Source organism: Hyla sarda, chromosome 8 (assembly GCF_029499605.1).
Source record: "Hyla sarda isolate aHylSar1 chromosome 8, aHylSar1.hap1, whole genome shotgun sequence".
Lineage (NCBI taxonomy): Eukaryota > Metazoa > Chordata > Amphibia > Anura > Hylidae > Hyla > Hyla sarda.
The window spans coordinates 221,873,374-221,945,462 of record NC_079196.1 but is presented as its reverse complement, the minus strand read 5'-3'; the positions used below and the strand labels follow the sequence as shown (position 1 = coordinate 221,945,462).

At 44.8% G+C, this 72,089-nt stretch overlaps 4 protein-coding genes across 9 annotated transcripts; 1 reads left to right on the top strand and 3 right to left on the bottom strand.

Moving 5' to 3' along the window:
• Positions 1-7,983: 7,983 nt before the first annotated feature.
• Positions 7,984-23,460, top strand: WDR24 (WD repeat domain 24). Of its 2 annotated transcripts, none has more exons than XM_056534022.1 (10): positions 7,984-8,178; positions 10,586-11,256; positions 13,001-13,178; positions 13,994-14,666; positions 16,184-16,299; positions 16,375-16,490; positions 16,565-16,669; positions 17,893-18,230; positions 22,659-22,843; positions 22,939-23,460. In XM_056534022.1, exons 2-10 carry the CDS (start codon positions 10,776-10,778, stop codon positions 23,105-23,107), a joined length of 2,361 nt encoding a protein of 786 aa, XP_056389997.1. In that variant the 5' UTR covers positions 7,984-8,178; positions 10,586-10,775; the 3' UTR covers positions 23,108-23,460. The 2 variants fall into 2 exon arrangements, with proteins under 2 accessions (XP_056389997.1, XP_056389998.1); XM_056534023.1 differs by lacking the exon at positions 7,984-8,178 and adding an exon at positions 8,194-8,360.
• A 6,076-nt stretch (positions 23,461-29,536) lies between these two features.
• On the bottom strand, positions 29,537-31,093 carry LOC130285341 (E3 ubiquitin/ISG15 ligase TRIM25-like). Its single transcript, XM_056536699.1, has one exon. It carries the CDS (start codon positions 31,091-31,093, stop codon positions 29,537-29,539), a length of 1,557 nt encoding a protein of 518 aa, XP_056392674.1.
• Positions 31,094-42,620: 11,527 nt separating this feature from the next.
• LOC130284661 (CD5 antigen-like) lies at positions 42,621-59,798 on the bottom strand. 5 transcript variants are annotated; one of them, XM_056535232.1, is made up of 7 exons: positions 59,292-59,798; positions 52,475-52,795; positions 51,913-52,233; positions 46,076-46,393; positions 43,532-43,621; positions 42,996-43,334; positions 42,621-42,906 (listed from the first exon to the last, which is right to left on the bottom strand). In XM_056535232.1, the coding sequence occupies exons 2-7, from the start codon at positions 52,656-52,658 to the stop codon at positions 42,830-42,832; spliced, it is 1,329 nt and encodes a 442-aa protein (XP_056391207.1). In that variant the 5' UTR covers positions 52,659-52,795; positions 59,292-59,798; the 3' UTR covers positions 42,621-42,829. The 5 variants fall into 5 exon arrangements, with proteins under 5 accessions (XP_056391207.1, XP_056391208.1, XP_056391204.1 ...); XM_056535233.1 differs by lacking the exon at positions 59,292-59,798 and adding an exon at positions 57,618-58,567; XM_056535229.1 differs by lacking the exon at positions 59,292-59,798 and adding an exon at positions 53,828-54,131.
• A 4,437-nt stretch (positions 59,799-64,235) lies between these two features.
• LOC130285340 (tripartite motif-containing protein 16-like) lies at positions 64,236-65,588 on the bottom strand. Its single transcript, XM_056536698.1, has one exon. The coding sequence runs from the start codon at positions 65,586-65,588 to the stop codon at positions 64,236-64,238; it is 1,353 nt and encodes a 450-aa protein (XP_056392673.1).
• Positions 65,589-72,089: the final 6,501 nt, after the last annotated feature.

Below are 72,089 nucleotides of genomic sequence, written 5' to 3'. Positions count from 1 at the left end.
ACGCACGTACAGAAGTAGCCGCCGCCGAGCTGAATAGCAATGCGTGCAGACAGTGCAGTGAGGGCGGAAGTACCCTCCGCAGCAACCATTCTGACGACTTCCGGCGAACCGGCTAATCAGAGAACAGGATAGAAAACTGTGGCGGCGGCCATGTTTTTTATGGGCAGCTGCCAGTTACTATATCCTTCTAATAGAGGAACGTTTTTGTTAATAAAATATTATTTCTACTTGAGTAATTGTTGAGAATGTCTGGAATAATTATTCAGTATATACTATGATACAAGGTGGAGGATGTTTCCATGGAGACGGTGCAGACAGCAGAAGGACTTTACTAGTCTAGTGTTTTTTCGACTAGGCTGTTGCAAAACTACAACTCCCAGCGTGCCCGGACAGCCAACGGCTGTCCGGGCACGCTGGGAGTTGTAGTTTTGCAACAGCGTGAAGCACTCTGTTTGGAAAACACAACTAAAATCTTGGTCTCCAAACTATAGCTCTCCAGATGTTGCAGAACTATAACTCCCAGCATGTCCAAGCAGAATGCGGATGTCCGAGCATGCTGGGATTTGTAGTTTTGCAACAGCTGAAGGCATACTGTTTGGAAAAAGCAACTAAAATCTTGGTCTCCAAACTATAGCTCTCCAGATGTTGCAGAACTACAACTCCCAGCATGTCCATGCAGAATTCAGATGTCAGGGCATGCTGGGATTTGTAGTTTTGCAACAGCTAGAGGCATACTGTTTGGAAAACACAACTAAAATCTTGGTCTCCAAACTATGGCTCTCCAGATGTTGCAGAACTTCAACTCCCAGCATGCCTGGACATCCGAATTCTGTTTGGGCATGCTGGGAGTTGTAGTTTTGCTACAGCTGGAGGCACCCTGGTTGGGAAACACTGTACTCCTATTTGTACACACAACAATACCTCTATAATGTATGTGACTCAAAAGTAGCCATAAGCTCATAAGATAGATACCCCTATGTATTGCCTTAAAGGGTAACTCTCATTAAAACTAATTTTTGCTATTGCACTCCTTATGGTAAATAAAAAAATATTTCTAATGTACTTTGGTTAAAAATAAAAAGGAAGTTTTCTATGTTTTATTTGTGCTTAGAAAAGCTCAAGAGCACATTTTCCCCCATCTTATACACAGACTTAGGAGCGAAGCCCAAACACAGAAAGTGCAGCCTGGAGTGCTGAGAGGGGTGTGTCCAGCCTCATCCAATCATAGCTCCTCTCACACTTAACTGCCATATCCTGTTGGTTGGACACGCCCCCCTCAGCACTCCAGGCTGCACTTCTTGTGTTTGGGCTTCGCTCCTAAGTCTGTGTATAAGATGGGGGGAAAATGGGCTCTGGAGCTTTTTTAAGCACAAATAAAACATAGAAAACTTCATTTTTTTTTTTTAACCAAAGTATATTAGAATTTTTTTTTTTTATTTACCATAAGGAGTGCAATAGCGAAAATTTGTTTTAATGAGAGTGCCTATTTTAAATGCCCCATTATCCCCTGTCTATGGTGCCCTATAGGATCCTACATTGACAACCCCCATAAATGCCTTTCTCAAATCCCCCTATAAATGCCAGCGTCTGTTGACCCATAGGTGCTTGGTCAGGCACCCCATGAGCCTCGTCTGATCCCCCATAAGTGTTTGTCTCATAAGCCCCACAAAAATGCTTTTTTTCAAATTCTCCCCCCTAAATATCTGGCATCTGCATTGGTGATTTCCACAGAAATAGCCACCTCAGACACCCCATAAATGTCTCCCTCTGGTGCCCCCATAGGTACCTGTCTCATCTGCCCTTATAAATGCCCGTCTCTGGTGACCCATCCTCCATCCAATCCTCTTCTTTCCCATTTTGCTGTGCAGGGACCAGGGAAGTAGCAGAGCAGCCACACTTGGGCCTCTCTAGGGCTCGTTCACAATACGGAATTTTCTTGTTGAAATTCTGCGCGGATTCCTCTTGCGGCAGACTCCTACTGATTTCACAGGGATTCTGCTGCTTAGTTCACACTACGCAAGTTCCATAGTAAAACTTCTCACTCTGTATTGGATTCCTCCAGCAAAGTCCCAGCACTGTAAATGGGACGTAGCAATTTCCAGGTGAGATTCTGTAGTGTGAACACGGACTAACAAGGCACCTCTATTCAAGGGCCAAATGCCCAGCAAAGGTGAGTGGATTAAGCGTATTTGGGTCCCATCCGAAGTAAGGCCACCTCCGCGTGGTGGATGGGGACACGTTTTGATCAAAAAGTTCGCTTGGAGCCTCCATTTTTTGACGGCGATTGCTGCTGCTGCGGTGTCCCAGTACAGGTACATTGTGTCAAGGTATTTTAGGCCCTGTCAGATTGAGACCTCCAGTGTCCTGGGGGCTCCCCTGCAGGGACTCAACCATTTCTAATGTGTATTTGCACTGTTATAACTTAGCCATCCGTTATTAGGTGTTTGTAGCTTTAAGTATGTTACCTAGCAACCTCATGCTTAGTCAGGGTATGTGACAGTGGAGGACTGAGGGCTTGACTAAACTTTTGTGTAAGGTCTTATAATATGTTCTTACTTGTATGTAACTTTATTGTAAATCCTAAAGGGGATACAGACAACTCTATGATCCACAGCTGCCTGGCCAATGGGCTTTAGTTTAGCCTTCCCTTATAAGGGGTGGCATTTCCTGTGAGTAGAGGAGTAGAGGTGTGGAGTTGAGTGGAGTTCAGGGTTCAGAGTGAAGATTCAGCAGTTCATTTCAGTTCAGAGTACAGAGTGGAGGTCCGAGCAAGTTCAGAGGAGGTGAAGCTCCGGAGTAGCAGAGAGAATCCGCAGAGGAGTGAGAGCAAAGATGAGAGGGAGATAAGAAAAGCATGAAGTAACCCCAACTAATAGCAAGCCTTTACTTCAGCCTTGATCAGAGAATTCCTAAAGGACAATTCTTATCTTCCGGCGAAAAGCCACAAATCTACGACACTTCAGTAAGTGACTTTCATCTCAAGCCTAATATAGCGCAGAGCTAAAACTCCTAGTCCGGCCGTAAGAGCCAAGCATATATGCAATATCAAGTCCAGGCACTGCAAGCTGTGTGGTCCTCTAGAGACTGTCTGTTAAACCTTTGGGAGACTTTGGTTGAGTGCTGTGGAGATTGTACCACCTATCTTCAAGTTAGTAAAGCCTCCGTTAAACTGCAACCTAGTGTGGAGTCAATTCTTTCCTTGCTAGCCTGTGGGGAGATGGAGTTCCCCGGACCTGTAGTACCCCGGGAGATACCAAGACTACAGTGGCGTCACGTGACATTAAGGGTTAATACCATCCGACCCTGGGTTCATAAACCCCCCCCCCCCCCAAAAAAAAACAAGTAGCTAACCCCAGCGTAGTGGCGGTCGCGGGTTTCACTCGTGGTTACCACACTGCGACCTTCTTTTTTGTATAATTTGTATTTGCCGCATTTGTATTTGTATTCACCTGGCAATTCTGCACAAATTCCTTTCTGAACAGAATTACGGAATTCCTTTGAAATGCAATCCCAGTTTACTTCAATGGAATCCTGCAAACTATCAGACTGGTCTTATATTTTTGCCGAATATGGAAAGCAACATTTTTGCCGCGAAAATCCCTCTGAGTGGGATTGCGGAATCCTGTTGAATTCAATGGGCAGTAAATTTAGGCAGAATTTATAGCTGAATTCTAACATGGAATTCCACACAAAAATTCCGTCATGGGAACATAGCCTAAATGGGGGCCCTGATTACACACCGGGGCCCCGAAGCTTCACGTTTCGCCTCAGTCTGGTCTGTTGAGCACCACGCGTTATTTACTCAGGGGTAGGGCATGACTGACAAGCATCATGGTCCTGAAGCGGCGATCCCATAGGCAGGTGGGTGACCCGGCGGCACAGGTGACAGACGTCTCCGTTTCCTGCACCCACCGGTGTCCCCCTGTATTGTGAGCGTCACGACCCGTCTGACTCACCGCCGAGCTCTGTGTGCGTGACGAACAAGCGCAGCGTGCAAATATAGGTTCTGCTGTGCGTCACTTATCTCCCAGAGGCTTTTCTGGAAATAATCTCATCCTGGTTATATAAGAGGAGTCGCGCTGCTGCATCCCACCTCCGCTCAGAAGACACATCACGGAAATACCCATCAGTCAACCAAAACACTGAAACCTTAAAGGGGTACTACGCCGAAAAAACATCTTATCCCAAAGGATATGTACCGGTCACTTACTGCCCAAAATATCCCACCCCTGAATGGCGCCATTGTCACCAGACAATCCATGTAATTCCCATTGACAGTGCTGATACACTGTAACGAACCCTCAATTTTCACCCACTAAGGGTACGTTCAGATGATCGGATATTCGCAGACCTCTGTATGCTGCCTTTACAGGTGCCTGATCGGAGCGGCAATATGCAGCTACGAGTAGACGCACTGCGATGTGCGAGTCGCCGCAGTATACTCGCACATGGCGGCAGCTCTCGGCCTAGCTCATTGAGCAGGGGGAGCGGCCGCGATGTGTGCGAGTACACCGCACATGCGCGGCGACTCGCACATCGATTCAGTGTGTTTGCACGTATTGCCGCTCCGAGCAGGCACATGTAAAGGCGCCATACAGCGGTCCTTCAGCAGCGGATCTGCAGCAAAATCCGCTGCGAAAATCCGCTCGTCTGAACGTAGCCTAAATCAGTGTTTTCCCAACTATGTGTCTCCAGCTGTTGCAAAACTACAACTCCCAGCTTTGCCAGGGTCCTGAAACTACATGGCCGCAATTCCCGCACCCCCAAGATGGGATCACCATGATTTTCTGAGCATTTTGGACTGGTATGGAGTGTAGTAAATATCCCATTGCGTTTACCAACCAGTGTGCCTCCAGCTGTTGCAAAACTACAAAGTCCTGCCGAGCACGCCAACATTGCAGTTTTTCCCAGAGATTTATTACCCTGCAAGAGTGTTTCCCAACCAGGGTGCCTGTAGCTGTTTGCAAAACTACAACTCCCAGCATGCCCAGACAGCCAAAGGCTGTCCGGGCATGCTGGGAGTTGTAGTTTTGCAACAGCTGGAGGCACACTGTTTGGAAAACACTTCTCTAAGTCCCCATTCCTGCTGCTGACTCAGGGACACTCAGGTGTCACATGCTCTGTGAATAATCCCGCATTTATAAAGGATCAGCGCCATCTAGTGGTTGTTTAGGATCATTGCCTCTGCAGCATAAGACTATGGCTACACGTAGGATTGGTAACGATTAAATAGTCGCTGTCCACAGGGGGAACATAGTTCAGTGTTCTCCAAATAGTGTGCCTCCAGCTGTTGCAAAACTACAACTCCCAGCATGCCAAAACTACAACTCCCAGCAGGCAGTTTGGAAAACACTGTCATGGTTACATGCAACTCATTAACTTGCGGCAAAATTATTATCTAATTTTGCGCTATTTTTGTTGTTTCGTAATTTTTCTTGTTGTGAGATTTCAGGGGGCGTGGTTAGCAGATGCATTTGTTGGCAGACTGAATTTATCACTTGCGCAAAAGTAATTTTTGCGCAAATGTGCTTCAGTGACCGGCTGGCGTAGGAATGTGGGCGTGGTTCTCTTCCTTTTTTTGCGCTGCCTTTGGCAACGTAATAGATTGGGAAAACCACACACTTGCGCAGCAGGTTTCGCATTGCGCAAAACGCTGCACTAGTGATAAGTTCCCCTCAATGTGTTTATCCTGATAACTGCTGTAGTTTGGAAATATCACTACAAGGTGATACCTTGGTGTCAGCGTGCAATTAATCAGCGTCCCTCCATAGATATGGCAGCCCCTGTGCCCAATACTGGAGCTCAGGCCCATCCGCTGGAATAGGACTGAGCTGCAGGACCAGGCACTTCTGCTGAAAAACATACGAAATATGCCGTATCTAGTATAAAGGGAGGACGGGATATGAGAACACAATATGAGGACGGGATATGAGGAGAAGATATGAGGACGGGATATGAGGAGGAGATATGAGGTCGGAATATAAGGACAGAATATGAGAACTGGATATGAGGACAGAATATGAGGACGGGATATGACGTCAGGATATGAGGACAGGATATGAGGTCGGATATGAGGACGGGATATGAGGACGGGATATGAGGACGGGATATGAGGACGGGATATGAGGACGGGATATGAGGACGGGATATGAGGATGGGATATGCGGTTGGGATATGAGGACGGGATATGAGGACGGGATATGAGGACGGGATATGAGGACGGGATATGAGGACGGGATATGAGGACGGGATATGAGGACGGGATATGCGGTCGGGATATGAGGACGGGATATGCGGTCGGGATATGAGGACGGGATATGAGGATGGGATATGAGGATGGGATATGCGGTCGGGATATGAGGACGGGATTTGAGGACGGTATCTGAGGATGGGATATGAGGACGGGATATGAGGACTGGATATGAGAACAGGATATGATAACAGGATATGAGGTCGGGATATGAGGATGGGATATAAGCACAAGCTATGAGGACTAGATATGAGGACTGGATATGAGGACAGGATATGAGGACAGGATATGAGGACGGGATATTAGTACGGGATATGATGATGGGATATGAGGACGGGATATGAGGACGGGATATGAGGACGGGATATTAGTACTGGATATGAGGACGGGATATGATGATGGGATATGAGGACGGGATATGAGGTCGGTATATGAGGACAAGATATGAGAAAAGGATACGAGGACAGGATACGAGGGCGGGATACGAGGATGGGATATGAGGAAAAGATATGAGGATTGGATATGAGGACAAGATATGAGGACAGGATATGAGGTTGAGGTATGAGGACTGGATATGAGGACAGGATATGAGGACGGGATATGAGGACGGGATATGAGGACGGGATATGAGGACAAGATATGAGAAAAGGATATGAGGACAACATATGAGGACTGGATATGAGGACAAGATATGAGGACAGGATATGAGGTTGAGGTATGAGGACTGGATATGAGGATGGGATATGAGGACAAGATATAAGAAAGGGATATGAAGTCTGGAAATGAGGTTGAGGTATGAGAACAGGCTATGAGGACAAGAAGGTCATTGTTGCTTTTCCTCTTTAGGTGGGAAGGTACTCTGTTAGTGTTTCTCAAAAAACACACCCTAAATAAGAAAACACATAAAAACTGCACATAGTGTTATGGAGGAACTTATGGCTGATTCCTCTGGGGCCTCTGTCAGGTACACCGCGGTTTGGCGACCATGGTTCGCATTCACTCTATCACTCTGATTAGACTTACTCATATATACTGGACATCTTCCCTGGCCTTGTGGCCTTCACTTCTGTGCAGGGGCTGTGGCGCTGGGCGAGTGGACTGATGGCGTACAGGTTTGTGGTTTATGTTGTTTCCGCTTTGTTATCTTTTCCCACCCATTCCCCCCTTTCCTCCTACCCACGTTGGGTTCCTTATACCTTCTCTACCCCCCCTCTCTCGCTTCCCCCCCCCCCCCCCCCAATTTTGTATGTTTTCCCTGTTTTATTATAATAAAACTATTTTTTGAATTGGAAAAAAACAACTGCACATAGTGTGAACTGACACCAACCCACTGAGTTGAATCGGTTGACCTGTGTGACCTCCAGCAGCCTAATAAGAAGACCAGGTGCAGTGATGAGACCTCCCCCCACCCTCTCTCTCTCTGATTCATGGGAAATGTAGGCACATTAGGAAATCATTTTAGTGAGATCCAACGTAGTGAGTGTATGAGCCTATATTAACACTACTTTCAATCTATTTGTAGTATGGATGAGGATACTGGCCAAAAGGTTTGCTGCCCTATACCGTGGCGTACCTGTTAACTTTAATAGACCAGCTGTGATCTAAGGGTATGGATTTTGCTACATGTAAGGCAGCAATCTCCAAATTGTGAGCCTGCAGCTGTTGCAAAACTACAACTTCCAGCATGCCCGGACAGCCAACGGCTGTCCGGGCATGCTGGGAGTTGTAGTTTTGAAACAATTGGAGTCCCACATGTTGAAGACCACTGCTGGCACTACTATGGGGACTGGGGATGTATGTGATCTGTAGCACAGATCAGGCGGAACCTTGTGTGTGCGGAACCTTTATCCCGTGAACAGCGAGCACATGGGGGAAGGGAAGAAAATAAGCGGCGGACCATTAACAAACTCGGCTGCTTGGAGTGACCGGTGAGTGTCCCGGGGTCCGGGGCGGGCGGTGACCCGGACGGGTGTCATCAGGGTCAGGTGTTCGGGCTCGGTGTCTCCTCTCCCGGGTCACAGAGCGGACACAGCGGGTGCACCGCCATTATACTTCCCTCCTGCAACTTTATCCTCCTATATAGCGGAGCTTCCCTCACTGCGACTTAAAGGTCTCATAGAATTACAGATTTATGAAAACACATCTGGTCATCTGGGACTTGTAGTTCTCCTATAGCTGACTGTCTGGGACTTATAGTTCTCCTGTAGCTGACTGTCTGGGACTTGTAGTTCTCCTGTAGCTGACTGTCTGGGACTTGTAGTTCTCTCGTAGCTGACTGTCTGGGACTTGTAGTTCTCTCGTAGCTGACTGTCTGGGACTTGTAGTTCTCCTGTAGCTGACTGTCTGGGACTTGTAGTTCTCCTGTAGCTGACTGTCTGGGACTTGTAGTTCTCTCATAGCTGACTGTCTGGGACTTGTAGTTCTCCTGTAGCTGACTGTCTGGGACTTGTAGTTCTCCTGTAGCTGACTGTCTGGGACTTGTAGTTCTCTCATAGCTGACTGTCTGGGACTTGTAGTTCTCCTGTAGCTGACTGTCTGGGACTTGTAGTTCTCCTGTAGCTGACTGTCTGGGACTTGTAGTTCTCCTGTAGCTGACTGTCTGGGACTTGTAGTTCTCTCGTAGCTGACTGTCTGGGACTTGTAGTTCTCCTGTAGCTGACTGTCTGAGACTTGTAGTTCTCTCGTAGCTGACTGTCTGGGACTTGTAGTTCTCCTGTAGCTGACTGTCTGGGACTTGTAGTTCTCCTGTAGCTGACTGTCTGGGACTTGTAGTTCTCTCGTAGCTGACTGTCTGGGACTTGTAGTTCTCCTGTAGCTGACTGTCTGGGACTTGTAGTTCTCTCGTAGCTGACTGTCTGGGACTTGTAGTTCTCCTGTAGCTGACTGTCTGGGACTTGTAGTTCTCCTGTAGCTGACTGTCTGGGACTTGTAGTTCTCCTGTAGCTGACTGTCTGGGACTTGTAGTTCTCCTGTAGCTGACTGTCTGGGACTTGTAGTTCTCCTGTAGCTGACTGTCTGGGACTTGTAGTTCTCCTGTAGCTGACTGTCTGGGACTTGTAGTTCTCCTGTAGCTGACTGTCTGAGACTTGTAGTTCTCTCGTAGCTGACTGTCTGGGACTTGTAGTTCTCCTGTAGCTGACTGTCTGGGACTTGTAGTTCTCTCATAGCTGACTGTCTGGGACTTGTAGTTCTCCTGTAGCTGACTGTCTGGGACTTGTAGTTCTCCTGTAGCTGACTGTCTGGGACTTGTAGTTCTCCTGTAGCTGACTGTCTGGGACTTGTAGTTCTCTCGTAGCTGACTGTCTGGGACTTGTAGTTCTCCTGTAGCTGACTGTCTGAGACTTGTAGTTCTCTCGTAGCTGACTGTCTGGGACTTGTAGTTCTCCTGTAGCTGACTGTCTGGGACTTGTAGTTCTCCTGTAGCTGACTGTCTGGGACTTGTAGTTCTCTCGTAGCTGACTGTCTGGGACTTGTAGTTCTCCTGTAGCTGACTGTCTGGGACTTGTAGTTCTCTCGTAGCTGACTGTCTGGGACTTGTAGTTCTCCTGTAGCTGACTGTCTGGGACTTGTAGTTCTCTCATAGCTGACTGTCTGGGACTTGTAGTTCTCTCATAGCTGACTGTCTGGGACTTGTAGTTCTCCTGTAGCTGACTGTCTGGGACTTGTAGTTCTCTCATAGCTGACTGTCTGGGACTTGTAGTTCTCTCATAGCTGACTGTCTGGGACTTGTAGTTCTCCTGTAGCTGACTGTCTGGGACTTGTAGTTCTCCTGTAGCTGACTGTCTGGGACTTGTAGTTCTCCTGTAGCTGACTGTCTGGGACTTGTAGTTCTCCTGTAGCTGACTGTCTGGGACTTGTAGTTCTCTCGTAGCTGACTGTCTGGGACTTGTAGTTCTCCTGTAGCTGACTGTCTGGGACTTGTAGTTCTCCTGTAGCTGACTGTCTGGGACTTGTAGTTCTCTCATAGCTGACTGTCTGGGACTTGTAGTTCTCTCGTAGCTGACTGTCTGGGACTTGCAGTTCTCCTGTAGCTGACTGTCTGGGACTTGTAGTTCTCCTGTAGCTGACTGTCTGGGACTTGTAGTTCTCCTGTAGCTGACTGTCTGGGACTTGTAGTTCTCCTGTAGCTGACTGTCTGGGACTTGCAGTTCTCTCATAGCTGACTGTCTGGGACTTGTAGTTCTCCTGTAGCTGACTGTCTGGGACTTGTAGTTCTCCTGTAGCTGACTGTCTGGGACTTGTAGTTCTCTCGCACTGATTGCCTGTGACTTATCAGGTTATGACCTTTCCTTGTTTTGCTCCCCGAACCCTTAGCTCTTCCTTCCTGTTTTGCAGGTTCTTCCTGGTTTCCATGCTGGCCCCGGTTGACGGTAGCTTCTGATTGGCCGGCTCCTAGGGGCCCCTCCCCTCATTCCCGCCCCTTGTCTCTGGAGCAGCATGCTGTTTCTCAGTACTGGTCTGTAGAGCCGCTCTTGTGGAGACCCTCAGCGGCGTGTGGAAGGGGGCCAGCGGCCGGGGACCCGTCATGGAGAAGATGGCGAGGGTCACCACGGCCCTGGGCGGTAACACCCTGACCGGACGCACCATGTTCTGCCACCTGGACGCCCCCGCCAACGCCATCAGCGTCTGCCGCGACGCCACCCAGGTGGTGGTGGCCGGGCGCAACATCTTCAAGATCTACTCCATGGAGGACGACCACTTTGCGGAGAAGCTGAACCTGAGAGTTGGACGCAAGCCGTCTCTCAACTTCAGCTGCGCCGACGTGGTGTGGCACCAGATGGACGAGAATCTGCTGGCCACGGCCGCCACCAATGGCGTGGTGGTGACCTGGAACCTGGGCAAACCCTCCCGGAACAAGCAGGACCAGCTCTTCACCGAGCACAAGAGGACGGTCAACAAGGTCTGCTTCCACCCCACCGAGGTCTACATGCTGCTCAGCGGATCCCAGGACGGCTTCATGAAATGCTTCGACCTCCGCAAGAAGGACTCCGTCAGCACCTTCTCAGGTGACTGCTGACATCTAAATGGGCTTCACGGGCATGCTGGGAGTTGGAGTTTTGCAACAGCTGGAGGCACCCTGGTTGGAAAAAAACAAGGATTGTCCACCAATGTCTGATCGGCTACACCTTGCGTTACACAGCTGAGGGTTTGTTACAAACCCCTAGTTAGTTATCCAGGCTTAGAAAAAGCAGCACCACTGTTGTCCTCAGGTTGTGTGCGGTATTGCAGCTCAGTTCCATTAAAGTGAATGGAGCTGAATTGTAATACCACACTCGACCTGAGGGACAGGGGTGGCGCTGTTTTTGGAAGAAATCGGCACTGTTTTTCTGTTCTTAGATAATCCTTTTCTCTATAACTTACTAGTTCTTTACAGATGCACTGGTGGGACTGACGAAGATACGTACACAGTGTTTCCCAACCAGGGTGCCTCCAGCTGTTGCAAAACTACAACTCCCAGCATGCCCAGACAGCCTTGTAGTTTTGCAAGCAGCTACAGGCACCCTGGTTGGGAAACACTGTTGCAGGGTAATGAATCTCTGGGGGAAAAAAAACTGCAATGTTGGCGTGCTCGGCAGGACTTTGTAGTTATGCAACAGCTGGAGGCACACTGGTTGGTAAAAGCAATGGGATCATTGATAGACTCCATACCAGTCCAGAACGCTCTGAAAATCATGGCGATCCCATCTTGGGGGTGCGGGAGTAGTTTCAGGACCCTGGCAAAGCTGAGTGACAGCTCCCATTGTAGCTCTGTCTTTCTCTATAATGTTTTTGGAATCTGGAAAAGCTGGGTAACAACTTCTTTTGGTTCATAGTTCACCTTCGTACTGGTTTTCTGAACGCTGTGGAAGCTTTGGGACCACACCTGCAGTAATGGAGACCATGTTGACTAGGGACATTTGGAAAGCTGGGTGAAAGCTCCTGTGGTAGCTCTGACTGTCTGCATAATGGTTCAGGAATCTTGTAAAGCTGGGTGACTTTTTAGTTTTTTTTGTTTAAAGTTAATCTCCATCCTTGTTCTGAACACTGTAAAAGTTTCTTGATCACACCGGCTGGAATGGCGACTTAGGGACTTTGGGAAAGCTGGGTAAAAGCTCCTGTGGTAGTCAGACCCCCACCCCACCACAGATTGGATACGTATCACCATCTTGTGACGAAGATACGTAGGCAGTGTTTCTCAAACAGGGTGCCTCCAGTTGTTGCAAAACTACAACTCCCAGCATGCCCGGACAGCCTTCGGCTGTCCGGGCATGCTGGAAGTTGTAGTTTTGCAACAGCTGGAGGCACCCCGGTTGGGAGACACTGCCATAGAAAGCCATTAGAGAGGCAGTGTGCATGTGCTTATAGTTTGTTACAATGTATTGGCTGAGGGGGGTCCAGGTTATTTAGCTCACAGAGCATTGTCTGGACTGGATACAGCTGTGACATGCCAGACAAGGTCTGTACAAGCTTTTAGCCTCCGACAGCAAGCAGAGATATTGAAAACCAAAGATGCAGGACGTCTTATAATGGAGATGAGGCTTTCCATACAATATGGCCGACTGGCGTTGTGCACACTCTCTGGACTCTGTAATGCATTGCACGATGGTTTAACCCTGCATCGCCCAAATCCCTGATACCGGAGGTGACCAGGCGGCTCTATGTAAACGTAGAAATGTCCCGGTGTTCCATGATACGCGTTGTATTGGTCATAAGCTGGGCGTCTGTGCCGCTGGGTACGTGTCCTGATTGTTTCCTCCTTCCCGTTCCCAGGTCAGTCAGAGAGCGTGAGGGACGTCCAGTTCAGTATCCGCGACTACTTCACCTTTGCTGCAACCTTTGAGAATGGAAACGTCCAGCTCTGGGACATCCGGCGGCCGGACCGCTTCGAGCGCATGTTCACCGCCCACAATGGCCCGGTCTTCTGCTGTGACTGGCACCCCGAGGATAGGCAAGTGCCCCACATTGTGTAACCAACAGGAGCTTAAAGGGGCACTCCACCCCAAGACTTCTTATCTTGTATTCGCAGGATAGAGGACAAGATGTCTGATCGCAAGGGGTTTGGCTGCTGGGATCCAAAGGATAGGGGATAAGATGTATGATCGCGGGGGTCCCGCAGCTGGGGACCCTGGCGATCCCTGTGCTGCACTGGCGTTCGTTTAGAGCTTCGGGTGCAGTGCCGGTAACTTGTGACATCACGGCCATGACCCCTCAATGCTAGTCTATGGGAGGGGGTGTGACGGCTCATTCGGCACGGAGCGAACTATGTCTGGGGTGCCCCAGCCGAGATCGCGGGGGTCCTCAGCAGCAGGACCCCCGCGATTTGACCTCTTATACCCTATCCTTTTGGATAGGGGATAAGATGTCTAGGGGCGGAGTACAGAAGTACTTTGGCTGCGGCACCCCAGACATCGGTGCACCGAGCGAACTTCGCTCCATGCCGAATGACTGGCAATGCAGGGCGGAGGCTCGTGACCTCAAGGTCACGCCCCCTCAATGCAAGTCTATGGGAGGGGGCGTGACGGCCGTCATGCCCCCTCCCATAGACTAGCATTGAGGGGTCGTGGCCGTGACGCCACGAGCCACCGGTGCTGCACCCGACGCTCTAAACCAACGCCTGTGCAGCACCGGGACCCCTGTGATCATACTTCTTATACCCTATTCTTTAAATAGGGGATAAGATGTCTAGGGCCGGAGTACCCCTTTAAACTTGGTGTTATGCGTTGTCGCCCTTCATCCTCTAACACTTTGATTCCTTCCCTACAGAGGGTGGCTGGCCACAGGCGGTCGTGATAAGATGGTGAAGGTGTGGGACATGAACACCAACAGGGCCAAAGAAATCTACTGTGTCCAGACGATCGCCTCCGTGGCCCGCGTGAAGTGGCGCCCTGAGAGGAAGTACCACATAGGGACGTGCTCCATGATGGTGGACCATAACATCTACGTGTGGGACGTGCGCCGCCCGTTCATACCTTTTGCCACCTTTGAAGAACACAAGGACGTGACGACGGGCATCGTCTGGCGTCACCTACACGACCCGTACTTCCTTCTCTCGGGGTCTAAGGACAGCACATTGTACCAGCACATCTTCAGAGACGCCCGCCGGCCCATAGACCGCGCCAATCCTGAAGGCCTCTGCTATGGACTCTTTGGCGACTTGGCCTTTGCGGCCAAGGAAAGTCTGATCTCCTCCTCCTCATCCTCCCATGACTCCAATAGGAAACCCTACGACAGGCGTCACCCAATCTTCTTCCTAAGGAAGCAGGACCCCATGGAGCAGTTTGAGAATATCTCCAGCGGGCTGATGGTGTTTGAGGCGGGCGGTGGGGACATGGGCTGGTTTGTGGCTACGGCGGAGCGGTACGCCCTGGCTGGAAAACCACTGGCGGAACTGTGTGACCACAATGCCAAGGTGGCCAGAGAACTGAACAGATGGCAGGTTAGCACCAGGGAAGGGGGGACTGGTTATAACCTGTGCACTATACAGCGCTGTATCATGTGCTGTGCACTAGTGCTGGGCGGTATACCGGTGTGTGTTTTTCTGTACAATATAAATTTTTCCCTATACAGTGGCCCCTCAACATACGATGGTAATCCTTTCCAAACGGACCATCGTTTGTTGAAACCATCGTATGTTGAGGGATACATGCAATGTAAAGTATAGGACAGTGGTCTACAACCTGCGGACCTCCAGATGTTGCAAAACTACAACACCCAGCATGCCCGGACAGCCAACGGCTGTCCGGGCATGCTGGGAGTTGTAGTTTTGCAACGTCTTGAGGTCCGCAGGTTGAAGACCACTGGTATTGGAGGTTATATTCACAAGTCCCCTCCGCTCCGGACCGTCAGCGCTTGTCACCGCTGCCCTGGATGTCGCCGTCCATCGCTGTTGCCGCGTCCCTGGGTGTCCCCGACGCTCCAGCAAGGCCTCTGCTTCCTCGGCATCCTCGCTCTCCGTCACCGCCATCACATCGCTATGCACGCCGCTCCTATTGGATGACGGGATGGCGTGCGCAGCGACGTGATGACGACGATGGAGAGCGCCGATGATGCAGAGGATCCCGAAGAGGACGCGCCGGAGCCCCGAGGACAGGTAAGTGATCGTCACTGGACCACACGGGGCACCGTAAATGGCTATCCGGTGGCAGCTGAAGCAGTCTGCGCTGGAGGATAGCCGTTTATGCGATGGCCCCGACATACAAAAGCATCGTATATTGATGCTGCCTCTGAGAGTGATCGTATGATTGATCGTATGTCGGGGCCATCGTAGGTCGGGGGGGTCACTGTACCGCAATACTGATCAGGCCCCTCCCCCCCCCCCCCTTTGAACGAATGAATTATCAGCTGCGGCACTGTTCCCACATTGGGGGACTAATCCTGTTACCCGCAGACGCTGCTCTCCTTCTCCTCCTGTGAGCCGCGGGCGCAGGACTCTACTGTTCGGAGGACGGAAGCTGTCACCTCCCCCTGCAAGCAGAAAGCCAGTGGGCTGTGGGCGCTGCAGAGCTTCTGATCAGAAGTTCTGCAGCGCCCGCGGCCCACTGGCTTTCAGCGCTTGCAGGGGGAGGTGACAGCTTCCGTTCTCCGAACAGTAGAGTCCTGCGCCCGCGGCTCACAGGAGGAGAAGGAGAGCAGCGTCTGCGGGTAACATAGGGGAAGAGTGGTCCCCAAAACACAGGTGCAAAATCACAACTCAGCCTTTGGCTGTCCGGGCATGCTGTACATCACGTTTGTTTATGGCCTTCTGTTCAGTAAGTTAGTGTTTCCCCAACCAGAGTGCCTCCAGCTGTTTCAAAACTACCACTCCCATCATGCCCGGACAGTCTTCAGCTGTTTCCCCTGGTTGGGAAACACTGCGTTATACAATGCAAAAGTTATAAATTGGGGAGATATATAGAGATATAGATATATACACGTGTATATATATTAGTTATATATTGTGGGGTCTTCTTCTAGGTCGCTCAAACATGGACAATGCTGGGAATCATCTACTGCAGCGCGGGCACTGTGCCCCCGACCAATCTCAACCATAGCTTGGGCAAAAGTGCCAACTCCATGCCCCTTCTGAACAGGTGGGAGCTGATCCCCGGTTGTGTCCTGTCTGGGTCACCAGAACCGTCCCTATAACTCTAACCTTCTCTGTGCAGCTACAACCTGAAGGATCTGCCCCCGGGGATGGGCAGCGAGGCCCGACTGGAGCACAGTAAAGGGGACAGCCGGGCGGACAGCATTCTCATGGACTCTGCCGCCATTAACAATGATGGTAAGAGGCGGGGCTCTCCTAGAGGATCCTGGGATGTCCACCATATATTATTGACATTTCTATTCACCATACAGAGAACGAGGAGACCGAGGGCAGTGACGTTCCAGCCGACTACCTCCTGGGGGACGTGGAGGGGGACGAGGACGAGCTGTATCTGGTGGACCACGACAATCCACACAGTGAGTCTATGTAACCGCCCCGCCCTGACCAGTAATGTACAATAAGGATTACAGCTCTGGAGTATAATACTGGATATAATGTATGTATATAGTGACCTCACCAGCAGAATAGTGAGTACAGCTCTGGAGTATAATACTGGATATAATGTATTTATATAGTGACCGCACCAGCAGAATAGTGAGTACAGCTCTGGGGTATAATACAGGATATAACTCAGGATCAGTACAGGATAAGTAATGTAATGTATGTACACAGTGACCTCACCAGCAGAATAGTGAGTACAGCTCTGGAGTATAATACAGGATATAACTCAGGATCAGTACAGGATAAGTAATGTAATGTATGTACACAGTGGCCTCACCAGCAGAATAGTGAGTACAGTTCTGGAATATAATACAGGATATAACTCAGGATCAGTACAGGATAAGTAATGTAATGTATGTACACAGTGACCTCACCAGCAGAATAGTGAGTACAGCTCTGGGGTATAATACAGTATATAACTCAGGATCAGTACAGGATAAGTAATGTAATGTATGTACACAGTGACCTCACCAGCAGAATAGTGAGTACAGCTCTGGAGTATAATACAAGATATAACTCAGGATCAGTACAGGATAAGTAATGTAATGTATGTACACAGTGACCTCACCAGCAGAATAGTGAGTACAGCTCTGGGGTATAATATAGGATATAACTCAGGATCAGTACAGGATAAGTAATGTAATGTATGTACACAGTGACCTCACCAGCAGAATAGTGAGTACAGCTCTGGGGTATAATACAGGATATAACTCAGGATCAGTACAGGATAAGTAATGTAATGTACGTACACAGTGACCTCACCAGCAGAATAGTGAGTACAGCTCTGGAGTATAATACAGAATATAACTCAGAATCAGTACAGGATAAGTAATGTAATGTACGTACACAGTGACCTCACCAGCAGAATAGTGAGTACAGCTCTGGAGTATAATACAGAATATAACTCAGGATCAGTACAGGATAAGTAATGTAATGTACGTACACAGTGACCTCACCAGCAGAATAGTGAGTACAGCTCTGGAGTATAATACAGGATATAACTCAGGATCAGTACAGGATAAGTAATGTAATGTATGTACACAGTGACCTCACCAGTAGAATAGTGAGTACAGCTCTGAAGTATAATTCAGGACTCTGATCTGTTCTGTCAGTAATATTGTTTCCCCTTCTCTTGTAGCTGAGGAGCAGGAGTACGTCCTCCCCCAGGAAGGTTTTCCTCTGCGCCATGAGATCACAGACAATCCCTCCGCTCTGGATCATCTGCAGGATAAGGCGGACTCTCCCCATGTGAGCGGCAATGAGGCGGAGACTGTGTCCCTGACACCGGTGGAGTCTTTCTCCCTCATCTCTATCTCCCATGCCTTGTACGAGAACCGGCTGCCCTCGGACTTCTTTAACCCCACGGTGCGGGACATGTTGTGTTACTATGCAGAGCAGGGAGACGTACAGATGGCGGCCTCCGTCCTCATCGTGCTGGGGGATCGAATCCGCAAGGAGATAGATGAACAGATGCAGGTAACTTCTTCACACAATCCCTAAAAGGGGTCACCCCCAATGTCTCCTGCTTGCACAACTACAATTTCTAGCATGCTGGGAGTTGTAGTTTTGCAACAGCTGGAGGCACCCTGGTTGGGAAACACTGACTTCCAGGATTTGCTACTGATCCCACAGGACTCATCACATATTGTAGTGTTATTTCTGCCCCTGAATATAAGCTCTCCCTATATATCCAGAGTGTAATGTTGTGTCCGACTTGTATATACTGTAAGTCCTCCCTTTATGTCCACCTTTTATAGAAGTCCTCCCTGTATACCCATTGTATAATGTCTGCCCTGTATATTCAGTCACGGCCGTAAATGTTGGCACCCCTAAAATTTTTCTATAAAATGAAGTATTTCTCCCAGGAAAGGATTGCAGTAACACATGTTTTGCTATACACATGTTTATTCCCTTTGTGTATATTGGAACTAAACCAAAGAAGGGAGGAAAAAAAAGCAAATTGGACATAATGTCACCAAACTCCAAAAATGGGCTGGACAAAATTATTGGCACCCTTAACTTTGAAAGAAAAATAACTGAAATCGGTGTCTTCCTATAACCATCAATAAGCTTCTTACACCTCTCAGCCGGAATGTTGGACCACTCTTCCTATAACCATCAATAAGCTTCTTACACCTCTCAGCCGGGATGTTGGACCACTCTTCCTATAACCATCAATAAGCTTCTAACACCTCTCAGCCGGGATGTTGGTCCACTCTTCCTATAACCATCAATAAGCTTCTAACACCTCTCAGCCGGAATGTTGGACCACTCTTCCTTTACAAACTGCTCCCGGTCTCTTATTGGAAGGCGCCTTTTCCCAACAGTAATTATAAGATCTCTCCACAGGTGATCAATGGGATTTAGATCTGGACTCATTGCAGACACTTCAGAACTCTCCAGCACTTTGTTGTCGTCCATTTCTGGGGCTTTTTGATGTATGTTTGGGGTCATTGTCCTGCTGGAAGACCCAAGATCTCGGACACAAACCCAGCTTTCTGACACTGGACTGTACAGTGTGACCCAAAATCCATTGGTAATCCTCAGATTTCATGATGTCTTGTACACATTCAAGGCCTCCAGTGCCAGAGACAGCAAAACAATCCAAAACATCACTGACCTCCACCATATGTCACTGTAGGTACTGTGTTCTTTTCTTTGTAGGCCTCATGTCGTTTTCGGTAAACAGTAGAATGATTTGCTTTACCAAAAAGCTCTATCTTGGTCTCATCTGTCCAAAAGACGTTTTCCCAGAAGGATTTTGGTTACTCAAGTTCATTTTGGCAAAATGTAGTCTTGCTTTTTTATGTCTCTGTGTCAGCAGTGGGGTCCTCCTGGGTCTCCTCCATAGCGGGTCCTCCTGGGTCTCCTCCATAGGGGGTCCTCCTGGTTCTCCTCCATAGTGGGGTCCTCCTGGGTCTCCTCCATAGTGGGGTCCTCCTGGGTCTCCTCCATAGTGGGGTCCTCCTGGGTCTCCTCCATAGTGGGGTCCTCCTGGGTCTCCTCCATAGTGGGGTCCTCCTGGGTCTCCTCCATAGTGGGGTCCTCCTGGGTCTCCTCCATAGCGGGGTCCTCCTGGGTCTCCTCCATAGCGGGGTCCTCCTGGGTCTCCTCCATAGCGGGGTCCTCCTGGGTCTCCTCCATAGTGGGGTCCTCCTGGGTCTCCTCCATAGCGGGGTCCTCCTGGGTCTCCTCCATAGCGGGGTCCTCCTGGGTCTCCTCCAGAGTGGGGTCCTCCTGGGTCTCCTCCATAGTGGGGTCCTCCTGGGTCTCCTCCATAGTGGGGTCCTCCTGGGTCTCCTCCATAGCGGGGTCCTCCTGGGTCTCCTCCATAGCGGGGTCCTCCTGGGTCTCCTCCATAGTGGGGTCCTCCTGGGTCTCCTCCATTGCGTTTCATTTCATTTAAATGTTGACAGTTCGCGCTGACACTGATGCTCCCTGAGCCTGCAGGACAGCTTGAATATCTTTGGAACTTGTTTGGGGCTGCTTATCCACCATCCGGACTATCCTGCGTTGACACCTTTCATCAATGTTTCTCTTCCGTCCACACCCAGGGGATTAGCTACAGTGCCATGGGGTGTAAACTCCTTGATAATGTTGCGCACCGTTGGCAAAGGCAAATCTAGATCTCTGGAGATGGACTTGTAACCTTGAGAGTGTTGATATTTTTCCCAAATTTTTGTTCTCAAGTCCTCAGACAGTTCTCTTCTCCTCTTTCTGTTGTCCTTGCTTAGTGTGGCACACACAGACACACAATGCAAAGAATAAGTGAACTTCTCTCCTTTTTATCTGCTTTCAGGTGTTATTTTTATATTGCCCGCACCTATTACTTGCCTCAGGTGAGTATGCTTGCTTGAAACATGCTTGAAACAATCTTATTTTTCCACAATTATGAAAGGGGCCAATAATTTTGTCCAGCCCATTTTTGGAGTTTGGTGACATTATGTCCAATTTGCTTTTTTTCCTCCTTTTTTGGTTTAGTTCCAATACACACAAAGGGAATAAACATGTGTTACTGCAATCCTTTCCTGTGAGAAATACTTCATTGTCTAGAAAAACTTCCGGGGGGCCAACATTTACGGCCATGACTGGAAGTCCTCCCCATATATCTGTCATGTAATGTCCACCCTGTATATATAAGTCCTCCCTATATATTTGGTGTGTAATGTCCGCCCTGTATATAAGTCCTCCCCGTATATCCGGTGTGTAATGTCCTCCCCGTATATCCTGTGTATGTCCGCCCTGTATATAAGTCCTCCCCGTATATCCGGCTTTGTAATGTCCGCTCTGTATAGAAGTCCTCCCTATATATCCGGTGTGTAATGTCCGCCCTGTATATAAGTCCTCCCCATATATCCGGTGTATGTCCTCCCTGTATATAAGTCCTCCCCATATATCCGGTGTATGTCCGCCCTGTATATATGTCCTCCCTGTATATCCGGTGTATGTCCGCCCTGTATATATGTCCTCCCTGTATATCCGGTGTATGTCCGCCCTGTATATAAGTCCTCCCCGTATATCCGGCTTTGTAATGTCCGCCCTGTATATAAGTCCTCCCTATATATCCGTTATGTAATGTCCACCCTGTATATAAGTCCTCCCTATATATCCGTTATGTAATGTCCACCCTGTATATATGTCCTCCCTGTATATCCGGTGTAATGTCCGCCCTGTATATAAGTCCTCCCCGTATGTCCGGTGTAATGTCCGCCCTGTATATAAGTCCTCCCCGTATGTCCGGTGTAATGTCCGCCCTGTATATAAGTCCTCCCCGTATATCCGGTGTAATGTCCGCCCTGTATATAAGTCCTCCCCGTATATCCGGTGTAATGTCCGCCCTGTATATAAGTCCTCCCCATATATCCGGTGTATGTCCGCCCTGTATATAAGTCCTCCCCGTATATCCGGTGTAATGTCCGCCCTGTATATAAGTCCTCCCCATATATCCGGTGTATGTCCTCCCTGTATATAAGTCCTCCCCATATATCCGGTGTATGTCCGCCCTGTATATATGTCCTCCCTGTATATCCGGTGTATGTCCGCCCTGTATATATGTCCTCCCTGTATATCCGGTGTATGTCCGCCCTGTATATAAGTCCTCCCCGTATATCCGGCTTTGTAATGTCCGCCCTGTATATAAGTCCTCCCTATATATCCGTTATGTAATGTCCACCCTGTATATAAGTCCTCCCTATATATCCGTTATGTAATGTCCACCCTGTATATATGTCCTCCCTGTATATCCGGTGTAATGTCCGCCCTGTATATAAGTCCTCCCCGTATGTCCGGTGTAATGTCCGCCCTGTATATAAGTCCTCCCCGTATGTCCGGTATAATGTCCGCCCTGTATATAAGTCCTCCCCGTATATCCGGTGTAATGTCCGCCCTGTATATAAGTCCTCCCCGTATATCCGGTGTAATGTCCGCCCTGTATATAAGTCCTCCCCATATATCCGGTGTATGTCCGCCCTGTATATAAGTCCTCCCCGTATATCCGGTGTAATGTCCGCCCTGTATATAAGTCCTCCCCATATATCCGGTGTATGTCCGCCCTGTATATAAGTCCTCCCCGTATATCCGGTGTAATGTCCGCCCTGTATATAAGTCCTCCCCATATATCCGGTGTATGTCCGCCCTGTATATAAGTCCTCCCCGTATATCCGGTGTAATGTCCGCCCTGTATATAAGTCCTCCCCATATATCCGGTGTATGTCCGCCCTGTATATAAGTCCTCCCCATATATCCGGTGTATGTCCGCCCTGTATATAAGTCCTCCCTGTATATCCGGTGTATGTCCGCCCTGTATATAAGTCCTCCCCGTATATCCGGTGTATGTCCGCCCTGTATATAAGTCCTCCCCGTATATCCGGTGTGTAATCTCCGCCCCCCTGACTCTCCCGGCAGGAGCACTGGTTCACCTCGTACATCGATCTCCTCCAGCGCTTTAAGCTTTGGAACGTCTCCAACCAGGTGATAAAGCTGAGCACGTGCAGCGCCATCAACTGCATGAACCAGGCGTCCACCACCCTGCACATCAACTGCAGCAACTGCAAGCGGCCAATGAGCAACAAGGGCTGGATCTGTGACCGGTGAGCGGGTGCAGGCAGGGGGCGCTATAGCAGTCAGTACAGTAGAGAATGTGACATTGATGATAACTTGTTCCTCCTCCTTCCTCCCTCCTCAGGTGCCGGCAGTGCGCCAGTATGTGTGCGGTGTGCCACCATGTGGTGAAGGGTCTCTTTGTCTGGTGCCAGGGCTGCGGGCACGGCGGGCACCTCCAGCACATTATGAACTGGATGCAGACGAACTCCCACTGTCCGGCCGGCTGCGGCCACCCCTGTGAATACAGCTGAACATAGGATTTGTATACAGCGCCCCCTGGTGTGTGTTGGCAGCATTCCAATGGAGATACTCATCCTCCTCTATTTTACGTTTTATTGACCCCCCCCCCCCCGCTCTGATTTGAAGATTATTTTTTTTATAAAGTCCCAGCCCGGATGATGGAGGTCCTGAACGACCCGCTGCTGCTCTCCGACAGTAATGCCCCCCCCCCCCCGACCTCTCAGAGTTCTCCTTTAAGTTGACTTTATCTCCAGTATTTTTATATTCCGTACATCAGTTTTATGTTGACCTTTTTTTTGCTCCCTGTAAAGTGATGTCCCCCCCCCCCCTCCCCCGTTTTACCAATCACTTGTCCCTATGGCCGCGGCGGCTTCTATCCGAGCCTGACCGGGTGGAGAGGAGAGGAGAGGAGAGGGGGGGGGGGGGTCTGTCACCGGTGCACACAATAATCTATGAGAAGAGCTATTAAAGGGGTACACCGCTGCCCCAGTGTGCGGAACATTTTTGTTCCGAACGCTGGGTGTGGGGGTCGTGACTTCACACCACTCCCCCTCAATGCAAGTCTATGGGAGGGGGCGTGGCGGATGCCACGCCCCCTCCCATAGACTTGCATTGAGGGGACGTGGCATGACAACACAACCCCCACACCCAGCGTTCGGATCTAAACTGGGGCAGCGGTGTACCCCTTTAACCAGTTCTCTACCCCTCACCCCAGATTTCCTGATTACCCTTCTTCCTCCCCTTTCCTGCCCCCTTCCCATTCTTTCTACCCCTCCCCCCACTGGTAAGGATTTTCTTCCTCCTCTATTATTATTATTACAGATTATTACTTCTATTATTATAATTTATACAATGTAATATTTGTATCTGTTCCTCCACATCTATCAAGATCTCTGCTTGCTGTCATATTCAGTGTTTACACACAGGTGAGTGGGTAATTACAGGTCATGTGATGGACGCACAGGTGAATGTATATTACAGTGTTCTGGTCATGTGATGTATACACAGGTGAATGTATATTACAGTGTCCTGGTCATGTGATGTATACACAGGTGACTGTATATTAGTGTCCTGGTCATGTGATGTATACACAGGTGACTGTATATTAGTGTCCTGGTCATGTGATGTATACACAGGTGACTGTATATTACAGTGTCCTGGTCATGTGATGTATACACAGGTGACTGTATATTACAGTGTCCTGGTCATGTGATGTATACACAGGTGACTGTATATTAGTGTCCTGGTCATGTGATGTATACACAGGTGACTGTATATTAGTGTCCTGGTCATGTGATGTATACACAGGTGACTGTATATTAGTGTCCTGGTCATGTGATGTATACACAGGTGACTGTATATTAGTGTCCTGGTCATGTGATGTATACACAGGTGACTGTATATTACAGTGTCCTGGTCATGTGATGTATACACAGGTGACTGTATATTACAGTGTCCTGGTCATGTGATGTATACACAGGTGACTGTATATTACAGTGTCCTGGTCATGTGATGTATACACAGGTGACTGTATATTACAGTGTCCTGGTCATGTGATGTATACACAGGTGAATGTATATTACAGTGTCCTGGTCATGTGATGTATACACAGGTGAATGTATATTACAGTGTCCTGGTCATGTGATGTATACACAGGTGAATGTATATTACAGTGTCCTGGTCATGTGATGGACACTGTAACGAGCCATGCACCTGTGCGTATATATCACATGATCAGGGCACTGTAACGAGCCGTGCACCTGTGTATACATCACATGATCAGGACGCTGTAACGAGCCGTGCACCTGTGTGTATACATCACATGATCAGGACCCTGTAACGAGCCGTGCACCTGTGTGTATACATCACATGATCAGGACGCTGTAACGAGCCGTGCACCTGTGTGTATATATCACATGATCAGGACGCTGTAACGAGCCGTGCACCTGTGTGTATATCACATGATCAGGACACTGTAACGAGGCGTGCACCTGTGTATAGATATCACATGATCAGGACACTGTAACGAGCCGTACACCTGTGTATACATCACATGATCAGGACGCTGTAACGAGCCGTGCACCTGTGTATACATCACATGATCAGGACAGATATGTAAACTGTGGAATGTATCCACTGAATATGACAGCAAGCAGAGATCTTGAAAACTGTAAGGAACAAACACATGAAGTATATTGGAGACTTGTATAAATATAATATAGTTAAATAGCAGTGTTTCCAAACCAGGGTGCCTCCAGCTGTTGCAAAACTACAACTTCCAGCATGCCCGGACAGCCAACGGCTGTCCGGGCATGCTGTGAGTTGTAGTTTTGCAACTGCTGATGGCACCCTGGTTGGAAAACATTGTTGTAGAGTGACTACTCTCTGGACCCCCCCTGGTGTCCGCCTTTCACCTTGTGGGGTCAGGCCCCCGGTTTATCTTCTCTTCACATGATACCTCGCGGTGAGTCGGCTCCCCTCCCCCGGCCGCCATTATGGAAGACAGACATGTTTTAGTTTGTAGCGTGTATTTATTAAAGCCTGCAGGCATTTTCTAACACTCCCCCGCAGTAATGTGAGTGTGGTCTGAGGAGTATTCAGTGTCCTCTGGGGGCGCTGCTGAGTGCTGTGGGGGGTGGGAGGTTTGTTTGGGCAGGGGGGATAGAGCTTATTACATCGAGGAAAATGAAATGCCAGGTGAAATACAGCGAGATAAGGTAAACTCCCCAGTACAGGTCACCTGTCTAACCCAGGAAGAAGTACAGGTCACCTGTCTAACCCAGGAAGAAGTACAGGTCACCTGTCTAACCCAGGAAGAAGTACAGGTCACCTGTCTAACCCAGGAAGAAGTACAGTGCCGCCTACAAAAAATCTAAATATACAAATCACCAGGTCCAGATGGCATTCACCCCGTGTTCTAAAGGAATTAAGTAATGTAATAGACAGACCCCTATTTTTAATATTCAGGGACTCTATAGTTACAGGGACTGTTCCCCAGGACTGGTGCATGGCAAATGTGGTGCCAATATTTAAAAAGGGGTCAAAGGTCGCCAGGTCCAAAGGGGCCCCAGGAATTTATAGACCTGTTAGTTTAACCTCTGTTGTATGTAAATTGTTTTAGGGTTTTCTAAGAGATGCTATTTTGGAATATCTTGATAAAAATAATTGTATGACTCCATATCAGCATGGATTTATGAGGGATCGGTCCTGTCACCTGATCAGCTTTTATGAGGAGGTGAGCTCCAGACTGGACCAAGGGAATCGCTGGATGTCGTATATCTGGATTTTTCCGAAGCATTTGATATGGTGCCACATAAAAGGTTGGCGCATAAAATGGGAAGGATTGGGCTGGGGGAGAATGTGTGCAAGTGGGTAAGTAACTGGCTCAGTGATAGGAAACAGAGGGTGGTAATTAATGGTACTTATTCTGATTGGGTGACTGTTACTAGTGGGGACCACAGGGGCCAGTTTTGGGTTCTGTCCTATTTAATATATTTATTAATGACCTTGTAGAGGGGTTGAATAGTAAAGGAGCAATCTTTGCAGATGACACGAAACTCTGTAAAGCGGTAAACACAATAGAGGACAGTGCACTGGGTATAGTAGATAACACAATAGAGGACAGTGCACTATGTATAGTAGATAACACAATAGAGGACAGTGCACTGTGTATAGTAGATAACACAATAGAGGACAGTGCACTCTGTATAGTAGATAACACAATAGAGGACAGTGCACTGTTACAAATGGATCTGGATAGGTTGGAGGTTTGGGCTGGGAAGTGGCAGATGAGGTTCAACACTGATAAATGTAAGGTAATGCACATGGGGAAGAAAAATCTGGGCTTGGACTATATATTAAATGGGAGAACACTTGGGACGACTGACGTGGAAAAGGACTTGGGAGTTTTAGTTAACAGTAAATTTAGCTGTAGTGACCAGTGTCGGGCAGCTGCTGCCAAGGCCATAGATGCCCACGACATGGAAATAATTCTACCGCTGTACAAATCACTAGTCAGACCACACATAGAATACTGTGAGAAATGTAGGCAGCATTAGGACATCATTTCAGATATGCAATTGCAATCAGTATGACCCAGCGCCTGCCACATCATCTGCAATAGGGTAAGCACAAGTCATACACAAGAACCTCTCTAATGACAGCCTATGCTGGGCTATATAAACAACAACAAAAATTCCTGGAGTGCTTCTTTAAAGTTTAGTACAGTGTTTCCCAGTCAGGGTGCCTCCAGCTGCTGCAAAACTACAACCCCCAGCATGCCCGGACAGCCGTTGGCTGTCCGGGCATGCTGAGAGTTGTAGTTTTGCAACAGCTGGAGGCAGCCTGGTTAGCACACACGTGTTTAGTAGAATGGGCTTTTTCTTTCACATTACAAGCTCTAATAGTCAAATTAATAGTCAGAGTACAGCAACCACAAAGACTTCAATGTATATAGTGAGTTTACTGTAATTTATAACAGCACAGCGACATCTAGTGGTTAATGAGAGAAGTGAGTGTACTGTAATTTATTATAAAAGAACAGCGACATCTAGTGGTTAATGAGAGAAGTGAGTGTACTGTAATTTATTATAACAGCACAGCGACATCTAGTGGTTAATGGGAGAAGTGAGTGTACTGTAATTTATTATAAAAGCACAGCGACATCTAGTGGTTAATGAGAGAAATGAGTGTACTGTAAATAATTATAAAAGCACAGCGACATCTAGTGGTTAATGGGAGAAGTGAGTGTATTGTAATTTATTATAACAGCACAGCGACATCTAGTGGTTAATGGGAGAAGTGAGTGTACTGTAATTTATTATAAAAGCACAGCGACATCTAGTGGTTAATGGGAGAGGTGAGTGTACTGTCATTTATAATAAAAGCACAGTGACATCTAGTGGTTAATGGGAGAAGTGAGTACTGTAATTATAACAGCACAGCGACATCTAGTGGTTAATGAGAGAAGTGAGTGTACTGTAATTTATTATAACAGCACAGCGACATCTAGTGGTTAATGGGAGAAGCGAGTGTACTGTAATTTATTATAACAGCACAGCGACATCTAGTGGTTAATGAGAAAAGTGAGTGTACTGTAATTTATTATAAAAGCACAGCGACATCTAGTGGTTAATGGGAGAAGTGAGTGTACTGTAATTTATTATAACAGCACAGCGACATCTAGTGGTTAATGGGAGAAGTGAGGACTGTCATTTGTAATGAACATACATCGACATCGTACTGTAATTCATTATAACAGCACAGCGACATCTTGTGGTTAATGGGAGAAGTGTGTATTGTAATTTAGAAAGAACAGACAGCGACATCTGGATGTTAATGGGAGACGTGAGTGTACTGTAATTCATTATAACAACACAGCGACATCTAGTGGTTGATGGGAAAACTGAGTGTATTATAATTCATTATAACAGCACAGCGACATCTGGTGGTTGATGGGAAAACTGAGTGTATTATAATTCATTATAACAGCACAGCGACATCTAGTGGTTGATGGGAAAACTGAGTGTATTATAATTCATTATAACAGCACAGCGACATCTGGTGGTTAATGAGAGAAGTTTGTATTGTAATTTACAATGAACAGACAGCAACATCCGGTGGTTAATAGAAGTTAGGGTAATGTAATTTATTATAACAGCACAGCGACATCTTGTGGTTAATGGGAAAAGTGATTGTACAGTATAAAGAATATATAGCGACATCTGGTGGTTAATGGGAGAAGTGAGTGTAATGTAATTTATTGTAAGCACAGCGACATCTAGTGGCCATGTAGAGAACAGCACTGAAGTATAGATATATATATTTACATACACACACACAATATATATATATATAGATCTGTATATATCTTTATACACACACACACACACACACACACACACACATATATAACTATACAAACACACACATAATAAAAAAAATATATATATTATGAGATACACTGTATATATAATATATATATCTTTATACACACACACATATATATATATATATATATATAACTTTACAAATATATATATATATATATATATATATATATATACACATTTATATACATGTGCATTTATTTCCTGTATAAGTATAGCAGTGGTCTCCAAATTTTGAACCTCCAGATGTTGCAAAACTACAACTTCTAGCATGCCCGGACAGCCATTGGCTGTCCGGGCATGCTGGGAGTTGTAGTTTTGCAATGTCTGGAGCTCCACAATTTGGCAACCACTGATTTAAAGACTACATTGACCAACAGCATGAGCCGAACTACAAGTCCCATCAGTTCTTACTAGCATATACCAGAGGATAAAGAGTTCTGTAGCGTTGGCCGGTCTCTCTCCCCTTGTACCTACTGTGGAACTGGGAGTCTGCAAAAGCTGTAAGGACTGGCTATCTATGCTGGTATTTGTAGTTCTGCAGCCCGTTCATCATTTAATCCTGATACACGAATCTTCAAACACGTAGAACGCGGCGCAGAGCGGCTCGGTGAACTTGTCCATGAACGTGTGCAGGTGTCTGGTTGGCTGCAGCTGGTAGAAGGACAGGCGTCCGGCATCATAGTCCAGGTAGATTCCCACCGACTGCGGCGGAGCCCCTAGGGGGATCATCCGGTGCGTCTTGTTGTACATGGCTGAAAGAAACGTCCGGAAGGTCAACCCCCAGGATTTGTCGTTGTAGCCAACGTAGGACTCGTCTCCGTCCACTTTCCGCTCTATGCTCTGATAGGCGACGCCTACGATCCACTTCTGGGCCCGGCTCAAGTCCACTTGCCAATGGTGTTTCCCGGAGGAGAACCTGGTGGAGCTCAAGACTTGCCGGGATCGGAACCTCTCCGGTTGGTCCGGATAATTCATGAAGGTGGGAGACGAGGAGGCGCGGGTGCGGTCGGCGGAGAGGAGGATCTTACGATGAGCGGTTTTCGAGTCCAACAAGACGTTACTCGTTTCTATCTTCTGAGGGAATCGACGCTTGAGACCCTCAGACAAGAGATGGACCACGTGCCCCAGACCGCTGCGCAACATCAGAGACATAGGTCCTTCATCGAGGTCCCTGGTGGGCGGTAGGGGAATATTTCCAGCGGTTAGGTCGCAGTTGGGGGCTTGTTCCCTCAGAACAGTCAGTGGGTCAGGATTGGAACAGAACTGCTCACACTCCAGAATCTGTCCCAGCAGCTCCTCATTTTGGATCTCCAACCGAGAGATCACGTCCGAAACTGAAAGTGAAAGCACTTTGTCCTGCCTGGTGATCTCCCTCAGAACCTCCTTCTCTAAAGCCTTCACCTCGTCTGTGATCTCCTTGAAGAGTCCGCTTGCCCGTTCCATCAGGCTGACCGTTCTGTCGTGTATATCTCGCTGACGTTCCCTCAGGATGTGGATCTTGTTCTCGATCTGTTGTTTCTTAGCGGTCAGCTTCTCCAGGACTCTTCTCCGCTCCTCCTTCTTCTTCTCAGATGCCACCCGTAACGTCTCCACCGGGTGGCTGATGTGGTCGCCGTCCAGTCGGCAGGATGTGCAGATGCAGGTGGCGTCTTGGGTGCAGTAATACTCCAGGATCTTGTTGTGGACGGAGCACTTTCTGTCCTTGGAGAAGGTGGTGGGATGGGTCAGCACGTGGTCCAGGGAAGAGTTGTGAACCTTGATGTGGAGGGCGCACAGAGACGCCTCACAGCTCAGGCAGGTCTTCATGGCTGGCACTATGGAGTGGACACAGTAGTTGCAGTGTATGACGTTGTCCTCCTGGCTCCGGGTGGTCATGAAGGTCTCCACGATGTTATTCAGCCTCAGGTTCCTTTGAAGCAGTGGACGTGTCTTGAAGTTGTCTCTGCACTCGGGACATGAGAAGAATCCGTAGCCCTCCTGGGTTTCGAATGTGTCTCGGATACATTCCATACAGAAGCTGTGGCCACACGAGAGGGTCACCGGTTCTTTGTAAATGTCCAGACAGATGCAACATGTCAGCTCCTCGCCCCAGACAGACAGAGCCATGTCATGCTATACCGCACTATACAGCGTGCAGGAGGATGTGTCTGCTGAAAATGTTGTCACACGGGTTTATAGACCCACAGGTCACCAGAGCCGGCCCCCAAACCTCAGGATTGGGAGAGGAGAGTCCTCGTATTCATGTAGAGATCATAGAGCAAGATGGAAGAAACCATACGGACCCTGCATGCCTCCATGTATCCCAACCGTATCTCATCATGTATCTAGGCTATAGGTGCCCAAGACTGTACTAGAGCCTCCATGTATCCTAACTGTATCTCATCATGTATCTAGACTATAGGTGCCCAAGACTGTACTTATATTGTAGTAATATAACTGTAGTTATATTCTTGTATATAGGAGGCAGTATTATAGTAGTTATATTCTTGTATATAGGAGCAGTATTATAGTAGTTATATTCTTGTATATAGGAGCAGTATTATAGTAGTTATATTCCTGTATATAGGAGCAGTATTATAGTAGTTATATTCTTGTATATAGGAGGCAGTATTATAGTAGTTATATTCTTGTATATAGGAGCAGTATTATAGTAGTTATATTCTTGTACATAGGAGCAGTATTATAGTAGTTATATTCTTGTATATAGGAGCAGTATTATAGTAGTTATATTCTTGTATATAGGAGCAGTATTATAGTAGTTATAGTCTTGTATATAGGAGCAGTATTATAGTAGTTATATTCTTGTATATAGGAGCAGTATTATAGTAGTTATATTCTTTTATAAAGGAGGCAGTATTATAGTAGTTATATTCTTGTATATAGGAGCAGTATTATAGTAGTTATATTCTTGTATATAGGGGGCAGTATTATAGTAGTTATATTCTTGTATATAGGGGCAGTATTATAGTAATTATATTCTTGTATATAGGAGGCAATTTTTATTGTGCAAACAAACAAAATTACAATTAACATAATTTCTTACAATGCAAAACAAAAATAACAAGCATTGTACACACAATGACTACTCAACTAGAGTATGTACAGAGTAATATTAAACTTAGAAAGTCCACATTTGCTGGAAAAGGAAAAACACAAAAAATTTAATAAAATAACATGACATCATCTGTGTTAAACCAAAGAGACATTCCTCCATAATTTCCCATTATTTTGGTTCCTCCGTATCTCTAATGACTTTACCCACTGGAGCTCGGACATGATCTGTCTTACTGCTGTGATGTGGTGGAATGGCTCATTGTGTATGGACACTCTAGTTCTCATGTGCCAATGGTAATATTTAATGATTGTTATAATTATGTACATTGTCTCTCTGTCTACAGTCCTGTTACTGGATGGTACAGCATATATGATGTCAGGATACGTCAGGTTCTGCAGTAATGGGATGTTCAGCTTACTGGACACTTCTTCCCATATCCTCCTCCCGGCCCTGCAGTCAGATATGAAATGCTCCATGGTCTCCTCCTGCTGACAACCCAGAGGACAGTTCCTATCTGAGACACTTAGATATTTCAGGTTACCCCTGACAAAGAGCCTCCCATGGAGCGACAGCCAAGCTATGTCAAAGAATTTTGCGGGGAGTCGTTTCCCATTGAGGAACTTAAGACTTTCCTGTAAAGTGCTGGTCACACAGTCCCTCAAGGCAAGTGGAGAGCAGAAGAAAGCCCTACAAACCCTTACGTATAGATCCTTCCTTGGCTTACTCTCTATATAGGACTTCTCAATGCGCCATCTCTTCAGACATCTGAGCCCGTATTCCAGGTACGGGGGGAGGTAGTCACGCGTCCATCTCCCCCTCTTGAGACTGCCGCCTCGCACCCAAGACTCTGCAAAAGGCAATATCCAGTCCCTGATACTATTCGCCCACAGAGAGCTGTTTGAGTCCATGCAACCAAAATTAACTTTTAGAAACATGGAGTCAAAGAACACCCTTGGATTCAGCATATCCAACCCACCCTCTCTCCTCTGTAGGTAGGTGACCCCTCTTTTTATCAGGTTCAACCTGTTCCCCCAGAACATTTGGAAGAACAGGCTAAAGAGCCGAGCAGAGAAAGATTCTGGCAAAGGAAAAACAACAGAGACATACAAAAAGACAGGGACCAGGTAAGTCTTCAACATTTTAACCCTTTCTCTATAGGTCAGCCTCCAGTTCTTCCATCGCTGAACCTTTGCATTTCCGGCTTCCAACTTCTCTTCCCAATTTAATTTGGCGTTATCGTCCCTCCCGAATTTGACCCCTAGGATTTTAATATAGGAGGAGGCTCTCACAAATTGGAGCAGATCAAAGTCTGGATCAGAATCAGATATCCAGAGAGCTTGACTCTTCTCAAGGTTGACCAGAGACCCTGAGGCCTCCGAGTAACTTCTGATGGCTGCAGACAACATCTCCACCTCACGAGGCTCAGATATCACTACAGTCACATCATCCGCGTAGGCAACAACACTCAGGGGTAGGCAGTGGGGGACCGGCACCCCCTGAAAACCACACTCCTGCAGTGACCTCAGAAACGGGTCTAAGGCAAATACATACAGCAGCGGGCTCAGTGGGCAACCTTGTCTCACCCCCGCCTTAACCCTGAAGGTGTCACCCTGCCAACCATTGATCAGAGGAAAGCTCTCGGCCTCACAATACAAAGTCTTCAGCCAATCGATGAATTGTCCCGGAATACCGTACTTTGACAAAGTGGCCCATAGATACTCGTGATCTACTCTGTCAAAGGCTTTAGCCTGGTCAAGACTCACAACATATCTCCCACACCTCAGGGCTTTACATCTCTCAAACATCTCCCTTATGGAGATCACTGCCCCAGAGATGTTCCGCCCTTTTACTGTGCCATACTGACAGCCTGCCAACAGTGCCGGGGACAGACAAACTAACCTAGAAAACAGGATTTTTGCCAGAATCTTCCTGTCGACATTCAAGAGGGCAATCGGCCTCCAGTTCTTGATGTCACTCGGCTCTTTACCTTTAGACAGCAGAATCAGCGAGGACACTCTCATGGATGGAGGCATCAGGTGACTTTCTAGACAATTTGTGTAAACATCCACGAGGATTGGGGCCAAGAGGTCTCTGAATGTCTTATAGAATTCTGCTGTTATTCCATCTGGACCTGGTGCCTTCTTCAGATGTAACTTATCAATGGCCTCTTTGACCTCTGCCACCGTCAATTCTGCTGTCAAAGGAGAAAAGTCCAAATCATTAGTATCAGGGAGCGGAGTTGTCTCCAAGAATTGGGTCATCTTGTCTCTATCCAAAACCTTCCTCTGAAACAAGTCAGCATAGTACAATCTCACCACCCCCATGATACCCTCCCGAGATTCCTGCAAAACACCCTGGGAGTCAGTGAGACCGGTGACAGATTTATTTGCCACCCGTTCCCGGCAATTCTCAAAGGGATCAGGAGACCCTAAGGACCCATAATCCCGTTCAAGAACCAGGGAGGTATACCTGCTGTACTGATACTGCCTTATCTCAGATTTCAGCCGGTCTATCCTTTGTTGGTCCCCACCCGCCGAATACAGTGACTCCAATTCTTTGCGCAGCTTGAGATACTGGCCATACTTACTCTTCCCCTTTATAACTGACAGTCTCTTTAAGAGGGTTCTGATCTCATCCTTGACATCCTCCCACCAGGCGGCCATATCATCATAGAAGTCCACCCTCTCTAGTTGACCCTGTATAAGAGAGTGAACCTGCCTCTGCACAGAAGGATCCTCTAATAGGCTGGAATTCAGTCTCCACAACCCTCTACCTGTCTCAGGACACCGTGTGACACCCAAACAGAAATATAAGGCCAGATGGTCAGAATAAGGGACGATCTTCTCATCTTTCTCACCAATCGTCTCTGTAGGACTAACCAGAGCCAAATCTATCCTACTGCTTCTTCCACCACAAAAATAGGTAAACTTTGCCTTCCGACCACCCTGCACAAACACATCTGACAACCCGGCCTGTAGAATGATTTGGTTTAAGACCTTGGAGTCTCGGGTTAGATGTCTATTAGAGGATCTGTCACTAGTTGTTCTGGAGGCATTAAAATCTCCAGCCAAGATGACGGGGACAGACGTGAAGAGATATGGCTTCACTTCATTATAAAGGTTAACCCTTTCAGTCACTGTCTGTGAACCATAGATATTAATGAGTCGGAGCCTTCTACCCCGAATAGTAACTTCTAGCATTAGGCACCTTCCCATCAATACCTCTGTCAGCCTATGTACAGTTACATCATTGGTGGTAAACAGAATAGAGACCCCGGCACTTGGTTCCACAGCCAGTGACCAAAAGGATGGACCAGACCGCCATTCACGCTCTGCCTCACGTAACAGTCCTTGAGTATTTAAACGTGTCTCCTGTAAGAAGAAGATGTCAGCATCAATAGACTTTAGATGGTCATATACGACGTGTCTGGTCCTCCTCACTCTGACACTGTTCACATTACTGGAGAACACTTTAAGGGTAAAGTCGGCCATCATAACAAAGGAAAGAAGAAAGTGCAGAGATGTCACCCCCATCATCACAGATCTGAGTCTGAGCCCTCCTGCTGACCACCTGTTTCCATGTCCGATTCGGACAGACGTTTATCCCGCGGGGGTCTCCTTTTTGTGGGGGGATCACCCTCTTGGTCCTCATTAAATTCATCTACCACTCGCTTCAACTCCCTCTCCATCTCTTCCTCAGCGTCTGACTCTGACAACACACTGTACCTATTTGTGATGGTCATTACACCTGACCCGGGGTCTACTTTCTTTTTGGAGGGCTTTTGGACAGTGGTCCATCCCTCCTCAGGCTTACGGCTGGTTTTGTCTTTTTTCCGTCTCTTCTGCGGATTTATTGATGCTGGGGCGGAAGAAGACATGGCCACAACCTGATCAGTGACATCCCTGTTCCCCTCAGTGGGTCCTGGCTGGGACTGGTCGGGCACTGTGTCACCAATATTGTCACCCATATTGTCACCCCTAGTGTCACCTACAGTGTCACCCATATTGTCACCCCTAGTGTTATGCTGAGGCTCGGGCTGTGTCACTGCTGACCCTGACACCAACGTCTCCTCCTCCAGGTCCTCTGCCCCCTCCAGCAGGTCCTCATCAGGGAAGTCCTTACAGATATTATGCCAGGCGTCAGGACAGTCCCTGTGGGAGTGACCGGTCTTACCACAGAGGTTGCAGCGGATGTTCTGGCAGGTGGCGCTGACATGGCCGATCTCCCACATAAATTACACTTCACCAGGGTGCACACACTCGCGATATGACCGGTCTTCCCACACTTGAAGCATTTTCTGGGCTGACCTGCATAGAAACAAACCCCCTTCTCCCGACCAATGAAAAATGAATTGGGCAGATGTTGGGTAATGTTATTAATCTGCCGTAACTTTACCAGGACCTTCCACCCGCCCGTCCATATGCCGTCCTCATCCCTGGTCTTAGTCAGGTCTGACATTAGGTCACAGTGCCTTTTTAACCATACAACAATATCCTGGGGGGGGACAGACTCGTTCCAGAATATAATGGTGACATTCGCTGTGTCCGGTCTGGAGATGGGGACAAAGCTGAACTTATTCCAGCCATCAGCATCTCTCACCCGGGTGACATGGGCCCAGAAGCGGTCCAGGTCAGACATGAGTTTGAAGCTGACGTCATAGCCCTGCCTGTCAGGAAGGTTTATCACTGCCAGGATGTTAGATGGCAGGAAGCCCATTTGGTGGCACAGAAGTTCACGGACCACAAACCTCCTGTCAGGCAGCTCCTCCTTGGCCCCTCTATGTCTGAACCTGACCACGTTCCTCCTCTTGAAAGCCTGACCCGTATAGTTTACATTGGACATGAATGGTGACCCACGGCTCCAGGCATTACCAGAGGAGGCGCCACTACTTCTACCCTCCTGCTGTACTTGGGGGCGCTGTGGTGGCTGCTGACCAGCCGTACTAGGGGGGTCTGACACTTGTGTGACTAAAGGGGGGAAGTGTTGTGCATCAGACTGTACAGCCCCCTCCCCACCATCAACCTCTATACTCTGGGGGTCACAAGCCTCTGAAGGCTGAACTAATGGTGGACCTGACCCCAGAGATGACCCCAGATCCCACACAGACTGTGAAGCGCCCCCCTCTGCAGACACATTATCAGTCACATCACATACAGTCATATCAGTGCAGTCACTGGCAGTATGATCCTGCACTACAGAGCCCAGCAAGCCCTGCAGAGCCATGTCCTGTGAACTCTCTGCTGCACTGCTGCCTTCAGGTAAGAGTCCACAGTCCTGCTGCTCTCTACTGCCCCCAGGGGCTTGTGGTGACTGCACTACTGTTACAGAGTTACCTTCAGGTATGTGTCCATAGTCTTGCTTCACCGTGCTGACTGCTGGGACTTGTGGTACCTCTGGAGGAGTCTCTGCAGGTCTCTGATGTTGCTGGACGCTTGCTTCTGCTTGTCTGTACAAATCCCCTTTTTCAAAAGGGAAGCTGGCTGGTCTGAGGAGTGGTCTTGCACAGGACTGCTGGATGTCCTCTTGTCTCGTACAGGACTGCTGGGTGTCCCCTGGTGAGGCTGAAGACTTGGGTGCAGCAGTAGATGTAGATGACTTTGTTGCTGGTCTTTCCTTATATCCCTCAAATCGCTGCTGGTTTCTGAAGGTCTCAGCGACTGGTCCCATCTGGTCCAATACGTCCTCCATGTCCTGCACAGTGTCAGCGAGCTGCACAGCGAGGGAGCTCAGCTTCTTGTCATGGACGGCCTGGTTATTGGGGTTTGCTGCCTTTAGCTTGTAAATACATTCAATTTGTTTCTGCAGCTGTAACTTTGTCTTTTTTAAAGTCTCAAGTCTCTTTACCAGAGCTGGGATCTGCTCGGCCAAACACAGTTCAGGCGCCCGCTGAGTATTGGGGGGCCGCGCTGGTGGGGTACTCACAGGACTCTGCTTCTGAGGGGGCATCTGTCTCGGTGCTGTGGTCACTGCTGCAGGGTCACAATCTCCAGACTGGGGACTGGGCCCCGGGTTCTTCCCAGTGACCGCACTTGTGGCCCCCTGAAGCCTTCCTGGTGTATTCCCTCTGGTCTCATCTGGCGTGCTTGTAACTTTTGCGCTGCTCCCGCTCCCGTATCGTGTGCGGTCAGACCGTATCAGGACAGGCTGCTGCAGATTCTCCTGCATGGTCTGCTTCTCCAGGGATGTTCTCCTCTGTCTGACTGCAGGAGGGGTGGATTGTACCTGCAGCCATTACCTTACTTGATGATTCCTTCTTTAGTTCCACAGCTTTCTTCTCATCTGTGCTTCTTACTGCACCAGAACTGACAACATTCTGAACATTTCTCACATCCATAGAAACTTTAGGATTTTCATCCATGGTTTGTGGTGTCTGGGGATTAATTCCCAGAATAGGCCGAGAAGCCTGGGCCTCGCTTGGGGAGCTTCCCCACCCAGGGTGGCCCCTCCCTGGGCTTTCTCCAGACATCAGGAGAGCTACACAGACACAACCTCTCAGCTAGGAGGCAGTATTATAGTAGTTATATTCTTGTATATAGGAGCAGTATTATAGTAGTTATATTCTTGTATATAGGAGCAGTATAATAGTAGTCATATTCTTGTATATAGGAGCAGTATTATAGTAGTTATATTCTTGTATATAGGAGCAGTATTATAGTAGTTATATTCTTGTATATAGGAGGCAGTATTATAGTAGTTGTATTCTTGTATATAGGAGGCAGTATTATGATAGTTATATTCTTGTATATAGGGGCAGTATTATGGTAGTTATATTCTTGTATATAGGAGCAGTATTATAGTAGTTATATTCTTGTATATAGGAGCAGTATTATAGTAGTTATATTCTTGTATATAGGGAGCAGTATTATAGTAGTTATATTCTTGTATATAGGAGCAGTATTATAGTAGTTATATTCTTGTATATAGGAGCAGTATTATAGTAGTTATATTCTTGTATATAGGAGCAGTATTATAATAGTTATATTCTTGTATATAGGAGCAGTATTATAATAGTTATATTCTTGTATATAGGAGCAGTATTATAGTAGTTATATTCTTGTATATAGCAGCAGTATTATAGTAGTTATATTCCTGTATATAGGAGGCAGTATTATAGTAGTTATATTCTTATATATATAGGAGCAGTATTATAGTAGTTATATTCTTGTATATAGGAGCAGTATTATAGTAGTTATATTCTTGTATATAGGAGCAGTATTATAGTAGTTATATTCTTGTATATAGGAGCAGTATTATAGTAGTTATATTCTTGTATATAGGAGCAGTATTATAGTAGTTATATTCTTGTATATAGGAGCAGTATTATAGTAGTTATATTCTTGTATATAGGAGGCAGTATTATAGTAGTTGTATTCTTGTATATAGGAGGCAGTATTATGATAGTTATATTCTTGTATATAGGGGCAGTATTATGGTAGTTATATTCTTGTATATAGGAGCAGTATTATAGTAGTTATATTCTTGTATATAGGAGCAGTATTATAGTAGTTATATTCTTGTATATAGGGAGCAGTATTATAGTAGTTATATTCTTGTATATAGGAGCAGTATTATAGTAGTTATATTCTTGTATATAGGAGCAGTATTATAGTAGTTATATTCTTGTATATAGGAGCAGTATTATAATAGTTATATTCTTGTATATAGGAGCAGTATTATAATAGTTATATTCTTGTATATAGGAGCAGTATTATAGTAGTTATATTCTTGTATATAGCAGCAGTATTATAGTAGTTATATTCCTGTATATAGGAGGCAGTATTATAGTAGTTATATTCTTATATATATAGGAGCAGTATTATAGTAGTTATATTCTTGTATATAGGAGCAGTATTATAGTAGTTATATTCTTGTATATAGGAGCAGTATTATAGTAGTTATATTCTTGTATATAGGGGCAGTATTATAGTAGCTATATTCTTGTATATAGGGAGCAGTATTATAGTAGTTATATTCTTGTATGTAGGAGCAGTATTGTAGTAGTTATATTCTTGTACATAGAAGCAGTATTATAGTAGTTATATTCTTGTATATGGGAGCAGTATTATAGTAGTTATATTCTTGTATATAGGAGCAGTATTATAGTAGTTATATTCTTGTATATAGGAGCAGTATTATAGTAGTTATATTCTTGTATATAGGAGCAGTATTATAGTAGTTATATTCTTGTATATAGGAGGCAGTATTATAGTAGTTATATTCTTGTATATAGGAGGCAGTATTATAGTAGTTATATTCTTGTATATAGGGAGCAGTATTATAGTAGTTATATTGTTGTATATAGGAGCAGTATTATAGTAGTTATATTCTTGTATATAGGAGCAGTATTATAATAGTTATATTCTTGTATATAGGAGCAGTATTATAGTAGTTATATTCTTGTATATAGGAGCAGTATTATAGTAGTTATATTCTTGTATATAGGAGCAGTATTATAGTAGTTATATTCTTGTATATAGGAGCAGTATTATAGTAGATATATTCTTGTATATAGGAGGCAGTATTATAGTAGTTATATTCTTGTATATAGGAGCAGTATTATAGTAGTTATATTCTTGTATATAGGAGCAGTATTATAGTAGATATATTCTTGTATATAGGAGGCAGTATTATAGTAGTTATATTTTTGTATATAGGAGCAGTATTATAGTAGTTATATTCTTGTATATAGGAGGCAGTATTATAGTAGTTATATTCTTGTATATAGGAGCAGTATTATAGTAGTTATATTCTTGTATATAGCAGCAGTATTATAGTAGTTATATTCCTGTATATAGGAGGCAGTATTATAGTAGTTATATTCTTGTATATAGGAGCAGTATTATAGTAGTTATATTCTTGTATATAGGAGCAGTATTATAGTAGTTATATTCTTGTATATAGGAGGCAGTATTATAGTAGTTATATTTTTGTATATAGGAGCAGTATTATAGTAGTTATATTCTTGTATATAGGAGGCAGTATTATAGTAGTTATATTCTTGTATATAGGAGCAGTATTATAGTAGTTATATTCTTGTATATAGCAGCAGTATTATAGTAGTTATATTCCTGTATATAGGAGGCAGTATTATAGTAGTTATATTCTTGTATATAGGGGCAGTATTATGGTTGTACTGTATAAAGTCTCGGCACTCACAACTTCTTTGCAGAATATTTATCTGTGTATCTGCTGCTGCTTATTTTCCTACCCTTTGGGACCCATGGATAGCAAAATACACTGTGTTTATACGCTATGTGGGACCATACCCTTAGTATTCATTCACTCATCTTCTTATCAAAATTGTGAAACACAGGACACGTTTCGTCCAGAAGCCACTTGTTATAAAAAAAAAGTCTTCTGGACGAAACGTGTCCTGTGTGTCACAATTTTGATAAGAAAATGTGTGGATAAATACTAAAGGTCCTTTTTAATGAAGTTGTGAGTGCCGAGACTTTCTTCCAATCCGTCCTATGGTTATATTGGTCTGTGAGCACAATTATTATCCACGAGGGCCGACTCCGGTCTTTTCCACTAAAATCGTCAGAGTGGATTGGGTCCTATCCTCAATGTTGCGCCTTCTCCTCCCCCACATCTCCTTGCACCTTTCGCACACATTCTCGCCTCTTGTAGTTATTATTATTGTAGTTGCTTTTCGTTCACTCTTGGGTTTTTTTTTTCTGTGTTTTGCTTTTAGAGGATTTTTCCCTGACTTCCTTATTACATCACCTTGAAGTATTTCTGAGGACAATACCTTTCATTCCTTCCGTGTAGACTTGGCGAGGGTCCATTCCGGATTACATCGACATTTCTTGTGTTACTTTCTTTTATTTATTTGAAATTTTCATCACAATCTATAGGAAATGCTGACCAGTTGCCCATAGCAACCAATCAGATCGCTTCTTTCATTTTTGAAAATGCCCCTATAAAATGAAAGATGCTATCTGATTGGTTGCTCTGGGTAACAGCAACTTTTCCTCTGGACAGGTTTTGATAAATCTCCCCCCATATATGATCCACAGCCATAGAACAGAGGCCAATGGTTGTGAGACTACAACTCCTGTCATTCCTGTAGATAGAGCGAGGCATGCTGGGAGTTGTGTCGTTTCAGCTAGTGGTGAGGCCAGTTTCAGGAAGGGCCAGTGATTGATTGGTGCATTCCTTTGTTGTCTGTGTCATTTTGTCCTGTCATAAAATCATTGTAATGCCACTGGCTCCCCCCTCTCTTCATAGTCATGTAGATGTAGTCGCTCTTGATAGGCTTTATTACCTTCACTGTTCTATATTCACTTTATTTGTGTTAGGGGGCAAGATAGTTCTGAGCTCCGAAGGGGGAGGCCAGTAGGGGGCGTCTATGACCTGAGTTGTATAGTTGATGGGTGAGGGGGAGGTCTGCCGTTTCTCTCTTCACATCTCAGTTTGCAAAGACCGGCAAAACGTCTCTAGACCGAAGTAGCTGTGGTTAAAAGTCAGAGCTCGACGTGAGGGACAGAACGGCACTTTGTTGAGTTGTAGCCAAAATATTTTTAGTTAACTTCCTCTTGTATATGCACTGAACAAAAGACGCAATCTAGTGGCATTCACTAATATGGATCCTTTATTATAGATATATAACAAGCCATAAAACATGGTGGAGAACACATTACCCGCCCACCAGCCTACGGTCATGTCATGTGACTCACACATTGCCAAGGTCAGTGTTATGGCCACGGCCTGGCATGCCTCTTCGCTGACACTCATCTCCAAGCCCAATGGTCTCAAACTGATGGCCCTCCGGATGTTGCAAAACTTCAACTCCCAGTATGCTCGGACATCATCTCGACTCTTCCTGAACTGCTGTTTGTTAACCTGAAGTCGCTGCTCAGACCTAAGGGGAGATTTCAAAGCTTTATTATTGAACATTTTCCATATCTAAGACATAGAAATTCCAGATCAACATTTGCTAAGTTTACTTACCCGTCCTTTTGTCCTCACAGATGACCCCAACATCATGCTTATGTCCACAACGATTGATTCCCCACATCGGGTGGTTACACTCCCATATAGTCGACTCGTCTCCTGAACATCTTACATGACTCAACCAAACCTTTCCGGTTCCAGCTCCAAAGTTGGCCACCTTGGCTTGGATGTCATCTTCTTGGGAGCCACCGCATCCTAGCTGTTTGCAAACCACAGTGGCCTCTGTGACACCCCAGTAATAGCCGCACACTGTGCCCCATTGCCCCTGATGACGGACCTCTAGCCTTCCCTCGCACTCATTCTTCCCATCAACAAGCTTGACCTCCTCTGGTTTACCTGTGAACATACATGAGATGACTTGGTTAAGTATGGAAGCAAAAGAAGACGGTGGCCTACTTGGTATCACTACATACTAAGACCCTATGGTTCAGGTCATCTGAACTTATCTCACAGTGGGATCCAATGGTGATCCAAGTCTGGTTGACCTGAACTACAATGGGGATTAAGGTCCATTTCTTGGGTTGCCATAATACCCCTTTTCTGGTTGTTCATTCCTTTAAAATAGTCATCTCTATGGTAACCTTTAGGACAGTCCGTCAATGTGTGATCAGTGGAGGTCCAAGCTGCAAAGTGAAAGAGGTTCAGTGGGGCTGAGCTCCTGTAAGGTCCGAATTTAAGGAGTACCTGTCATCAAACCATATTTTCTAAACTAACTCAGATTATATTCCCTAACTACTCCTAACACCCCTCCTGCCCTTAATTCCCCCCCCCAACCTTTAAAAAGCTGTGTATCATACCTTTCCCCTTGCTCACATTATGTGAGCTCCCGGCAGGAGAAAGTGGGCGTTCCCTAGCAGGCACGATGTCACTGAAGCCTGAAGAACTGTGCCTCGCCATGCCCCGCACCCACTTCCTTAGTTTGGTCTCCTGCCAGACCGGGAGAAGACCAAACTAAGTGTTTGACTTGCGCAGGGAACAGAATAGAGCCACCTAGTGGGCGTTTTTTCAATCACATCAAAAACATAAAGGTTGAGAATTTTAACAGCAAGTAAAGAGCAAAGTGTCTTAAAATTACATAAGGAACAATATATTAAAAGTTTATTTTGATGACAGGTACTCTTTAAGGTGGTAATCCCAACATCATGGAGAAGTGGTTGCTTCTCCATTCACACGTTCTCATGATTGGTGGAGGTCCCAGTGTCCAGAACCCCACAGATCAGATTAATGTTCACTTACCACCTTTGATACCATAGACATATCCATTGTCAATGATGATGCAACCAACTACTTGCTCTAGACTAGTGGTCTCCTAACTGGGGACCTCCAAATGTTGCAAAACTACAACTCCTAGCATGCCCGGACAGCCAACGGCTGTCCGGGCATGCTAGGAGTTGTAGTTTTGCAATAGCTGAAGTTCCACAGTTTGGAGACCACAGCTTCGGCCATTGATGTTGGCTGTTATGTAGCCATAAGTAACCTGGTATTGCAGTGGCTTCGCCTTATGTACTAATCCAGGCCCCTGCAAAGTGTGACCATGTAACCAGTTGGCCAAAGGAACTTCTCTACAGTCTCCAAAAATGACAGACATTGGTTGAAACTAACTTCCATTGCATGTAGTTAATGCTCTGCAGACTTAAAAGGATTATCCACCATGAGGTGACTTTAGTACTTACCTGCCTGACAGTAATGGACATGCTTAGGAAGGATCCGTGCATGTCTTGGGGCTAAATGGCTGTGTTGTGAGTCCACCATACCGCAGCTGCTATCTTTCTGTAAAATGGCTATTTCCTGTTGGAGCTCCTTCCCTCTAACTACCAGTCCCAGGATCCCTTATTTGTAAGTGTGAGGTCACTTTCCTCCCTCCCACACATCAGTCACCCCACCCATTGAAGCACACCTGAGCTCTCTTCCATGCTGCGCTGTGCTTGAAACTACGATTCCCTGCAGCCCTGTGAAGAATGATCCCCCCCGCGCCCACTCCAGCGGTAGCTCCACCCATTGAAGTACAGACACTCTTCCTTCTCAACACTTGACTAGTGATATAATGTCTTGGGTCGCACTGCAGCCCGGGAAAACCTGAGACCACACTGATTTTGTATGCTGTTAAAAATAAACATCGGGACAAAGATCACATAAGAGTTGCGAGACCACGATAAAACACAGGTACAGACATATGATGAACTACACTAACTTTACAGCCGCTGTAGCATAGTCAAATAAATAAAAAATCCTGGAATACCCCTTTAAAGGGGTACTCCGCCACCCACATCTTAACCCCATCCAAAGGATAGGGAATAAGATGTTATATTGTGGGGGTCCTGCCACTAGGGACCACCACGATATTCGGGCCGGCAGCTGCACATTTGTGATGTCATGCCATGCCCCCTCCATTCATGTCTATGAGAGGGGGCATGACAGCTAGTACAGAGCTGCCACACCTCCTCCCATAGACTTGAATGGAGGGGGTGTGGCAGCCTGCATTGCCAGTCATCGGGCATGGAGCAGAGTTCACTCTGTGACCCGAATGACAGGGGTGCCAGCCCAGGGATCGCGGTCCCCAGCGGCGGAACCCCCTTGATCAAACATCTTATCACCTATCCTTTGGATAGCGGATAAGATGTGTGTGGCGGAGTACCCCTTTAAGGTAGAGGAGCACTGGTGAGTACAGGGAGAGGATCTCTTTAGGTTTTTTATTGTTTCCTTGCTGTTTTGCTGTTGTTTCCATCATGACACAAATATTTTCAATCTTTTTGGATAAGATTTATGCTTTTATATATTCTCATCTATTGGGATGACCTGGCAGCGGCTGTCTGATGTGTTACATAAGGAAACTTTCTACAAATTGGGCCCAGAATCATCTCGAAGGAGAAGCCGTTCCCAGTTTTATAACGTTTTCTATACTAATTCCAAGAGTTGCACAATACATGGTGCAGAGATGGATGGAGGCGTGATGTGTATACGAGAATGTGAGATATTTTTGGGAGTGTGTGTTTATGTGTCGTGTGGATTTTGAGGGTGGTGGAGCATGACGCCCCCTCAGGCCCTACACAAGGGATAACATGATGATGTCCTGTTACCTGCACATATGACGCCGACGTCTTGTTCGTGGTCACAGAAGGGATGGCCCCACATCTGGTGCTGACACTGCCACAGGTTCATCTCTTCTCCTGTGCAGACTACATTACTAAACCAAACCGTACCGGTACCGGGTCCAAATGATGTTGCCTTAATTTGGCCATTGGAGGCGCTGCAGCCCAACTGCCGGCAAACAACAGCTGCATCCTTGTCATTCCAGTAGTCACCGCATACAGTGCCCCACACCCCCTGGTGGCGCACCTCCAGCCTCCCCTCACACGCACTGGATCCTCCCTCAAGTCTGATTTCCTGAGGATCACCTATGGTATTGTAGAAAAACATTAAGAATATAATGATATACGTACAGCTGGTATACGTTATATATCTCTCCCGTATATAATGATATGGACCATGCTGGTATAACCTGGTATATACTGTATATAATATATATGTACAGCTGGTATAAGTTATATATCTCCTGTATATAGTGATATGGACCATGCTGGTATAACCTGGTATATACTGTATATAATATATATGTACAGCTGGTATAAGTTATATATCTCCTGTATATAGTGATATGGACCATGCTGGTATAACCTGGTATATACTGTATATAATATATATATATATATGTACAGCTGGTATAAGTTATATATCTCCTGTATATAGTGATATGGACCATGCAGGTATAACCTGGTATATACTGTATATAATATATATACGTACAGCTGGTATACGTTATATATCTCTCCCGTATATAGTGATATGGACCATGCTGATATAACCTGGTATATACTGTATATAATATATATGTACAGCTGGTATAAGTTATATATCTCCTGTATATAGTGAGATGGACCATGCTGGTATAACCTGGTATATACTGTATATAATATATATGTACAGCTGGTATAAGTTATATATCTCTCCCGTATATAGTGATATGGACCATGCTGATATAACCTGGTATATACTGTATATAATATATATGTACAGCTGGTATAAGTTATATATCTCCTGTATATAGTGATATGGACCATGCTGGTATAACCTGGTATATACTGTATATAATTATATATGTACAGCTGGTATAAGTTATATATCTCCTGTATATAGTGATATGGACCATGCTGGTATAACCTGGTATATACTGTATATAATATATATATGTACAGCTGGTATAAGTTATATATCTCCTGTATATAGTGATATGGACCATACTGGTATAACCTGGTATATACTGTGTATAATTATATATGTGAAGCTGGTATAAGTTATATATCTCCTGTATATAGTGATATGGACCATGCTGTTATAACCTGGGTATATACTGTATATAATATATATGTACAGCTGGTATAAGTTATATATCACCTGTATATAGTGATATGGACCATGATGGTATAACCTGGGTATATACTGTATATAATATATATGTACAGCTGGTATACGTTATATATCTCTCCCGTATATAGTGATATGGACCATGCTGGTATAACCTGGTATATACTGTATATAATATATATGTACAGCTGGTATAAGTTATATATCTCCTGTATATAGTGATATGGACCATGCTGGTATAACCTGGTATATACTGTATATAATATATATGTACAGCTGGTATAAGTTATATATCTCCTGTATATAGTGATATGGACCATGCTGGTATAACCTGGTATATACTGTATATAATATATATATATATATATATATGTACAGCTGGTATAAGTTATATATCTCCTGTATATAGTGATATGGACCATGCAGGTATAACTTGGTATATACTGTATATAATATATATATGTACAGCTGGTATAAGTTATATATCTCTCCCGTATATAGTGATATGGACCATGCTGGTATAACCTGGTATATACTGTATATAATATATATGTACAGCTGGTATAAGTTATATATCTCCTGTATATAGTGATATGGACCATGATGGTATAACCTGGTATATACTGTATATAATATATATGTACAGCTGGTATAAGTTATATATCTCCTGTATATAGTGATATGGACCATGCTGGTATAACCTGGGTATATACTGTATATAATATATATGTACAGCTGGTATAAGTTATATATCTCCTGTATATAGTGATATGGTACATGATGGTATAACCTGGGTATATACCGTATATAATATATATGTACAGCTGGTATAAGTTATATATCTCCTGTATATAGTGATATGGACCATGCTGGTATAACCTGGTATATACTGTATATAATATATATGTACAGCTGGTATAAGTTATATATCTCCTGTATATAGTGATATGGACCATGCTGGTATAACCTGGTATATACTGTATATAATATATATATATATATGTACAGCTGGTATAAGTTATATATCTCCTGTATATAGTGATATGGACCATGCAGGTATAACCTGGTATATACTGTATATAATATATATACGTACAGCTGGTATACGTTATATATCTCTCCCGTATATAGTGATATGGACCATGCTGATATAACCTGGTATATACTGTATATAATATATATGTACAGCTGGTATAAGTTATATATCTCCTGTATATAGTGAGATGGACCATGCTGGTATAACCTGGTATATACTGTATATAATATATATGTACAGCTGGTATAAGTTATATATCTCTCCCGTATATAGTGATATGGACCATGCTGGTATAACCTGGTATATACTGTATATAATATATATGTACAGCTGGTATAAGTTATATATCTCCTGTATATAGTGATATGGACCATGATGGTATAACCTGGTATATACTGTATATAATATATATGTACAGCTGGTATAAGTTATATATCTCCTGTATATAGTGATATGGACCATGCTGGTATAACCTGGGTATATACTGTATATAATATATATGTACAGCTGGTATAAGTTATATATCTCCTGTATATAGTGATATGGTACATGATGGTATAACCTGGGTATATACCGTATATAATATATATGTACAGCTGGTATAAGTTATATATCTCCTGTATATAGTGATATGGACCATGCTGGTATAACCTGGTATATACTGTATATAATATATATGTACAGCTGGTATAAGTTATATATCTCCTGTATATAGTGATATGGACCATGCTGGTATAACCTGGTATATACTGTATATAATATATATATATATATGTACAGCTGGTATAAGTTATATATCTCCTGTATATAGTGATATGGACCATGCAGGTATAACCTGGTATATACTGTATATAATATATATACGTACAGCTGGTATACGTTATATATCTCTCCCGTATATAGTGATATGGACCATGCTGATATAACCTGGTATATACTGTATATAATATATATGTACAGCTGGTATAAGTTATATATCTCCTGTATATAGTGAGATGGACCATGCTGGTATAACCTGGTATATACTGTATATAATATATATGTACAGCTGGTATAAGTTATATATCTCTCCCGTATATAGTGATATGGACCATGCTGATATAACCTGGTATATACTGTATATAATATATATGTACAGCTGGTATAAGTTATATATCTCCTGTATAAAGTGATATGGACCATGCTGGTATAACCTGGTATATACTGTATATAATTATATATGTACAGCTGGTATAAGTTATATATCTCCTGTATATAGTGATATGGACCATGCTGGTATAACCTGGTATATACTGTATATAATATATATATGTACAGCTGGTATAAGTTATATATCTCCTGTATATAGTGATATGGACCATACTGGTATAACCTGGTATATACTGTGTATAATTATATATGTGAAGCTGGTATAAGTTATATATCTCCTGTATATAGTGATATGGACCATGCTGTTATAACCTGGGTATATACTGTATATAATATATATGTACAGCTGGTATAAGTTATATATCACCTGTATATAGTGATATGGACCATGATGGTATAACCTGGGTATATACTGTATATAATATATATGTACAGCTGGTATACGTTATATATCTCTCCCGTATATAGTGATATGGACCATGCTGGTATAACCTGGTATATACTGTATATAATATATATGTACAGCTGGTATAAGTTATATATCTCCTGTATATAGTGATATGGACCATGCTGGTATAACCTGGTATATACTGTATATAATATATATATATATATATATATATGTACAGCTGGTATAAGTTATATATCTCCTGTATATAGTGATATGGACCATGCAGGTATAACCTGGTATATACTGTATATAATATATATATGTACAGCTGGTATAAGTTATATATCTCTCCCGTATATAGTGATATGGACCATGCTGGTATAACCTGGTATATACTGTATATAATATATATGTACAGCTGGTATAAGTTATATATCTCCTGTATATAGTGATATGGACCATGATGGTATAACCTGGTATGTACTGTATATAATATATATGTACAGCTGGTATAAGTTATATATCTCCTGTATATAGTGATATGGACCATGCTGGTATAACCTGGGTATATACTGTATATAATATATATGTACAGCTGGTATAAGTTATATATCTCCTGTATATAGTGATATGGTACATGATGGTATAACCTGGGTATATACCGTATATAATATATATGTACAGCTGGTATAAGTTATATATCTCCTGTATATAGTGATATGGACCATGCTGGTATAACCTGGTATATACTGTATATAATATATATGTACAGCTGGTATAAGTTATATATCTCCTGTATATATAGTGATATGGACCATGTTGGTATAACCTGGGTATATACTGTATATAATATATGTACAGCTGGTATAAGTTATATATCTCCTGTATATAGTGATATGGACCATGCTGGTATAACCTGGGTATATACTGTATATAATATATGTGCACAGCTGGTATAAGTTATATATCTCCTATATATAGTGACATGGACCATGCTGGTATAACCTGGGTATATACTGTATATACTATATATGTACAGCTGGTATAAGTGATATATCTCTTGTATATAGTGATATGGACCATGCTGGTATAACCTGGTATATACTGTATATAATATATATGTACAGCTGGTATAAGTTATATATCTCCTGTATATAGTGATATGGACCATGCTGGTATAACCTGGGTATATACTGTATATAATTATATATGTACAGCTGGTATAAGTTATATATCTCCTGTATATAATGATATGGTCCATGCTGGTATAACCTGGTATATACTGTATATAATTATATATGTACAGCTGGTATAAGTTATATATCTCCTGTATATAGTGATATGGACCATGCTGGTATAACCTGAGTATATACTGTATATAATATATATGTACAGCTGGTATAAGTTATATATCTCCTGTATATAATGATATGGTACATGCTGGTATAACCTGAGTATATACTGTATATAATATATATGTACAGCTGGTATAAGTTATATATCTCCTGTATATAGTGATATGGACCATGTTGGTATAACCTGGGTATATACTGTATATAATATATATGTACAGCTGGTATAAGTCATATATCTCTTATATATATAGTGATATGGACCATGCTGGTATAACCTGGTATATACTGTATATAATATATATGTACAGCTGGTATAAGTTATATATCTCCTGTATATAGTGATATGGACCATGCTGGTATAACCAGGGTATATACTGTATATAATATATATGTACAGCTGGTATAAGTCATATATCGTATATATATATAGTGATATGGACCATGCTGGTATAACCTGGGTATATACTGTATATAATATATACGTACAGCTGGTATAAGTTATATATCTCCTATATACAGTAATATGGACCATGCTGGTAGAACATAAGCTTCTCCTGGTACCTGAGCAGATAACTCCAGCGTCGTCTCGATGTTTACACGATCCACTTCCCCACATCCGGTGCTTGCAGTCCCAGACCCCAGCCTCATCCCCCGCACACTTGACATGGCTGAGCCAGACTTTGCCCGTTCCAGCTCCAAATGTAGCCGCCTTGACCTGGAGTCCATTGGTGACGTTACATCCCAGCTGTCTACAGACTACGAGGGCATTACTTGTGTACCAGTCCAGACCACACACCGTGCCCCACCGGCCCCGATGCTTCACCTCCACTCGTCCCTCACACTTATGGGCCCCACCAGCCAGCCTTATCTCCTCCGCTTCACCTGGAGACAAAAGAGAAGACAGAAGACATAGGGGGAGATTTATCAAAACCCGTGCAGAGGAAAGGTTGACCAGTTGCCCATAGCTACCAATCGGATCTCTTCTTTCAATTTTCAGAGGCCTTTTCAAAAATGAAAGCAGTGATCTGATTGGTTGCTATGGGCAACTGGTTGACTTTTCCTGTACACAGGTTTTGACAAATCTCCCCCGTGGACTATACAACAATATGACGGTACTTCTCACCTGCACAGATGACACCGATGTCCTTCTTGTGGCTACAAATATCTCCTGATTCGACAGAATATTTGCATTGATTTAGAGTTTCCTCTTGTCCATTGCAGGTCACACTGGTCAACCAGACCGTCCCGGAACCGGCACCGAATGAAGACACCCGAGCTTCACCCCCGGATTCTGGTACACAGCCCATATGTCTACAAAGCACATCTGTGTTCTTCTCATCCCAGTCGTCTTCACACACTGTGCCCCACTCTCCCCCAATCTTCACCTCCAGTCTCCCTTCACAGGGGTTGGATCCCCCCACGAGTTTCACTTCTTCTATCCCATCTATGAGGAGACAGACAGTCAATGAAATGTACCAGAATTGATAACATTTTGCTATGAAAAAAATCCAAACAGTGCCAAATGCTCCTTGGGGGCCTGGCATCTAGTTAAAGGGATACTCCGCTGCCCCATTATTTTGTTCCTAATGCTTGGAGTGGGCGGCAGGGGTCGTGACGTCATGAGGGGGCGTGGTCGTGACGTCACAACCCCCACTGCCGGCACGCAGTGTTCTAAACTAACGCTGGGTGCTGCACAGAGATTGCACAGCTGTAGGACCCCCACGATCAGACATCTTATCCCCTATCCTTTGGAAAGGGGATAAGATGTCTAGGGTCGGAGTACCCCTTTAAGCAAAGAAGATAAGCAGGGGCGGGGCAAGGTGATTTTGTTTTCCAGATTTACACCTTTTCTCCTAGCTCCTCTTTATATTCCTTACTCCCTTTTTTGATCACTGCCCTCAGTCAACACCCTGGAATGTTGAGGATAGAAGGCCATAAACATAAAGGAAAGGAGTGCTGCTTTAAAAATATGAGGCCATTAACATAGAGAGGTTTTAGTAGGTAGCAATGTGCATCAACACCTGGACAACCATAGGCCCCCATGTGGCATAAAAGCAAGGGGGATCTTTGCACCATGTACCTGAGTGGGATGTAACCTGTAGAGACTTCACATCCAGCACTCACCTGAGTGGGATGTAACCTGTAGAGACGTCACATCCAGCACTCATCTGAGTGGGATTTAACCAATAGAGACATCACAGCCAGCACTCACCTGAGTGGGATTTAACCAATAGAGACATCACATCCAGCACTCACCTGAGTGGGATTTAACCAATAGAGACATCACAGCCAGCACTCACCTGAGTGGGATTTAACCAATAGAGACATCACAGCCAGAACTCACTTGAGTGGGATTTAACCAATAGAGACATCACAGCCAGCACTCACCTGAGTGGGATGTAACCTGTAGAGACATCACAGCCAGCACTCACCTGAGTGGGATGTAACCTGTAGAGACATCACAGCCAGCACTCACCTGAGATGGCGCTGGGGGCAGAAGACAGCAGGACGACCACAGTGAGGAGCAGTCTGCTGGGCTCCATTGTATCTCTGGTTTTAGTGTAAGGTTGTGATACACTCAACATCTGGAGCAATAAATCCTCCTCCAGACCCATCACAGAGGCAGGAACACAAGAATTCCAGATCTTGGATCTTCTCCCGGGTTGTGATTGGCAGTCGAGATGGTTCTTATCTCCAAAAATGTAGAACATTTACTATGTGTGGATTCAGAAATGTCAGACCTCATAACTCCGATATAAACTCCATAACCTATCTATCTATCTATCTATCTCATATCTATCTATCTATCTATCTATCTATCTATCTATCTATCTATCTATCTATCTATCTCATATCTATCTCATATCTATCTCATATCTATCTATCTATCTATCTCATATCTATCTATCTATCTATCTATCTCATATCTATCTATCTCATATCTATCTATCTCATATCTATCTATCTCATATCTATCTATCTATCTATCTCATATCTATCTATCTATCTCATATCTATCTATCTATCTATCTATCTATCTCATATCTATCTATCTATCTATCTATCTATCTCATATCTATCTCATATCTATCTATCTCATATCTATCTATCTATCTATCTATCTATCTCATATCTATCTATCTCATATCTACCTCATATCTATCTATCTCATATCTATCTATCTATCTCATATCTATCTCATATCTATCTATCTCTCTCTCTCATATCTATCTGTCTATCTATCAATCTATCCATCTATCTGTATTACACATACGGGGGAGGGGCTACCTCCATGTTGGCCTTGCACCCCACCCACCTCTATCAGGTGTATATAAGGTGTCTTGGATGTTCCAGACCCTGCCATGCTTACTGAATTGTTCACACAGAGGCATATTCACAGTGTAGGGTCCGTCCCAATGAGGCCACCTTATCGCGGTGGGACGGTCCAAGCTATTTGACCGCCGGCGGAGACAAATTTGCGAGCTAAGTGCCTCACGATCTCATAGTTTCACATTTGCATCTATTACACCATAGCTGTATAGCTCTCCATGTTTTAACTACATATTCATGTTTCACCTATATCCTTGTGCTGGCAGTGTGCTGCTGCATTCTTCTGTTGCTTTATATCTATCTACCTATCTCATATCTATCCGTCTATCTATCTATCTATCTATCTCATATCTATCTCATATCTATCTACCTATCTCATATCTATCCGTCTATCTATCTATCTATCAATCAATCTATCTCATATCTATCTTATATCTATCTCACATCTATTTATCTATCAATCTATCTATCTCATATCAATCTATCTATCTATCTCATATCTATCTATCTATCTATCTATCTCATATCTATCTATCTCATATCTATCTATGGTCGTCATTGCCATTTGTTCCAATGTCAATCGGTGTTCTTTGCTGGGTTAGGGGTAGTGAGGGCAGTAACATGGGGTAGGATCAGGTGGGTGTGAAAGGTTACGGTAGGATAGTTAGGAGATGACATCCGCTCCTTCTGCCATAAAGTAATGTAGCAGCTTTCATCTACAACTCCTCCAAGCCATGGGGACCCAGGATCTAAATATCTATGGGACTCATTCTTTGTAACCTTTACCGTGGTCCTAAAAAAAATGTCCCTTTACCATAAAATTCACCATAGCTCTAAATGGCGGCACTACGAGACCTGAGCGCCATCCGGTGGTAGAAATATGGAAGTGACACCAGGAAGTACATGCCTTCCATGCGTTTACTGGGAATTTTTTTTATATTTGTGCCCAAAACCTGAAAATCTTCTTCATGTGAGCCCCTGTGCACTTAGGAGTCGGTATTTATTTTTTCTGTTATAGTTATTGGCGGGACTTTCCCTGCCGCATTCGTGGCGGTATAATAACAACAACTATTTCTGGTATTTATGTTCTTCCTTGTATCCTTGTACTTTGCCACTTAAAGGGGAACCGCCTGGTGGATAATGTTTTATAGAAAGTCGTCACACTGACTAGGCCAGCGTTTCCCAAGCAGGGTGCCTCCAGCTGTTGCAAAACTACAACTCCCAGCATGCCCGGACAGCCAACGGCTGTCCGGGCATGCTGGGAGTTGTAGTTTTGCAAACGTGGTTGGTAAACGTTGTGGTTGGTAAACTCTTCTAGATAGTTTTCTTCCTTTTGTGAACAGTAGGTGTAAAATCTGCTGCCAACTAGTGGTCATTTAGAGGAATAACACTTGTCAAAATGGTGGAGATAGTACCTGTGGATTTGAGAGCCAACATTTTTAGGAACTAGTGGGCTCCACCCATTGAGTCAAAAGAGCGCCTCCTGCGACAGCACGCTCTTTAGCTGGTTCGCTTGTCCATTCGGCGTCTCGTGGTAATGAATATGGCTGACGATAGTAACGTTAGTTCAGCTACTTCTTACCCAAGGAAAGGGTACCGTTTTCTTTATTAACACACTCTAGGAGGCGCCAATTCATTTATTTAAAACAGCGCCACTCTTGTCCTCAGGTTGTGTGCAGTATTACAACTTGGCTCCATTCTCTTCAATAGACCGCAGGTGCAATACCGCACACAACCAGAGGACAAGAGTGGCGCTGTTTTTCATGAAGATATTCATTAGAACCACAAGTCCCTCCAGAAACACCCCCTTAGGGTCACATTTGCATACACACGACCCAATGCAATGGCCATTTCATAGGGCAATCCCGTACCGATTCGGGATGGTTGACATTTTAAGTGGTCACTACTTCCACTCCTAGCCTAAGAAAATTCTCCCTCTCCTACAGATATATAACATCCCTATGATAACACTAAGTAGAGGACAGGGAGTGTTGCCATGGGAGCCATCAGACACAATCATTCTTCTCAAAGCCTCTTTTATGGAGTCACATCGGGGCACTCTCCAATGTATACCTCCGCCGTATAGCTTAGTTGAAGAAAGTAGTCCGGTCTATGGCCGAAGAAAAACGGAGACTAACAGACGCTATTCGCGATGTATCAAACATTTACTGTACAGACAACGCGTTTCGAGTGGCATATCCCCTCTATGTCAGGTCTGAAGAGGGAACATTCCCCTCGAAATGTGTCTAAAGGTTTGACACATCGCAAATGGCGCCTTTGTAAGTATCTATTCTTCTTCAGGTGGATTCCTGGCCATAGACCGGACTCTCTTTTGAACTTATAAATGGAAGTGCAGCTCACAAAAAATTTGAGGTATGAATGGATATTACTTACACCGCAAAGTACAATGTGATTAAATAAAATAAAAATATAAGGGTCCCATTCACCTCTAGACTAATACCAGAAAAACTGATACATGACGGTAATAAAATAAGATCGGAACTGTGCTTCAGATTTATGATTAATTATTTTCATCATAAATCTGAAGCACAGTTCCGGTCTTATTTTATTTTTTTACCGTCATGTATCAGTTTTTCTGGTATTAGTCTAGAGGTGAATGGGACCCTTATATTTCTCTTTAGAACTTACCTGTACTCGGTCCTGAACAGGGATAAAGTCGTGACAATAAAAGTGTCGGACCTCCACACGCCGAATTTCATTCATGGTCCTAGCGGCTAGTACGATAATTCCAAGACTTCCCCCTCTATCTCAGCATGGCTACAAGAGATCTCCCGGCTTTAATTTGGTCGCCCTGGGAGACTTTCGCGTCCTCCACGGATTACGACCATCTCTACCTCACCAACTGACCCATACTACCCTGACGCCACCCCTCCCTCAGCGATCCCAACGTCCCGGACTTTGTACTCTCTACGGACCTGACTGTTTCCCTCTTCTCCAACACTTGACGAGATGCCACTGGATGTCGAGGGGGCTCCTGGGTTGGTTCGGGCCGCTTGGTAAGTCCTATATCCTATGCTTTAGGTCCTTTCCTCCCATTGCTTCACCTTACCCTTTCTTTCTTTCTTTTCTTTTCTTCTTTCCCTTCCCTTTCTCTTTCTTTCCGTAACCCCTCTTATCACATCACGGCTCATGGGCCATGTTCAGTGGCAGTCATGACACACAGTTCTCATGATAATCTCCTTTGTCCTGCATCCGCTGACACCTGATCATTCATTCTTGGCGACACTGAGCGCAACCAGATGCCAAACGTTTTTCTTTCCTGCTCTTTAGAAGTGTTCCTGATCGCAGGGTTTCTTTCTTACTATTATAGAATTGTGGTGAGCTTTGGGGGATGTAGGGGGAACAGGGGTGTCGCAGAGTAGTGTTGCAGGGTATAGCATTAACCCTTGATTGTCGGGACGCCAGGGTGAGGGCTTCCTCTATACATATATGTCCTACCACCGCCTGTCCCGGGAACGATAGGGAGGAATAAGGATTGTCCACAGCAGAAGTTGTAGTAAACTGGAAATAACTTTACTGCAGATTTTATGCAGATGATGATAACAAACAGTCTTTTACAAGAGGAGCGGGCTTTAGGCTCCTCACAGGTTGGCTGGGACTTTGTAGTAAAATATGCGTTGATTTTGCTGTACGCTGTTCCGCTGAATTAAGGGGAATGTTTAGGTTCAGTAGTCACGTAGGATTGGTGAGATTTGAGTCGGATTAACTCACGGTTCAGAAAGCGGCTGAAGTGGAAGGCTTCAGGCCTAGCTTGTCTTGTAGCTGTGATCACAGATCTGCTCAGTTTGGTAGTCCGGAACTAAAAGAGCGATTAAGTGCTGGCAGCCCATTTATATATCAAGGGGGCAGGATCAAAGCTCATTGGTTTGGCAAACCTGTCAGTCCTGACCTAAAGCATTATGGGCATATCACATGACCCATAGGTCTTTGAACCTTAGCCTTACACAATTATCAATGGTCACATGACCTAAGGTCCTGTACATTATTACAAAATATATTACATATATACATTTTTAAATAGCATTATGAGGCGACTAGGGGTTAACCCACCAGGAGAGCCCCAAAAGCATGGAGGAACTCTGACTGTGGGGACTTACGACTAGAGATGAGCGAACTTACAGTAAATTCGATTCGTCACAAACTTCTCGGCTCGGCAGTTGATGACTTTTCCTGCCTAAATTAGTTCAGCTTTCAGGTGCTCCCGTGGGCTGGAAAAGGTGGATACAGTCCTAGGAGACTCTTTCCTAGGACTGTATGCACCTTTTCCAGCCCACCAGAGCACCAGAAAGCTGAACTAATTTATGCAAGAAAAGTCAGCAACCGCCGAGCCGAGAAGTTCGTGACGAATCGAATTTACTGTAAGTTCGCTCATCTCTACTTACGACAAAGGTACGGGACCAAGTCCAGTATTGGGACACCACAGAATCTTAAGTTCAGATTTGTCAAATGTTTCGTGTCATGACTGTTACTGTCATACGAGCGCTCGACACTCTTATTTACTTTATTTGTTCATTGTATGTCAAGTGTTACAAGCTTAAAACTTAATAAAAAGTTATATTGGGGGAAAAAAAAGAAGTGTTGGAACTCACCCAAGATTTCCACTCAAGGGCTGGTCCTTCTAATGGGAACGGTGTTCCTGCTGTGGAAAAAGTGCAGGAACTCGGTTCCCATGTTCTCCTGCAGGACTTGAGCCTTGGTCCTGAGTGACGGGAGGATACTTGCAGCCATCTGCACCCCTTTGGATGACCAGCGACAGTCCCCCTTGGATGTTCATATATAGGTGAGTACATAGTACACTCCGCATCTATGTGAATGGTTGTGGGATAACGGCACCTAGAGCGCCATACTTTGTTCTATTTTTTTTTTGCAAATCTGCCGTGTAGCTATGACAGATGTCACAATGTGTCACCCATCACACATAGTCACATGTTAAAATCATATAATCACACTCCAAGCCGGAAACCACCCGAGAGGAAGCAAAAATGACAATTTTCTGGCTGGAAATTTTCCGTACATACCGTAGACATACCCATAAGGCAGTGTTTCCCAACCAGTGTGCCTCCAGCTGTTGCGAAACTACAACTCCCAGCATGCCCGGACAGCCGAAGGCTGTCCGGGCATGCTGGGAGTTGTAGTTTCACAACAGCTGGAGGCACACTGGTTGGGAAACACTGCCATAAGGAGAGATTTATCAAAACCTGTGCATAGGAAAACTGCCCTGTTGCCCATAGCAACCAATCAGATCGCTGCTTTGATTTTTAACAAGGCCTCTGCAAAATGAAAGCAGCGATCTGATTGGTTGCTATGGGCAACTGGGCAACTTTTCCTCTGCACAGGTTTTGATAAATCTTCCCCCATCGACCCCCAAACACATGATGATGAGGGGAGATTTATCAAAACCTTTCTAGAGGAAATTTTGCCCATAGCAACCAATCAGATGGCTTCTTTCACTTTTGAAAAGGTCTCTGGAAAATGAAAGAAGCAATCTGATTGGTTGCTATGGGCAACTGGGCAACTTTTCCTCTTGGACAGGCTTTGAGAAATCTCCCCCTATGGGGACGACTATGGTACGTGGCGGAAATTTTCTGATGGACGCATACCGCAAAATGACACCGGTGACCTGGAGTGAACAGAACCTTACGGCACTTACTGTCTAAGGCAGTGGTTCTTAACCTGGGTTCGATTGAACCCCAGGGGTTTGGTGAGTCAGTCTCGCGGGTTCGGCGGAGGTCAGGCACACACCCGACTCATATGATTCGTGATGACATGCCCCGCTTGTCCATCATTGGCTGCAGGTGATCATGTCCCACCTAAAAGATCTCAGAGTACTGTTCTACCCTACTGTAAAGGAAGCCTCCTATCCTTTGTGGCTCCGCTCCTACCCGATCGCCTGCATCCGTCCCATGTAGGGTTGCCACCTGGCCGGTATTTTACCAGGACAGCTGGTATTTTGGTCACCCTGCCGGTATTTTTATATAAAAAAATACCCGCAATGCAATGGCCAGTATTTATCCAACCAATCCTCCAATGTTGCATCATAACCTATACCAGTGTTTCCCAACCAGGGGTGCCTCCAGCTGTTGCAAAACTACAACTCCCAGCATGCCCGGACAGCCGTTGGCTGTCCTGGCATGCTGGGAGTTGAAGTTTTGCAACAGCTGGAGGCACCCCTGGTTGGGAAACACTGACCTATACTACTATGTTTTTTTATCTAAAGCCGAGGAACGTGCTCTCGAATCACCCAAAGTGCAAGAAAAAGTGCAAACGTGTTACACAAAAAAAAACGTGCACAAAGGATGCGGTCTATCGCAAGCCCTTCTCCGATAGGAGAGAGGCCCCCCAACAAACCTTACCCTTCGCCTCCGGACCAAAAGGTACCTGCGAGGTTCCAGGTTCGATGTCCCTTTTCACCGAAGCTACTAGGGGACCACAAATGCTCCCGGCATCCCCCTTGGCGTTAGCCAAGGTATCTGCCCGCAGAGCCGATAACGGTAGGTACCGTGCCAAAGCAGGAGTACCCGGGGTGTTTGCAGGGAGGTGCCGAACCTAATGGCCACACACACCTCCCCTAGACCGCCAGGAGGGACACCCAGAAGGGCTACCGCATCCTGACAAATCCTGTGAACACACAACACGCAAAAAGTGACACAGTGAGACAAAAGACCTATACTACTATGTAGTCCAACATGCTGGGAGTTGTATTTTATTTTATTTTTTATTTGGGGCAGCTGCTGAGCCACAGGCTGTATCGACATGCTGGGAGTTGTAGTTAGTAACTAACTGCAAGTCCCAAATTTGCTGAAAAAATGCGATCAAAAAGTCACGTCAAAATAAAAATTATACGGTTAAAAACTACACAAAAAATGAGCCCTCATACAGGCCCGTCTACGGAGAAATAAAAAAGTTTTAGGGGTCAGAATTTCCCCAGCATATGTGTATCCTGTGATGTCACGCATATATAATTAATTATGCAAATTAGCATGGCCGGTATTTTCCCCCCCAAGAAAGGTGGCAACCCTAGTTCCATGCTGGAACGCACCACTTCCGGCGCGGCCTCCCGTGATGCACTTCGGATCCTGCGGCGCCTTAAACAGGCTCAGCCAGACGGTCCCTCTGACAAGCGGACAGCCTGGACGCACGGACACCGCGGGAACAGGTCGGCACCCTGAACCACCGCTGCCTTCACTCAATGCCTGCCACTTGCCAATGAGTGCCACTTGCCAAGGTAAAGCCGCGCATTTCTGAACTGGTCTATGAAAGACAACAGCAGAAGTCACACTGATTTGCAGTAAATATTCATTATTATGTTTTTGTGTGAAAATCCTGTTTTCATGGCTTTGTTCTTTGTTCTTAATGGTTTTGTTCATTTTTGTGCACCTATGTATAAATATATACTTAAATATATACCTCCTATGTTTTGAATTTGAAAAAATCTAATTTTATTTTTCCAATTAAGAGGGGTTCGGTGAATGCGCATATGAAACTGGTGGGGTTCAGTACTAGAGATGAGCGAACTTACAGTAAATTCGATTCGTCACGAACTTCTCTGCTCGGCAGTTGATGACTTATCCTGCATAAATTAGTTCAGCTTTCAGGTGCTCCGGCGAGCTGGAAAAGGTGGATACAGTCCTAGGAAAGAGTCTCCTAGGACTGTATCCACCTTTTCCAGCCCACGGGAGCACCAGAAAGCTGAACTCATTTATGCAGGATAAGTCATCAACTGCCGAGCCGAGAAGTTCGTGACGAATCGAATTTACTGTAAGTTCGCTCATCTCTATTCAGTACCTCCAACAAGGCTAAGAACCACTGGTCTAAGGGTACATTCACACGTACAGGATCCTGCGTAGATTTGAAGCGCAGGATTTGTAACTGAAGAATAGAATTTGTGCCCAGTCGTGTAGTTTACATTGAAATCTCCAGCAGAAAATCCTACGCATCAAATTTGCGCGGGATCCTGTACGTGTAAACGTGCCCTAATAAACTTTTATGGACGCTCTACTATCACTCTATACAACTCAGAATGTAATACAGAGAAGAAACAATGCCGGCGCCGACGGCTGACACATTAGACGCATATTATAAAGTTATAAATCACCGCACACCCGAAGATCAATCACGTTATCCTGTTAATCATTTCACCACATTTGTCTCTATGTAAATGGAACATTGTTTTTATTTTTTATTTTTTTTATATATATATATTTTTTTTATTAACTTGATTTTAATTAAAAGGCAAAAATACAAAAATCAAATGAAGACAGCGTACCCCCGAAAACGAAGAAGATGGGGTGTCACCTCTACATATGAATGAAATGACAAGTGAGTGAAGATCAAAGAGCTTTAGTAATAAAAAATCAAGACCAAAAAAAAAATCTATAATACGTTAACAGCATTATACAACAATTTTGTTGATTTTTGCAATTCATTTATGTATTTATTTATCAATTTTCCGTTTTTTTCTTTTTTTTTTTTGCTCCAGAGGAAGTTCTTTTCTTTTTGAATTTACTTTCTGTCTGACCACCTCGGTCCGTGTCAGGAACTGTCCAGAGCAGGAGAAAATCCCCATAGCAAACCTCTCCTGCTCTGGACAGTTCCTGACATGGACAGAGGTGTCAGCAGAGAGCACTGTGGTCAAACTGAAAAGAACTACACAACTTTCTCTGGAGCATACAGCAGCTAATAAGTACTGGAAGGATTAAGATTTTTAAATAGAAGTAACTTACAAATCTGTATAACTTTCTGGCATTAGTTGATTTTAAAAATGTGTTTTCCACCGGAGTACCCCTTTAAAGGGAAAATTATATATTATCTAACATTCCCTCCTTCCAGGACAGTGTTTTCCAAACTGCGCCCCTCCAACTGTTGCAAAACTACACCTCCCATTATATGGCCCCATTGTCCTAGAGCCTAGGTCTCCAACCTGTGGACCTCTAACTGTTGCGAAGATACAACTCCCAGCATACCTGGACAGCCGTTGGCTGTCCAGGTATGCTGGGAGTTGTATCTGTGCAACAGCTGGAGGTTCACAGGTTTGAAGACCGCAGTTCTACTAATTAATAGTATATGTTCAGAAAATGAACTGAATGTAGTCACTAGTAGACTACATTCCTTCCATTGAAGACAATAGTCCCACCACTGGTATGTCACGGGATACATCTGCAGACCTTCTTGCCACTATCTAGATCCACTGGCATTGTATAGCCCAAATTTGGTGCGAACTCCATAATCTTATAGGTGCTGCACCTCCAAACCCCTAAACATTGTATGATAGGTCTAAAAAAGTTACAGTCCCAAATATGCACCTATTTATAGAAGAGGAAGACCAATACCATAGAAAAGCCTAAAATATCTGAAAATCTCTATAAAACAGCACATAAACTACATAGAAGGGATACATACTTATGTCATAGTCCCCAGGTGCTTCTATTGTACCAAAAACCTCGAAGAAATTAACTAGTGAAGTGAAAGGATCCTTCACAGGGTCAAGTGTCCAAGAAGCTCCATTTTCCAGATTACATCCTCAGATATTAATTCTAAGATATAATTTTAATGCAGCTGTCGTCAAATATGTAGAAGGCGGCGTGGAGGGGCTCATCGAAGGTGGCGGTGAAGGTATGCAAGTGTCTGCTAGGGTTCAGCTGATAGAAGGACAGGTACCCGGCGTCATAGTCAAGGTAGATCCCAACTCCTTGCACGGTTGAATCGGAGACCACTGTGTTCTGTACGTTGTTGTGAGAGACTCCGAGAAATTTTTGGTAAAATAAGGTCCAAGACTTCTTGTTGTACCCGAGAAAAGACTCGTTACCGGCGATCTTCCTCTCGATGCTCTTGAGGGCCACCCCAATGATCCACCTCTTGGCTTTGCTCACATCCACCTCCCAGTAGTGTTGACCAGCGGTGAATTCATTGGTGCTCAAGACTTGACACGACTTAAACCTCTCAGGGGTTTCTGGGTACTTTTGAGATGTCGTGGAGTGCGAAGCCAACTTCAGGTCACTTGAAACGAGGATTTTATGTTGAGCCGTGTTCACATCGAATGTAACGTCGGCCTTTTTTATTCCTGTAAATTGTCGTAAGGCTTTGAGGTCCTGCAGATTCTCGGCAAAGTTTAGGAGCCCTATGTGTAGGATAAGGGAGACGGGGCCCTCGTCTACACTGCTAGATACTTGGATATCATTGTCACTTTCGTTGGTTTTTTGAGAGTTCCTACACTTTATCTGTTCATGAGATGTTCCCCTCAGCACTGTTAGCGGGTTGGTGACATTACGCAGCTCCTCGAGGTGGTTCATCTTTTTTGAGAGTTCATCCTTCTTCTTCTCCAGTTGTTCAATCAAACCGTTGACCCGGACCATGACTTGTTGCTCCTGCCTTGAGACCTCAGTCATTGCCCTGGCCTGAAGGGCCTCTAGCTGTTCACTCATGTCTCGAAAAAGGGCAGCCACCCTTTCTGTCACCCCTGTTGCCGTCCCTTGCATGTTGTCCCGTTTCTCTAACAGTCTCTCAAGTTTTTTCTCATTCTCTTCTCTCTCCAAAGCCAAGTTATCCAAGGAATCTTTAAAACTTGCTTTTCTCTTCTCGAAGGCCTCCTTGAGTGGGTCCACCTTGTGACCTCGATGTTCTCCGATGATACAACATGACACACAGATACAGGCTCCGTCCTTGGAGCAGCAGAACTCAATGACTTTATTGTGGATAGAACACTTCATATCCTTGATGGAAGTGGTGGGTTCTACCAAGATATGTTCTGTAGACTTACTGTGGACCTTTACATGTTCTTCACACAGAGAAGCTTCACAGTGCAGACATGTTCTAGTAGCGGGCACCGGAGACTGGACGCAGTAGGTGCAGGAGATCTCGTCTTTTTTTCCAAATTCAGGTGTCTCCATTTCAGGCTTCAGACAAGGGGAAATCTGCAGAGAACAGCTAAGACCGGAGGTAGTTCTCACCAAGTGCAGGACTTCAGGTGTGAAAGGAGACGCTCTGTATTATGAGCAGGTAATAAAGTAAATGTAATGGCAACAAGGCTTTATGTTTATGAGCTTTACAACTACTCAAGTGGGGAACAGAGTCCAAATCCTATTACTGCAGGAGTAGCCCTGGTGCAAAACCTACTCAGAGTTCTATCTATCTATCTATCTATCTATCTATCTAATGTCAATCTATCTATCCCTATTTTGGATATTGTAAGGTTATAGACTATAGGGTGAACACCAACAAACCCATCCTTTCCTTCCTTTCCTTTTACCCTCGCATGCTTCATTCAGAAGTGAACCCCTACATTCCATACCCTTTATCTGTACATACAAGGACTGTCTGATGACTGTCCCATCCTCCTATATATGCACTACCCTATTTACAATAGATGGCTGGACCATTGTACAAATCAAGCACTGCTATATATTACTCTATTGTTTCATAGATGGTTAGCTCTTGTGTGCGTGCTCCTTACTAACATTGAGCCCCCTTATTTTCTCAGAGATTGTAAGGGGTGTATTACCCTCATTTTGTCTGTATATGTATCCTTGGAATACATCCATTCTTCACTCTTAGTACTGTGCAGTTTGGGTGTAATGATCACACCTGGCCAGGCCTTACACATACCTCCCAAATTTTGTTAGGAGCAAAGAGGGACAAGTCCCGCCCCTATCCGCAACCACTAACCACGCCCTCCGCCACGCCCTAACCACGCCTGCAGCTACAGAATAGGAATATCTCATTAGGATCTATTCACACGTACAGTATTCTGCACAGGATTTGAAGCTGAATTCAGTCATTTAATTTACATTGAAATCTGTAGCAGAAAATCCTGTGCATCAAATCTGCGCAGAATACTGTACATGTGAACTGACCATTAACAGGAATGTTGTCAGTCTGTCAGGATAGGACGTCCTCCTAAATTTAGGTGACAGACTGACAACATTATTCCTGTTAATGGTCCGTTCACATGTACAGTATTCTGCGCAGATTTGATGCACAGGATTTTCTGTTGACAACAACCCCCATCATTACCACTATAGACCATATAAGAGATTACATACAGTTATATCAGGACAACAACCCCCATCATTACACTACAGACCATATAAGAGATTACATACAGTTATATCAGGTGACTGACAACAACCCCCATCATTACCACTACAGACATATAAGAGATTACATACAGTTATATCAGGTGACTGACAACAACCCCCATCATTACCACTACAGACATATAAGTGATTACATACAGTTATATCAGGAGACTGACAACAACTCCCATCATTATCACTACAGACCATATAAGAGATTACATACAGTTATATCAGGTGACTGACAACAACCCCCATCATTACACTACAGACCATATAAGTGATTACATACAGTTATATCAGGTGACTGACAACAACTCCCATCATTACACTACAGACCATATAAGAGATTACATACAGTTATATCAGGTGACTGACAACAACTCCCATCATTACACTACAGACCATATAAGAGATTACATAGTTATATCAGGTAACAACAACTCCCATCATTACACTACAGACCATATAAGAGATTACATACAGTTATATCAGGTGACGTCTTCTCTGATCGCAATCACTTTCCTTTTTCTTCTACAGCTCAGATGCCATGATGATTTCTTCCGGTTACGACTCATCTCTGGAGAACATGGCGGGAAAAACAATTTCACACTTTTCCAATAACTATAATGCCCAAAACTGTATGCCCTTGTATGCCCCCCTTAGTAGAGTGGATAGCAGTAGATGTCCCCCACATTAGGTAGGTAGCAGAAGTCCCCCTCATAGTAGGCCAGCAATGTCCCCCACAGTAGGCCGCCAGCAGTGTCCCCCACAATAGGTCACCATCAGTGTCCCCCACAGTAGGCCGCCGGCAGTGTCCCCAACAGTAGGCCCCTGGCAGTGTCTCCCACAGTAGGCGGCCGGCAGTGTCCCCAACAGTAGGCCCCCGGCAATGTCTCCCACAGTAGGCGGCCGGCAGTGTCCCCCACATTAGGTGGCTGGCACTGTCCCCCACAGTAGGTGGCCGGCAGTGTCCCCCACATTAGGAGGCCAGCAGTGTCCCCCACAGTAGGCGGCCGGCAGTGTCCCCCATATTAGGTGGCCTGCAGTGTCCCCCACAGTACAAAAGGAACAAATAAGGGTCGGCACTCAAGTCCCTTGGTGGTACACGTGGAATAAATGGCAATAGTGAAAAGAGAAATCCCGGCACTCGCTATAATCTTCTGCCAAGTGAAATGTGTTTATTGAAAAACACGGTGCAAATACAATTATTTTAGACGCGTTTCGGCCAAAGCCTTTATCAAACTGACGGCACTGTCCCCCCCCCATTAGGTGTCCGGCAGTGTTTCCCACATTAGTTGGCCAGCAGTGTCCCCCACAGTAGGTGGCCGGCAGTGTCCCCCACAGTAGGTGGCTAGCAGTGTCCCCCACATTAGGTGGCCAGCAGTGTCTCCCACAGTAGGTGGCCAGCAGTGTCCCTCGCAAGCGCCCCACATGCCTGCATGTATACTTACCTCCAGCGGGTCTTTTCTTCTGTCTTCCTCCCTTTGCACGTCCTCTTCCTTTCTCTTCCTCTGTGCTGCGGGGTCTGATGACATCACACATGCGTCAGAGCCTCCGGAGTGCAGAGGAAGAGCTCGGCCCGACCTATTGTGGGCACAAGAGTAATTGACAGGATGAGGAGCCAATGGCTCTTCAACCTTTCAATCTTCCCACCGAGCACTGCATTAACAGTAGATGCCTCAAAAGACATGTGGAGGCCGTTTCGGGATGGCGGGACATCACCGCAAAAGTGGGACTGTCCCGCCGGATACAGGAGGATTGGGAGGTATGTTTGCATGTTGCGCTCTGGTCAGAGAGAAGTTACAAGCCTGGGCCAATTGGCAGCTAAGCAGGGGTATCGGATGCCTCCTCAGCCTTCTGCCTTTGCTCTTGATTTGCTTCAATTTAGTCTTGTCTGTTTCATTTCTGACTTAGTTTGATTTAGCCATGACTTTAGCCATGCAGTTCTGATCCCTTATGTAGTTTCTGCTTAGTCCTTTTTGCCTTGTGATCTGTCTGTAATGATGGTCAGTTTTATCCTGTCTAGTTTATATCTGTTACCTGAACCTGTATCCTGACTTATATTTGGACCTGTTTGTGATTTGTACTTCACCTCAGCATATGTCCTGATCCATTGCTTCTCTTGCCTTGCCCCTAGCTTTGTGTGTTATACTTCTGTTCAGTCTTGTCTTTTACTTGAACCTCTATCCTGACTTGTATTCTGACCTGTTTGCATTTTATACTTCACATCGGTATAGGTTCTGATCCATTGCTTTTCTTGCTTTGCCCCTAGCATTGTGTGTTGTACTTCTTTTCAGTCTTTTTTAATCTGGAAGATCAAAATTCTCATCTGTATAGTGTTCTGACTTCAGTTACCTGCCACATCTTCCTGGAAACCTCGTATTACTCTTAGAGCTGCCGTTTTACTTTTTTTTCTAAACCTGTTAGTTAGTACTCTATATACTTGCCATTATATTTTCCTTATACCTGTTTGTTACTACTTTGCATATCTGCCATTATATATTACCTTAGTTCCCTGTTTGTTTCTTCATGCCTGGTAACACTTGGTGTCCTGACCTCGGCTCCGACCTCCGCACGTACAGTTCTGTCTTGACTCGTGACACCCCTGCACCTTATATAGTGCAGGGACCCCCGTCTAGTTGTGGATCTGCTGTCTAGGGCAGATACGCAAGTAGCCAGGGAAATTGGTTCTGGGTGATCTCAGGGCTGCACAATTCCCAGCTCTACGTGACAATGTGATCCTTTTCCTCATTGTATGTTACATTCCAAACTGAATGCGGGCCAAAGATTGTCTTCTAATCTCGATCAAGTATCTCGCCTGTCAGCTCCTTGTCTCAGTGCATCGATGATCACTCTCCTAGTTGGCCCATATTTCTGCTTTATCTTTATCTCCACTAAGATATTATGTAGCACTACAAATGGCTCAAAAAAGATATTATTGGGCAATGTAACGTCCGTCCATCCATCCATCCATCCATGGTATTCCAGTACAGGGTTCTGCTCAGTGGTCTTAAACTGTGGCCCTCCAGATGTGGCAAAACTTCAACTCCAAGCATGTTGGCGGTCCGGGCATGCTGGAAGTTGAAGTTTTGCCACATCTGGAAGGCCAGACTTTGAAACCACTGTGCTATTGCATTTAAATAGTATTAAACATGTAAAGAGTAAGGGTCCTATACAAAGCACTATATACATTGTATTATATTACAGAATGTTCCGGGCGTGTGGGAGGGGTTTATCTGTCTCTACAGACAAAATCCTGTTTAGTCCAATCTAGTGTAGACTACCTTAGAGTCAGGAGGTGAAAGGAGGACCTGGTCTCCTCTCCTTCCATTAGGCTAGGCCTCATGACCCAGAACCATTTGGGGTATTACCAAGACTCCTGAGAGGAGCCTAGAACATCCCAGGTTACATCTAGTCCTATCTGAGGGGAAGGAATTAAAGGGGTACTCCAGTGGAAAACATTTTTTTTTAAATCAACTGGTGCTGCAAAGTAAAACAGATTTGTAAATGACTTCTATATAAAAATCTTAACCCTACCAGTACTTATCAGCTGCTGTATGCTCCAGAGGAGCACAGTGTTTTCTGCTGGCACCTCTGTCCATTTGAGGAACTGTCCAGAACAGGAGAGGTTTGCTATGGGGATTTGCTTGTACTCTGGACAGTTCCTGACATGGACAGAGGTGTCAGCAGAGAGCACTATGGTCAGACAGAAAATATTTCCAGAAAGAAATACAACTTCCTCTGTAGTATACAGCCGCTGATAAGTACTGGAAGGATTATGATTTTTAATTAGGAGTAATTTACAAATCTGTTTAACATTCTGGCACCAGTTGATTTAAAACAATGTGTTTTCCACCGGAGTACCCCTTTAAAGGGGATCTTCCGAGACTTTAACCCGATAACGAACACGGACGAGTATAGACGTCCAGGTTGGCGGCCGTTCCCGCACCTGGACGTCTATACTCGTCCATTCTTCTCACACAGCCGGGACCCTGCTGCACTGCCAGGACCGAAGTAAACTTCGGTCCCGGCAGTTTTAACCCTTACAGCCGCGGTCGGAATTGACCGCGGGCTGTAAGTGTTATGACAGAGGGAGGGAGCTCCCTCTGTCACTCCTGCAGCACCCCGCATCGCGATCGCGGGGTGCTGTGTGTGTCCGCGGCTGGCCGGGACCTGCCGCACTGCCGGGAGTGAAGTTCACGTCCTAATATGCTGCCTGCTAGTGAAAACTGGCAGGCAGCATATAACTATAATGCTTTGGAATACTAAGTATTCCAAAGCATTAAAAAGTGTAAAAATAAATAAATAAATAAAATAAAAGTGTAAAAATAAATAAAAATGTAATAAGTGTAAAAAAAAAAAATAAAAAAAAAATAAAAAAAATAAAAAAAATTATAAAAAAATAAAAGTTATATATATATATATATATATATATATATATATATATATATATATATTAAAAATACATTTATTAAATGAATCTAATAAAAAAAATGCATAATGTGTAGGATCGCATTGGCGGACATCCACAGCATGTAATATGCTGCGGATGTCCACCATGTGATCCTACACATTATGCAGCAGTCACGGTAATGAGCTCCCTGCTGCGGCTGGGTAGCTTTGTGTGTCCAATCATAGCGGTGGATTTCCCGCCAGCAGTCATGAGCGGACACACTGAGCTACCCAGCCGCAGCAGTGATGGATATATTCGCCATGAGTGGGTGCTTATTCCCACAACATGGTGGATATATCCATCAGGAGCCTTAACTGTCACAGACAGACGCGTTATACCCCCAGCCGACCAAGGACTAATCAGAGTGGTCCCTGGTGCAGCCAATAACTTGTAGGAGTGCGGTATATAAATGGGGTCACTTGTGGGGGTGGGGGTACTGTTCTGCCCTGAAAGCCAAATGGCGCTCCTCTCCTTCTGAGTCCTACCACGCGGCCAAGGAACCATATATGGCCAAAGCGGGGGTATTTCCGAACATGGGACAAGCAGCTAAATAAAATATAGGGGCATTTCTTTCAATATCAGAAGTGATGTACAAAAAATATGCCCCCCAAATGATGCATTTGTGAAAAATTGCAAATTTCGAATTTTTAACACTGACTTTGTAATAATTCCTGCCAAAAAACTATGGTCTTAAAATACTCACTGTACCCCCTAGCGAATACCTTGAGGGGTCTAGTTTTTAAAATGGGGTCATTTGGGGGGGGGGTGTTCCTATGTTCTACTACCTTTTAATTTCTGCAAACCTTGCATAGCACATAAAAAAAGATGTACTTTTCAAATTTTCTAAATTTTCTAAATTT

Excerpts from the sequence above, each read along its gene's own strand:
- WDR24 (XM_056534022.1), top strand. The coding sequence starts at position 10,776 with ATGGAGAAGATGGCGAGGGTCACCACGGCCCTGGGCGGTAACACCCTG. Across the intron at positions 16,491-16,564 it reads TGCCGCCATTAACAATGATG|AGAACGAGGAGACCGAGGGC; the intron begins GTAAGAGGCGGG and ends TTCACCATACAG. Across the intron at positions 22,844-22,938 it reads AAGGGCTGGATCTGTGACCG|GTGCCGGCAGTGCGCCAGTA; the intron begins GTGAGCGGGTGC and ends CTCCCTCCTCAG.
- LOC130285341 (XM_056536699.1), bottom strand. The coding sequence starts at position 31,093 with ATGGCTCTGTCTGTCTGGGGCGAGGAGCTGACATGTTGCATCTGTCTG.
- LOC130284661 (XM_056535229.1), bottom strand. The coding sequence starts at position 54,062 with ATGTTCTACATTTTTGGAGATAAGAACCATCTCGACTGCCAATCACAA. Across the intron at positions 46,394-51,912 it reads CGCTGGAGTTATCTGCTCAG|GTGATCCTCAGGAAATCAGA; the intron begins GTACCAGGAGAA and ends ACAATACCATAG. Across the intron at positions 43,335-43,531 it reads AATGAACAACCAGAAAAGGG|GTAAACCAGAGGAGGTCAAG; the intron begins GTATTATGGCAA and ends GTATGTTCACAG.
- LOC130285340 (XM_056536698.1), bottom strand. The coding sequence starts at position 65,588 with ATGGAGACACCTGAATTTGGAAAAAAAGACGAGATCTCCTGCACCTAC.